The sequence below is a fragment of the Callorhinus ursinus genome, unplaced genomic scaffold (genome assembly GCF_003265705.2).
Source record: "Callorhinus ursinus isolate GAN/ISIS: 27379988/994484 unplaced genomic scaffold, GSC_fseal_2.0 scaffold2, whole genome shotgun sequence".
In the NCBI taxonomy this organism is placed as follows: Eukaryota; Metazoa; Chordata; class Mammalia; order Carnivora; family Otariidae; genus Callorhinus; species Callorhinus ursinus.
This window is the reverse complement of record NW_027397064.1, coordinates 4,484,599-4,555,630: the sequence shown is the minus strand read 5'-3', so window position 1 is coordinate 4,555,630 and position 71,032 is coordinate 4,484,599. Positions and strand designations below refer to the sequence as shown.

At 47.5% G+C, this 71,032-nt stretch overlaps 4 long non-coding RNA genes across 8 annotated transcripts in view; 2 read left to right on the top strand and 2 right to left on the bottom strand.

Annotated features, from left to right (window-relative positions):
- Window positions 1-588, top strand: part of LOC112837091 (uncharacterized) — an 8,086-nt gene extending 7,498 nt beyond the window's left edge. Inside the window, exon 3 of the long non-coding RNA XR_003211629.2 lies at window positions 381-588. This is a non-coding gene — a long non-coding RNA (uncharacterized lncRNA). The remainder of the gene's footprint in view (window positions 1-380) is intronic.
- Window positions 1-660, bottom strand: part of LOC112837087 (uncharacterized) — a 1,821-nt gene extending 1,161 nt beyond the window's left edge. The window contains exons 1-3 of the long non-coding RNA XR_003211627.2: window positions 584-660; window positions 259-376; window positions 1-51 (exon numbers count right to left, since the gene is read on the bottom strand). The exon at window positions 1-51 is cut by the window's left edge and continues 135 nt beyond it. This is a non-coding gene — a long non-coding RNA (uncharacterized lncRNA). The remainder of the gene's footprint in view (window positions 52-258; window positions 377-583) is intronic.
- A 47,172-nt stretch (window positions 661-47,832) lies between these two features.
- LOC112835088 (uncharacterized) lies at window positions 47,833-50,196 on the top strand. Of its 4 annotated transcripts, none has more exons than XR_012381590.1 (4): window positions 47,833-47,877; window positions 48,262-48,396; window positions 48,473-48,656; window positions 49,920-50,196. It is a non-coding gene; the product is annotated as an uncharacterized lncRNA (long non-coding RNA). The 4 variants fall into 4 exon arrangements; XR_012381587.1 differs by having other exon boundaries at window positions 47,858-47,918; XR_003211105.2 differs by having other exon boundaries at window positions 47,867-47,936.
- A 787-nt stretch (window positions 50,197-50,983) lies between these two features.
- Window positions 50,984-55,765, bottom strand: LOC141374570 (uncharacterized). Of its 2 annotated transcripts, none has more exons than XR_012381583.1 (3): window positions 55,706-55,765; window positions 53,066-53,236; window positions 50,984-51,934 (listed from the first exon to the last, which is right to left on the bottom strand). It is a non-coding gene; the product is annotated as an uncharacterized lncRNA (long non-coding RNA). The 2 variants fall into 2 exon arrangements; XR_012381585.1 differs by lacking the exon at window positions 55,706-55,765 and adding an exon at window positions 54,200-54,320.
- Window positions 55,766-71,032: the final 15,267 nt, after the last annotated feature.

Below are 71,032 nucleotides of genomic sequence, written 5' to 3'. Positions count from 1 at the left end.
TCTGGAGGGGATGGACGGTCCCAGTGCTGGGGTGCTGGTGGGTTTTCCACTCTAAAAAGATGTGACAACAGATACATAAGTGAGGGGGTGGGAAGGTGTCAGAAAATAGTGTGGCATACTGGTTTTTGAATTCACGTGTTTTGTAGATGTTAACACTGTCAACTCCATGCGTGCAGAAACCCTAGCCATCGCTAGGCTTTTAACCCAAGCAGCGCTCAAAAGCACAAATATTTCAACAACATCGTCAAGAATGATTACCAAGTGCAGGCCGTTCAACCTCTCTGGAGGGACCCCAGCGCAGTGCTGCCTGGAAAAACAGCCCTCCCAGGCCACCAGCCAGGGTGACAAATGTGACCAGCTTTTTTTAACTTCTCTCCTAGGGGCAGAAGAGAAACTTCTGGGGCAAGGTGTGATAGGGCAAGTTCCTGATCGGTGAGCACGCACCCCTCTTCAGTGCCTTTCCTAGCACTGCATACCCTCTCCCTCCCAACACACCAGAATTTCACAACATCCCATTTTAATTCCACCCCTGAGACCAGCATACAGCTCCCTAGGATGTATGAACCTGAGAAATAACCCTTACTTTCTTGGGAGGAATTTCTGAGACCGAAAGCCCAACAGCTTCTGACCAGTGGACGCTCTGGAACACCTGCCTTTTCTGCTGAATGCGGCTCCTCCCGTCTTACCCAGCAGAGCCCCTTCTGCAGCCGTCCACCTGGAGCCTAATGAAGAGCGTGTCTTGGTGCTTGGTGGAGGAGGGTGTGTTTTTCACAGCAGTCAAGAGTAGACCAGTTTATTATAAAAGTAAAATAGAGAAGTCCTCTTATCTGATGCACTCAGGAGAGTAGTTGATGATGAAATACACATTTGCAAAGGATGCAAAGATCTAGAATATTTCACCTTACTGAAAAGATATAATTTATTGGCTACTCTTTTGATTCGAGAACCAAGTTCTGTTCTTTGAGTGAGGTACCCTCCTGAGCAAATCCATGTTGAAGCTCATATCTATGTTTCTCTACTTTTTCTTTCTAAAGAAACATGAAATCATTTTATGAACGTTGGAACTAAATTTTCTCATTTAAAAGTCTGTAATGGCTAAATTCCCATTTCATTAAATATTATATTTCCATGTCACTTAAATGCTTGCCTATGATACTGACACATGGAAAGCTGGAGATGGACTACCCATTTTTTCTTTCATTCTTTGCCTTTTTTTTCCCTTTTGCTATATAAAAAGCATTGCTATTATTTAACACTCTTCTGAAAGTTCTAGCCAATTTTATAAGTAAGATACAATCACTGGAAAGAAGCCAAATTTATCATTAATCATAGTTGTGATGCAATGGAAAAGCTGTTAGAACTAATAAGGGTAACAGGATTATGGTACGCACAAGTTAAAAATAAAAGATACATGTATATGTGTGCATTTGTATTTATGTTTGTGTGTGTGCATACAGTTTCCCTGTGTGTGCGAAAATGACCACCTAAAACATAATGTAAAGAATACCATCTTAAAAAAAATTGCAACTACCTACAGTATAGCTGACATCAGATATTATTTGGTCATAAGAAGGACATCAAATTTTGCTAAGGGACACAAAAAGGAGATTTGAATAATGATATGAAGAATGCTATCATTTTATTTTATTTTACTTTATTTTGAGAGAGAGAGCACACGTGTGTGCACACCAAGTTGGGGCGGGGCAGAGGGGGAGAGAGAGAGAGAGAGAGAGAGAGAGAGAATCTTAAGCAGGCTCCGCGCTCAGCAGCGGAGCCCCCAACACGGGACTGAATCTCATGACCCTGAGATCATGACCTGAGCCAAAATTAAGAGTTGGGCGCTTAAAACCGACTGAGCCACCCATGAGCCCCCTGTTTTGTTTTAAGATTTTATTTTTAAGTAGGCTCTACACCCAGAATGGGTCTTGAATTCACAACCCCAAGATCAAGAGTCACGTGCTCCACCAGCTGAGCCCGCCAGGTACCCCAAGAATGTTACCATTTTACTATGACCACATTCACACTCTCCATGGGGTTCTTTCTGAACTTTAAATAGGATATAAAACTTCATCAGGAAGAGTCAACGGAAGAGGCTGAACAGGCAGACCCTTGTTCCCCGCACTGTGTGTACCCCTTACCCCCGATGCACTGAGGTCTAACTTACAAATAAAATTGCATATATTTAAAGTGTACAGTGTGATGAGTTGGCATATGCATGCATTGTGAAATGGTTGCCCCAATTAGATTAGTTAACACATCCGTCACTTCACGTGGTTACCTGTTTTTTTCTTCTACAGCGGCAAGAGCACTTAAGAGGCACTACTTCTGTATTCACGAATTTCAATGCAGTATTATTAACTATAATCACCATGCTGCACATCAGGCCCCCAGAGCTTGTCTTATGGCTGAACGCTCGTACCCTTTGAGAAATATCTATCCCCACCCGCCGAGCCCCTGCACCATTCTGCTCTCTATCTCTATGAGTTTGACTTTTTTTTAGATTCCATATCTAAGTAAGATTATATAATATTTGTCTTTCTCTATCTGGCTTATTTCACTTAGCATAATGTCCTCCAGTTTCATCCACGTTGCCACAAAGAGCAGCATGTCCTTCCCACGGCTGAACAATATTCCATTATACTACATTTTCTTTATCCATTCATCCAGTGACAGACACTTACGTTGTTTCTGTACCTTAGCTATTGTGAATAATGCTGCAATGAACATGGGAGCGCCGATATCTCTCTGAGACCCTGATTGCACTTCCTTTGGGTATGTAGTGGGATTGCTGGATCATAGAGTAGTTCTATTTAATTTTTTTGAAGAACGTCTATACTGTTTTCCACAGTGACATTCTTACTAACAGAGTTGCCTTTGTTCCACATCCTTGCCAACACTTGTTATCTCTAGCCTTTTCGATAAAAGCTGTACAAACAGGTGTGAGGTGATATCATTGTGGTTATGATTTAATTTCCCGGATGATTATTGATGTTAAAGCACCTTTTCATGTACTTGTTGGCCATTTGTATGTCTTCTTTGTAAAAATGTCTATTCAGTCCTTCTGCCCATTTTTTAACCAGAAACAATTTTTTTTTTTTTTTTTGCTATTGAGGTCTTTGTATATTTTGGGTATTAACCCCTTATCAGAAATACGACTTGCAAATATCGTCTCCCATTCCATAGTTTGCCTTTTCATTTTGTGGATGGTTTCCTTCACAGTGCAGTAGCTTTTTAGTTTGGCATTGTCCCACTTGTTTATTTTTGCTTATGTTGCCTTTGCTTTTGGTGTCAAATCCAAAAAAAAAAAAAAAAAAACTAAAAAATTCCCAAGAGGGATGTCAAGGGGCTTACCCACTATGTTTTCTTCTAAGAGTTTTATGGTTTCAGGCTTTCTGTGGAAGTCTTTGATCCATTTCCAGCTGACTTTTGTGTGTGGTGAAATATAGGGGTCCAGTTTCATTCTTTTGCATGTGGCTGTCCAGTTTTCTTAATCTTGTATGTATTAAGTTGGATGATTCAAATTTCTGTTTTGTCAGTTAGCATGGTCAAATATTGGCAAGTGCACATGGATTCATCCTTATGTAGTGTGATTCTTACTGGTTTGTAATATCATAGAAAGAAGGAAATACATTTGCATATTGACAATGGTCATCTCTGAGTTGTCTCTGAGTGCTGATATCATGAGTGACTGTGATCATCTTCTTTGTGGGTTTTCAGTATAGCCTAAAGATTCGATAATAAACTGTATAATTTCATAATCAGGAGAAGGGAAAAAGAAAGACCAACACTGGCCCCCACAAAAAAAATCTGTTCTTAAAAGAAATAAGAACTGTTTTAAAAAAATACTTTTCTTTGTGCATTTTCCTCATATGGAGAAAAGTAGAGAAAATAACGTAATTATCACTTACAAATCTTGGTCTAACATTGCTGACATTTTGCCATAAAAAAAATCTTTTATTTTTGCTGCAATATTTTCAAGTCAAACAACGTGGTATTTTTCAACCAAATGCTTTATCTTAAAAAGATGCAAACTTAACTTTTGTTATCTTACCTGATAAAATGAACAGTAACGTTTGCACATTCAAAATCTCAAATGATTATTATTTTTTAGAATATTTATTTATTTATTTATTTATTTGAGATAAAGAGCACAGCAGGAGGGGCAGAGGGAGAAGGAGAGAGAATTTTCAAGCAGACTCGCCGCTGAGTGGGGAGCCGGACACGGGGCTCGATCTCACGACCCGGAGATCACAACCTTAGCTGAAATCAAGAGTCGGATATCTAACTGACTGCATCACCCAGGTGCCCCTCTCAAACAATTATTCTATCGCATTTCTGGTATGTTTAACCATCACAACATGGTATCATTGAGGTTTCCTTTTTGCTTCTCTTTAATTTCGGAGGCATCTGGGAAAAGGGGATGGAAGATGGGAGGGAATTTGTTTCTGTCCTTGCTCGGTGCCAGCCAGCTCTCAAATACCGTCTTAGCAAAACACTGAGCATGAAGGTCACATCTCTGTGGTGGTTCCCTGTTGGGACCGCGCATCCTGCTGCTGGGTCCTCGGGTGGCTCAGCATCTGCATATGAATAAATTCATCTCAAATTTTGTGCTCTTTCAGACTGTGGGGAGCGAGTACAGGTGACAGCAACTTAGCACACAGTGAGTGGTAGGGTTGAGATTTGGGGTCCCATGTGGATACCTGGACCGCGGGCACAGTTTCTTTCATGGAATAAATATGTGCAGTGTTTATTAGAAGCAGAAGCAAATTAGTAGCGCCCTCGCCTTCTCACACAGCTTAACTATGGCGGGTGGGGGGGTGCAGGATGAAGTTTAGGTCAGGGCTCCCACTGAGCCATTCAGGTGTGCTTCCTTCTTCTTCCTCCTTCCACTGCCCCTCCCAACACTCTCTGAGCGGTATAACCTTTTCAGTTTCGGAATCATCTGTCACAAAAAGATGCCTGGCTACCTCTAGCTGGAACCACAGTGTGCACCCCCACCTCCCCCATACAAGCTCTCCAGAGAGATTCTTTTTTTTTTTTTTTAAGATTTTATTTTATTTATTTGGGAGAAAGAGTGAGAGAGAGCATGAGCAGGGGCAGGGAGGAGGCAGAGGGACAAGCAGACTCCCCGCTGAGCAGGGAGCCCGATGTGGGGCTCGATCCCAGGACCCCGGGATCATGACCTGAGCCGAAGGCAGGCGCTTCACCGACTGAGCCACCTGGGTGCCCCCAAAGAGATTCTTGAAATAGGGAGAACTGGACCCCCTGTGCTTGCTGCCGGGAAGGGCAGCCTATAAGCCATATAGATCATCCTTGGGTTCGGCCCATTTGGCCTTTACTTGGGCTGACATCCATCCTCTGATTTATTTTAAAATGACGCTGACTTTCTATAGGCTGAGCCATCCCTAAATAGACTCATTCGGCCTTTGGAGTGCCGATTTCTGGAATCAAGGTGGGGCACTTCCTCCAGGAGACACGACACATCTTGCTTGTGTTCGGGATTTAGAGAAAAGTAATCCTAGGATGGAGAGGGTGGCTCTCTCAGCGCCAGGAGAAAGAAAGCAGCATCTGTGGCCACCCTGGGGAGGGAGAGATGACCCTGCCCCTCCCGCCGCACCATCAAAGGAGATCTAATCAGGGACAGGAGGTTCAGGAAGTGGCTGGAGGCAGTGCCAGGCACTCTGGATTCCCAGCTGGCGCCCAGGGTCACCGGGGTGGCCTCGTGGTGGAGAGAGGGGCTAGCAAGAACCCAGGGGCACCAGGCCTGGCTGTGGGGGCGGAGGGTCCGCTTACCATTAGCGGTTCAAAAGGACTGAGACACACCGCGGGGCATGAGTGCCCATGGGATATGCCGGCACGGGAAGGCTGAATGGTGCCCAGCCATAACCCCAGCACACCAGGGCTGCGTCCTGGCGGCCAGACCACGCCAAACTTGCCAGGCCAGAGGCAGCAGGGCCCTCCTCTGCTCTCTGTCCTGATTACCATGAGAATAGCTCTTGGGTGTAGCTGAGCAAGACATCCCAGACACCTTAGCGGCCATAGCTGTGCCGGCCTGAGGCCCCTTTACCTTAGGAGCTACTGGAAACCCAAGGCTGGCTTCCCTCAGGGTGCTTGCTCCATACCTCCCTCCCACGCCCAAACTTGACAGCTCTGCCCTCTGTCCTAAAACAGACATTGACCCCACGAGGACAGTGACAACATTAAACACACAGTTCTCGAACTAGATTTCCCAAGTGAACATAATTTTTCTTTTCCTACATAAATGACAAAAGCTTTGGTGCCATTTCCCATGTTAGGGGTGGTTTTGGCAAATGGAGTTTGCAGTCCACAGAATCACAATGTCTGAGAACTCTAGTGGTTTAAGGGAAGAGAAGCATATTTGAAATCTAACCATTCCCAAGAAACAAGGGGCACATTTGCTTACCACTTGTTTGTCTTCAATCCCTCTGGCTGCTCCTTTTTGGAGTCCATGGCGAACTGGTCTCATGTCACCCCTAATGTGTTATTTGCCTGGAGTTTTCTCTCTGTTCTTTCACTCACGGCCTTATTTACCCCCCTTGAGATGCAGGGTGGCTCCAGCCAGGGAGAAGCTGCCCAGCTGACTCTGGGTCAGCCCCTGCTGGTCTGTGGCCGCCCTGCACCGCCCCCTCCCCCCCGCCCCCCGGCCCGTGAGACCAGCCAGCTCTCTAATCACAGCTTGGCCTCGCCATCAAAGGTCTGGAGGGACCCATCCTGCATCCTTGGAAGTCCCAACCTTGAGTATAATTAGTAGGTGCTTTGGCTGCGGAAAAGGGATAGAAATCCTGCTCTGTGTCCTCACTGCTGTAAGCAGGCGGGGGTAGCATTTCCTCTGTGCCAGAGCTACAAGGACATTGGCATGTGCTTCAGACACCAGAGCTCGACCGAAGCCACCGACCAGAGCCCTCCAGCCCAGCACCAGCACGTGGTGCCTAGCGCTACTTCTCCTGCAAAGTGCCTGCATCCCCTAAAATCTCACGGGGGCCACAGCGAGCTTGGGGACGAGTCCAAGGACCTCCCGAAAGCAACATGTTGTATTGGTGCTTGAGGAGCTTGTCACAAAATACCTGAGGCTTGATTGGAAAGGTGCGTTGGCCGAGTCGTTCTGGGAGAGCATCCACTGGGACAGCAGGGGACAGATGGGGGAAGGGGGTGAACCTGGAAACCATGGAGATGGGTAAGAGGCAAGCAGGCTGGAGGGGGCACGGGTGCAGCGGTGGCGGGGCCAGGGAGGGAGGGGGCACGGGTGCAGCGGTGGGGGGGCCAGGGAGGGAGGGGGCACGGGTGCAGCGGTGGGGGGGGGGCGCGGGGGGGGGGGGCATGGGTGCAGCGGTGGGGGGGGCCCAGTTCTGGATGTGAGGCCCGTGTTCTCATGTCACCCAGAGTGGGAAGCCCTGTCGTGGTTTGTCCTGGGGATTAAATGACACACTGTGTCTAAAGCCCCACTTGGCACAGAGCTGGCGCCCTGGAAGTTCTCAGGAATGCCAGCTGAGGACTCCGGATTTCTATTTGTCTAAAGCCAGGCCAATGATGCCATGTGGTTTCCATCCCGAGGCCCATGTTTTCCATGCAGTCTCGGAATTACTGGTGTGCTGGTTTAAATGCAAGCTCTGGGCTCCACCCCAGACCCACTCGGTTGGAATCTCTGCAGTAAGACCCAATGATCTGTATTCCTAAAAAATCTTTCTAAGGGGTTCTGATTAGCACTAGCACGTGAGAACCACAGTACAGATCCACATTTCTAGATCCAAACCAAAGATGGAAAAATGAAAACTCGTTCTTCACGTTTGCCTGACACAGAAAGGGTGCAGAGTGTCCTGGGGTCTCGTCGGGGGCAGTAGGGTGAGGCGGTGGTTGGAGAGGGAGGCCAGACCTTTCCCCTCTGGGGCTTCTGGAGCCTGCCAGGCGTTGGTGTCCCCACATAAGTGACTGCAGCTGGCCCTCCCCTTTCTCATGGTTGAAGCAAAATGCCCTCTAAGATGTCTCCCCAAATCTACCTGCAGGTGATAATCATAAAAATTAAAGTAATAAACTTGAGTTGTTGAGTGTTTGCTAAGAGTTGGGCCAAGAAAGCTGCCTACTTCGGTCCTCCCAGCTTTCTTATCTTTATCCTGGGTTTGTAGATGAAGACCCTGACGCTCTCAGGGTTCCAGGTCACACTAAATAGCCTTCGATCAGTGAAACGGGGCCAGGACAACCACCCAGCGTTCTCCTGCCCAAAGCAGCCTCTCTTCAAAGCCCTACAGCTCCATAGCCCCTCCCGAACCAGGAGACATGATCAGGACAGCTAAGTGCAAGCTCATAAAAATGACAGTGAGCAAGCGTGTTTCACGCATTTCCTTCCTGTGTTGTCACTTGAGCAGAAACAAGTGACTTCCTGATGTACGTGGAGTCTGTCTGTGAGCCGGGCCTGGGGCAGAGGCCGCTTTTGCCATCGTGCCCATTTTACAGATGAGGGGGCTGAGGCTCAGGGTCAGCAACGCTCTTAGCACAGGAGTGCCCTAGGCCCAGCGCCTGGCACTCCCCGTGAGGAGTGGGCCGGGCCAGGAACACAGAGGGCTCCTCCCGAGCCACTCTTGGCCTGTCTTGCCCCCTCCCCAGCTCCCTGGACACAGGCCGTTTGAGGCGATCACACTGCCCCTTGCGAGGACTCGGTCACAAAGTTGGTGTGCTTCTCTTAGGACACAGAGACATTCACAGTCCTCAGTTTCTCATTGGCCCTAAACAAACACAAATCAAACCAAAGAAAATCCCTGTGACAGCTTCCTCTGCTCTTCTGGCCACATGTGGGTCTGAGCACCCCGAAAATCTAGAACCCGCTGGGGAAAGTGCAGGTCCTCTCAAACTCTGTCTTGGGTCTGGGAACTGGCCCCTGGGCGGCTTGTTTCTGTCCCCATCCTTTGTTTACATGGCTTCGGGGAACAGCAAGTAGTGAAACCACATCCAAACCAGATAGGTGGGGCTTGTAGGTGCCACGCGGGGGAGTAAATTAGGGCCTCTGGTTCCCCAGCAGGCAGCTCTGCCCAAGAAAAGGGGCTCATCAGGACTGGCTCAGAGCTATGTCCGGATGGCTGATCTTGGAGAAGTCGTTCTTCTGTTGGACGGGTGTTACAAGACGCAGAGTAAAGTAGGGGCTGGGAATCCAGTCTTTGAAGTCGGCTTGGCTGGGTTCAAATCCCAGGTCCTCTGTACGATGGCCGTGTGGACTTACGCTGGCTCTGACCCTCCTCCCCATCCCCATCCTCACCTATACAATTGCCAGAGGGGTGGTAACAACAACACCATCAGTGGGGCGCCTGGGTGGCTCAGTCAGTTAGGCAACCAACTCTTGGTTTTGGCTCAGGTCATGATCTCGGGGTCATGGGATGGAGCCCCGTGCCTGGCTCTGCACTCAGTGGGAAGTCTGCTTGAGACTCTCTCTCCCTCTGCCCCTCCCCCTGTTCACTCTCTCTCTCTAAAAAAATAGATAAATAAAATCTTTAACAAATGAATAAATAGCTACATCATCAGCGATCGTTAAATGAGGTGATCACAGCCTAGCACCCCGCAGCTTAGAAAACACTCTTGAATCCTGCATTTTTTTTTTCTGGAGGCAAAGTTAGCAGGAGCCGGGCCCAGGAGACTGTATGATGTCATTTCTGGGGAGTTCAGGAAGAACATTCTCTCAACGGAAGCTACAAATACCCACAGCACGCTCTTACCCACCTCCTCAGGCTCTCAGCCCTCTTAGAATTTAAGATCAATGTGGGCCGCCTGATAGCTGAGTAAAGATCGCCACTGCTTGAACGTGATTACAACCACAGATGCTCTGAGCCTAGGAGAGCACTGGGGATGGAGACTGGGAACTTTGTGACTTGGGATTTCCCTCCTTCCCCATGATGTTTAGTGAATGTCCATTTGGAAAACATGTGGCATGCTTTGTGGGCATGTGGGCATCCTTCGCATGCAGAGCAATTCCAACCAGAAGGCACACGTGTAGGGGCCACCTTATGGCTCTGAAATACACCTTGGTGATGGGGTTCATAATGATGGAATTGAACACTTATGGGGTAAAAATCAAGACAGCATATGGAGACTACATCAAGAATGGCCTCTGTTTCCTGCAAGGGTTAATTGTCCTCTCCTTTTGGAACTAACGCTCATTGTTTTCTTCTAAGATTGGAAAAAACACACGGAAATCACCATTTAGCTTCCCCCTGTGGAAACCAAATCCCATCAAATGCACTGGAACGTGTTGGGAAACTAACATAGAAGTAGATGTTTTTCCACGTTACCAATATGGCACAGAGCCAAATATGCTCTTTTGCACGAGTGATATATAGAGCGTGGGTTGTAAAATCATCCCAGAGTTACCACGTGGACACTGTTCGCGTTAAATTTACACGTAGCGAGAGGACCCGTGGCGCTGACTTTGCCTCTCACTCCCTGAGCCCAAGGGCTGGGCAGGGAGAGCACCTGTCCCAAGTGCAGGGACACGGGCAGCCCGAGGGGCTTTCCTCCCCTCCCGGAGGGATCTTTCTAAACTGTTACTCAGGGTCAGGTCCTGTTACTCCCCTGAGTCAATCAGCCAGTGACACTCCATGGAAATGAGAAATAATTGCATGACGTGGCCCCTGTCTCTGTCTCTCTGTCCCTTGTCTCTCTGTCTCTGTCTCTCCGTCCTCTGTCTCTCCGTCCTCTGTCTATTCTCTCTGTCTCTCTCTCTCTGTCTCCCTCACTCTCTCCCTCTCTCTGTCTCTATCTCTTTCTCCATCTCCTTCGGTGTCCACAGTTCCTCTGGGCTTTCCGGTCCCTAAACTTTGCTGAGTTTCTCCCAGGCTTAGGAATCTGTGATGGCTACTTGTATTTGTCGATTCCACCAGGCCAAGTGCTGACCGGAGAGCTGGGTAAGTCTGAGGGTGTTCCTGGAAGAGATGGGCACTTGAAGCCGCAGACCGAGGGAAGAAGGTGCCCCTCACCCCCTCCCAGGAGGGCCCGACTGGCACAAAGAGATGGAGGAAGGAGGCATGGGCTCTCGGCCCGAGCTAGGGCGCCCCGTCTTCTCCTGCACTAGGGCGTTGGCGCTCTGGGTTCTAGGGACTTCGGACTTGGACTGAGTTGTACCACCTGCTTTTCTGCTCTCTTCTAGGTGTCTGTCTGTCTATCATCTTTCTCCTACTGGTTCTGTTTCTCTGAGGGACTCTGACTAATATAGAACCTTCGCATCTCTTCTGCCCAAACCTCTATCTGCTTTTCCCATCTCACGGACTCTTGGCTAGGGTGTTGCCCGAGATCTCAGCAAGTCCCTACATGTACAAGTGCTGTCATAGCCTTCTGCATGGGCTCCCGTGTGCGAGAGGCCGAGGGAGAAAGGAAAGGCTGAGTTTCAGGGCAGGTGGTGGGCTCGGCTCCCTGGGGGACACAGTTGGCTGTGTCCATCCTCGAGAAGCCCGTCCCCTGAGCCATCACCTGCTGTGCTCTCTCTTCCTTCTAGCCTCACGAGAGACCTTGCCTCTGAAGCAGTCCTGCTCTCCAGTGACCCCAGGACCCTGTCTTGAACTGTCCTTTGTTTCTCAGAGCCCTGCACTCTCTGAAGCCATCCATGGGGGACTGTGCAGCTTGAGAGATGGTGAGCCTACTGGCTCAGTGCGCAGCCCATCCTCCCCGCCTGCTTGCCATGTGGCTTTGGATAAGCAGCTTAACTGTTCTGTACCTCAGTTTCCCCACATGCAAAACGGAGGTGATAACAGAAGCATCTATGAGGTTATTATGAAGACTAAATGGAATTAAGATTCAAGAAGCACTTGGATCTAGTCTTTCCAACTCAGTAGTGGGTAATAGAATATTTACTAAACCTCAAAGCTAAAACCTGACGATATCATGATTGATCTTTGGTGGATACGGCGAGCGGGTTCTATCAGTTCATGTGCTCAAGACAAAGTAAGGCCTGCTTTAAGTGAAACCAGGTATGTTACATTTCTATAAAGCTCTTTAAAATGTTGAGCATTCCCACTTAATATCCCCATAAACGTCTAGGTTCATGTTCACTGCCTTCCACAGCCGACACGGTTCTGTACCAAATTTCACTGGGGTGCGTTTTTAAATTTGCATAATTACTAGTGATGAGACTGTGTTGTTCACTGCATTTTTTTCATTGAAATGGTCCTTTATTTGAGGCTGTATTAGACAGACGTCTGTGGACCTAACCATCCCTGTACCACGGTTGCAACTGAAAAAGAGCCTTCTGATTTCCAGATAAGATTAGCAAATGAACCTTCTGAAAGCTTGTCTGTGTAAGGAATTCAAAGTAAATTTATTCTCTGAAGTTTTGTCCACCTATTCCAACAAGGCTGAGGTCCAGTTGAGGCGATCATCCCGGAATGCTAGGGTAGATTCTAGAAGGTGCTATCAGGATGGCGATGCAGCTGCCAGCCTGGGGAGGCCCCTCAGCTGCACTTCTCTGTCCCTTAGAGGAACTTCTTAGGTTTCAGGCTTAGCAGCTCGGGGGGCGGGGGGGGGAGCTCTCCTGCTACGCACGTGCATGGTGGCTAAGCAGCAAGAGAGCTAAGGAAAAAGAAAGGGCTTGCTCAGAAATAGGGGAATCCCTACACAAAAGCAGGAAATTTGAACACAATAAGAAATGAAATGGAGTTCCAAGGAGAGGAAGCCGGGAGCTGTGCTGTGTTGACACAGAGCCGAGAAAAGTAAGTTCTCTGGATCTGCCCCCCACGGTAGGGGAAGTTTGTGCAGCCTGCAGCCGGCTCAGGGGGATCTGGGGACATGGCGCCTGCACACCTCTAAGCGGGTCAGGCAGTGGAACCACCTGAAGGCAGGGTCCGTCCAAACAGCTCGGGTGCTCTGCTGTCACACAACGAGGACTGAGCAAGGAGGAGTAGGAACGGAGGGCTCACAGGCGCGGGCTCCACCAACACCATCTTCATGAAGGCCACGTGAGACTTTCATCACAGCATTCCCTGGCGCTGGAGCCCCACGGACAACCTTCGGTCCTGGCTTGACTGCTTCCCAGCTCCCTACCTGGACACGGCGCTGCCAGTCCTTCCTCATTCGCAGGACAGGACACCAGAAGTGCTATTTCCATAGAGCTTGGGAGGACTGTCAGGCTGGGTAAGCATCCCCATGGCTATGGTGAAGGCTGCTGATTACACACCCTTTCGCTCAGTAATTTGGAGACGGGCTGGGCAGGTGGGGGATGAGTGGGCCCCGCGCAAGGACCTTACCGCCCAGCAAAACCGCGGTCGCAACCGAGGGCGGGGTAAGCCTCTTGCATGAGGACATCTAGAAGGGAGAGAATAAATATTTCCAGAAAGGGGTAGGGGGGAGATTGAAGCTGGAAGATGACGAGTGAGCAGATTTCTGGGGAGACAGCAGGAGAAATAGCATACGTGAACACAATTTACGAGAAAGATGGCAGTCCAGAGCAGTGAAAAAGAGATCATCGTTGCAATAAACTATTCCAGGACAATCAGATATTTGTATAAGGCAACAGATTGAGCTGGGACATGATCCTAGGCATAACCATGAATTATCTGGATCAAAAGGAAATTTATGGTCACTCTATATACAACCACCTGTCTGCAATTTCACTTTTCGAGGCACGTACCTCAAAGAAACGCGTGCACAAGCATTTGAAAGTTGGGCACAGACACAACATGTCATATCAGCTTTGGTCATGATAGTTGTCAACTGGAAACAACACAGGTCCCCGCCATCCACAAAGCGGATGAAGAAGTTGTGGCGTGTCCATACGGTGGAAGACTGTAAGCACTGTCTTAATCGCTGCATCGTTAGGAGAAGACTCACTATCCAGTAACGTCTGAGTTATTCTTGACCCTTCAATCTCCGTACAAATTTTAGAATCACCTTGTCAGTTTCCGAAACGTGAAGTGAAAAAACCCACAAAAAATCATCTTGTGTAGCTCCCTTTACCTAGCGGCCCCCAAGACAGGCAGCACGAAGCCACAGAGCTCAGAGACAATTGTCTAGAGAAATGGCTATAAAGGTAAGGGTGCATTGCCTTAAAAGTTAGAATAGTAGTTCCCTTCAGGGAGCGTCTGGTGCTCTTCCTCCCAATATCCATGGTGGCTGCAAGAGTGTTTCCCCCCTTGTGGTAATTCACCGAGCCGTACACTTTTGTGTGTTTTCCTCTAAATGTGTTTCATTTAACAAAAAATGTTTTTAATTTGCCCACATAAAATGAAAATGTTCTGGGGCGCCTGGGTGGCTCAGTCGTTAATCGGCTGCCTTCGGCTCAGGTCATGATCCCAGGGTCCTGGGATCGAGCCCCGCATCGGGTTCCCCGCTCCGCGGGAAGCCTGCCTCTTCCTCTCCCACTCCCCCTGCTTGTGTTCCCTCTCTTGCTGTCTCTCTCTCTCTCTCTGTCGAATAAATAAATAAAATCTTTTAAAAAAAATGGAAAATGTTCTGTGCCATGAGCGGAATCATAATAAAGTGATGAGATAAACCATAAAGGAGGGGAAAATATTTGTGAAACATACAATTGTCAAGTGATTACTGTGCAGAATAAATAATGAACCATGAATCTGTGAGCGATCCATATGGATACATATGTGTTGTGGGTATATGTGTGTGCATATGTATGAATATATATACATGTATATATACATATATGTAAATTGAACAAAATCATAGCCAGGCATCATGAAGGAGAAAGCATAAGTGGGGAATAAATATAGGAAAACATTACAGTATTGCAGAGTGTCAGGGAAATACAGATTATGACCCACACGAGGTACCATTTTATAGTCTCCAGATCAGTCTGATCGCAAAGGAAAGCAGAGATGCTTGCAGAAGTGGTTGGCCCAGGGACACGGCAGGTGAGCGAGTCTGGAACATCATGCCAAAGAGCAAGGAGGTTATCAAAGGCCAGAGGTGAGTCTCTAGGGGAGGACTGGGGGGCCCCCCCACCTGTCTGAGATGTAGCCACCCCCGCTCTGAGGACAGCGACAGTCACAGATTAACTCTCAGCAAATGTACTTCAATCCAGTAGATTTTTAACGCTGCCCCAAGAGCTAATTGCTCATTAGAGGATGTATTATTACGTAACGATTGTTGAGTAAACAAAAGATTTTTACTGGAATTAATTGATGGATGAACCACAGAAGGCAGAGAGTGCAAAGAGATGGAAATAGCATGCCCTTGGGGCTCTGAGAACAGGGTCTTAGAAAGGTAAAGGAGTTGGGCTTTAAAGGACAGGGTAGAATTCCTCAGGAGGGTTGGGAGGGAGGCATGTGCCCTGGATGAATGTCAAAGGCAAGAAAGCATGCAGAGGGAACCTGTGGGGAGCCGGACACAGAGTCTGGTTCTCTGGGATGTGCAGGACATGCAGGGAATTTTAAGAGAAGCAGCAGAAGCCCCAGTATAAAGAGCCCCGAATGACAGCGTGAGGAGTCCTCAAAGGTCACCTCTTCCCACAGCTTGGGGTGACAGAGACAGGGCAGTAGCTGCAGCTTTTCCTAGGGGGTCCCCGACAGCGCGAGTGGGGGCAGCAGGGACCGCGGCGGGCTCCCACCCGCCTGGCCTCAGCAACCATTTCCCCTGCCCCAGTATACCTCCTGGGCCCTGATTTATCCCCACAGGAGACATTTTCAGCAAATCAAGGCACCTTTCAGTCGCCTTTAGATTTTGAGATTAAACATTTGACTCTTCTGGGCAATTTGAGAGGTAGAGTGAGGAAGTCACCAGCCCTGGGCAGACACTTCCCCTTCTAAGCGTCCTCCTGCCCTGTTGTGAAAGTCTGAGTGAATGCGTGCCAGGTGCCCACAACCTGGGGGCTTGGGGAGGTGCTGAGTAATGTGAGTCTGTGTACCCCCAGGACGGTCAGTTGCCTTTGCTCCCTTTTAAGTCCCCTGATAGCCATCATGTTTATCTTCTGCTTTCAAAGCTCGGCTTCCAGGGATGTCTCCTTCTGACCCACAGGTCGAGGCTAAGAGGTGAACACATTCCTCTCCGGCTTCCCTGCATAGCTGGCATTCCAGCCCTGCAGCGCCTAGTCTAGAAAGGAATATAATCACCACCACTGCCAGAGACTTGGTCTCATGAGAGTGCCCAGCAAAACTGGATTTTTAAAAATTTGACCCAGTTTCACTTTGTTGCGATGGCTGATGGAGAAATGCAAGAATTCAACCCACACATTCTCAGATGTGTTCTAGACATTAACTGCTTGCTTTCCATCTTTATCATAGTTGGTTTAATTCTTGTGCCTAGATCTTGAAGCTCATGCTGACTCCAATATGAGTGAAGAATCTAATTTAAACATCAGGAGAAATCCACACGTTGCAAATCATAGTTAAAATTGCTTTCCCAAAACATCAAAATGCCTTCTAAAAATGATTGTCACCACAGTAAACATGTATGATACACGACAGAATAGAGGCAAAGAAGAGATCATACTTTGCCCTCTTATTTAAGTGACTTTACAGGTGGCCTAAAAACATTCAGCAAGTGTTCAGTGTTTCAAATAGACTTCACTGTCCACTGCCTAGCCCCCAAATCAGGTTTTCAAACTGAAGCTCGGGGACCAAAGTAAAAATGCGAATAATTGTGTTGCGATTTCTTTGGGCATCGAAACAACTGATTTAAACACCTCACTTACTTCTCAGGGAAATGCAGACTCATCGGAAACCCAGGAAGTCACCCCTGGATGGTGTGATGGCATTTTCATAGTGTGAGAGAGTTTGCCTTTTCAAGAGCAGTTTTTAGAAACTTTAAGCCACGTGGATGCAAATTTTCCTGCGATGTGACAGAAATGTTCCTGTCTTTTTTAAATGAATGTGCTGGACATACTGAATGACTCTCTGCATGTTTTAGCAAGGCCATTCCCTTTGTGGTCTTGGGTCTCGGTTTCCCTTCAGAGACGTGAGCGATTTAATCCCTAAGGCATTTACAGATCTAGGATGCAGAAATTCTCCGGTTTCCCCTCACGTGACTGATGATCGACACAGCCTGGAAGCTTTCAGAAAAAAAGACAGATTTCTGGACCCGACAATAACCTACTGAATTTGGGTCTCTGGGTTTGCATGACGTTCCCAGATGTTGTTGGTGTGCAGGGACTTTGGGAGGCAGGCGTTCGGGATACCATTCATTCTGCAGCAGACCACCTGACCACTAAATCCTGGACGCATTTTGATTCTAAATGGTTGGATGGACATAAACAAAGCCAGGGATAAATCGGTTAAACTGAGACAATATGCCATTCTTTCTCTATATGGATGGAATGGGCTCTGTCTGTAGGAGGCGCGTGCAGCCCTCTGTTGGTTCCTTTCATTGTCATGATCACTGAACAAAGCTGATGAGAGATTTTTCAATTGTCACCGCATTTTGGGGGAAGGGGGAGGTAAATGGATTCAATGCCTAATATTTTCACAATAAGAAGGAAAGGTGGAGAAGAAACGGTACTATATTAAAATAATAATTCTAAAAGCTTCTGCTCTTTAACGAAGGGTGTGGGTGGGGAGGCAGGGCATGTTTCAAGAAACTGTAGGAAGAAAACCAGTTTATGAGAATCTGATGGAAGAGGCTCTTACCCTGGAAGGGGGCGTGTACTCCAAACTCTAGGTATTGGCTACAGAAGTCCTGGGAATGGATTCTGTCTAAATTGCCGGCTTCTTGTCATGTAGTTGGATCTTATGCCAAGTCCAAGGATGACCTCCCTTCCACTGTCTCTTATCATGTGCAGATATGAACAGTCTGCAGAGAGAAACGCGTGATGGAACCACAGTGGGTAACAGTGAACCGCGGAGGGCTATCCCAATTTGTCCATAGGCTGACAGAGGTATGTCCAGAGTCGCAGGTCAAGGAGTCTAGGAACGAAATTAGATGGAGGATGGTATACCCTAACCCTTTGGCCGGGTCTATCTGTCTCAAAGAAATAGTGCCAGCAAAAGAGACAGATGGGAAATGATCAGCATCATCGATGGATTAATTAATGCTGTACGTTGGACCCCAGTCAAATGGAAGGCTGCCAAGATGTCACAACATGCTTTGCAGCTAACGTGATAAATGATTTAAACGGCACACCAAGCACGCTAACATGGCCATGAGTAGCCGGCTTGTTCTGTCCCCACGTCCACTTAGCTCTGGAATGATTTAATTTAGGGTCAGAATAAAAGAAAAAAGAAAACCATCACAGAGCTCTGGGCTTTACAAGAGTGATAAATTCAGAGTCACAAGATAAGTGGTTTTTGTAAACCGATTGAAAAATTGTGCACACAACCAAGCTGTCCTCTGTTGGTCAAAAAGTCTCAGGTATGCAAGGATTTAAATGATGAACCTCTGAATAAGCTTCTGAGTGAATGACCAAAGATGAGTCAAAAATGAAAAATACTGAAAATATTTAAAAAAATATTTAAAACTACAAAATGAAAGATTGGCAAAAATGTAATTTAGAAAGACTGATAGGTACATTGATAGCGAATTAACACCTATAATCATTTTACTTCGATTACGAAATGTAATAGAAAAAGTCTTTGACATGGGTTGCCTATACTATTAAAAAAGTAAAACTCAACACAAGCAAACAGGACAAAAGCATTTTTAAAAAGAAGCCTAGACTCCCAGATCACAATAATAGGGTGGACGTGTCACTTAAACTTCTTACGTTCCATAAAGAACATTATAATTTCATTCATGATTTGGCTAGGAGGAAATGTATCGGTTCAAGAATGGCTTTGAAAGGTTTTGTTCTCTTCTGATCGAATGGAACAAGTCATGTGGCTTTTCTGCGTCCCCACTTAGCGAGTTGGGCTGAGATTTCCCACCCCTTATCCCCACATCCATCCTCGCCATGTTCCAGCCCCCGGGAAGCAACGACTGTAGCTTCTCTTCTTGGTCGCACCCTGGATCCATCTTCTAATGCAGGGGGAGGCAAGCGCTGATGAGTGCAGCAACATCATGAACATTTCCGTAGCAGTGAAACCAAACCCTTCATTTCTTTATCTCCCCATGACCCTTTGAGCATGGACTTTGGGTCCTAGAAAGACCCTTCTCCCAGTGAACGGCTGGCCATAAGACTGCCGGTAAATGAGCAGCCAGCCAAGCAGTAAAAATACCAGGGAGTGAGGAGCCCTGCAAGGGAACTAAAATGGAGGGGTGTAACTGTGGTGAAGGGGACCGTCTGAGCAGACAGCATGTAGCTGAACCCCCAAAACAGTGGCAGCTGAGGAGAGATGCAGGGACGAACATTCCAAGCAGAGGGAAGGGCTGACGCAAAGGTCCCTTGGAGAGAGAGAGCGTGCCAGGGAGGAGGAGCTGCGGAAGGCCAGAGACACCAGAGCACGGAGCGTGCCTGGAGGGGAAAATCAGCAGTGGTGTGGGCGTGGTGGGCCCCCCTCGAGGCTTTGCTCAGCTCCTGGCACCGTGTGGCTGGTGGCGGCGTGGCATTCTGGGGGGTGGGGGCACATTTTACTCGAGGGGTAGTGTTCACACAGGGGCCCCGGGAGCATGTTCTCATGGGTCTACTCAGTAATTTTGTAACAGCCTTTCCAAATTTGCAGGTCTGTAAATCAAGACATGAAGTACTTTATAAACATGAGAGTAATTATGACATCTATTTTAAGGACGCACACGTGTGTGTGTGTGTGTGTGTGTGTGTGTGTGTGTGTGCGTGAGAGAATGATGGGGGAGTGATTTTGCTTTTCCAACTTTTTAAAGATTTTCTTTATCCATTTGAGACAGAGAGAGAGAGAGAACATGAGAAGAGGGAGGGGCAGAGGGAGAGGGAGAAGCAGGCTCCCTGCTGAGCAGGGGGACCGACATGGGGCTCTGTCCCAGGACCCTGAGATCGTGACACAAGCCCAAGACAGATGCTCAACCGACTGAGCCACCTGGGCGTACCGCTTTTCCAACTTTTTAAAGTGGACTTTTAAAGGAAGTATTTTTCCTAATATTTCCCGTTTTACCAAATCCACACGGGGCCGGTGACATGAATGAAGGCAACAGGTCGATGCTCTTTCGAAGGTGAAGAGGCTATCCACCTCAGGTTATGGTGAAATCACAGAACATGGACGTGACTGATCTGGTTTTATCAAACGAGCAGTGATACTGTACCTGTCCCTGCCTCACGGGCTGGGCTTCTCAGCCGCACGCGACGGGTATTTCTGCATTACTGCCTTGTCTTGGCTTCTTCCTCATTGTGCGGCCCTGGTCCCCGTCTGCCCTCCGTGGCCGTGCCCTCTCAATGGTCCCCATCCAGAGGTCTGTCCTGGACTTCTTCTCCTCGTTTCTCTACACACTTGTCTTGTCTTTGGCTCTGACGCCCCCCGCCACGCACAACCCCAGGGCCATGTCCCCCACGGATGCCCTGTTGTGATTGCAAACTCAGGCTCCACCCCACCAGAGCTCTCCTCTCTTTTCTCACATTCATTTATTGATGTTGGAAGTACGTAAATAACAAAATCGTTTCTTCATAAATGGAGTCGTAAACGGATGAGAGACAGGGCATCACGGAGAAGGATAATGGAAGTGAAGACAAGTAGAGGTAAACTTGGGGTTTCTTTCTTCCTGGACAATGATCATGCCCTTGGCAAGCATTAGGAACTGTATTTGCCATGGTTACCGCCATGTACGGAAGGCTGATGGGGGCTTTGCCACGGTCACGTGTACGTGGCCTCATGAGGTGAGATTCTTGGCCCAACCCAGAAGCCATTCTGGTAGGTGGGAGCTTGTTAACAGCACATTTCACGACACATCGAAAAACACTTGTTTCCAGAATTTTGTCAAGAGGAGCTAACAGGGAACACAACACAGCTGCCATAGACAGAACAGCTATGCCCACAAGCAGGCCCATCGTCATGCCATATGTAACGGCAAAAAACAAAAAAACAAGAGAAAGCAAGAAGAACAGGAGAATGGCTAGGTAAATTAGGGCACAGATACGTATCGGAAGATTAGGCCGACGGATGATTTTGCAGACTATTTTAGGTTTGGGGAAAACCCCCATTGTATAATAATAGACAATTTTTCAACCTTTTGGTTAATTAATTAATTATTGTAGAGAGTAAGTATAAGTGGGGGCTGAGGGAGAGGGGGGAAGTCCAAGCAGGCTCCATGCCCAGCATGGAGCCCCACATGGAGCTCAACACAGGGCTCGATCTCACAACCCCAAGATCATGACCTGAGCCAGAATCAAGAGTCAGACAGTTAACCGACTGTGCCACCCAGGCAGCCCCTATATATACTTAAGAAAAAAAAGACAGCAGAGTATAAAGATGGCAGGAAATATACCAACAGGTTAACAAATGTTATTTCAAAAGAGAGAGACTACAGACGTTTCTTTTTATCCTTTTCTGTATTTTACGAGGTAAATCGGATTATGTCACCCAAGGATGACTTCCTGGTGAAGGTGAAAAAACATTCCAAACTCAGAAAGGTCAGGCGCAAGCCCCGTCCCTGCCTGCTTTCTCTTCATCTCTGACCACCCGCCCTTCCCCACCAGCACACAGGCCTCTGTTCGGTTTCCCCAAGAGGCCAGCTCTGTCCAGCAAAGAGGCCACACACATGCTGTTCCCTCTGCCTGGACCACCATCCCTGCACCTCCCCTCATGCTTTCCTCCCTCCAACACTTGTGGTGGGCCGGTTTCCTCTTACCCTTATACTCCTTCCAGGAAACTTCTGGACCACCTACTGTAGAAGATCACCTGTTCTTTGCCTTTAACCCTCCTCACACCTTTACCTGTGTGCTCCCGTATTTGTTGTCTCTGGCCGAATGTCATTCCCCTACTCCCTTCTGCCCTCCACCAGGCAGATGTCTTGTTCATCTTGTTCATCACTATAGTCAGCATGTGACATCATGTCTGGTAGACAGCCAGTGTTCGTGACACAGTTTCTGAACAAATTGTATGTATGAAAAAAGTAAAATAAAACATATTTTAAAATATATTTTTTATTATTCAATGCATATTTTTAAATGAATTCATGTATGGAAAGTAAAGTGATAAATATATATATATATATCCATATATATATATATATATATATGAGAGCGAGAGAGAGAGAGCAGGAGTATATATATTTGAGAGCGAGAGAAAGAGAGTGGGAGAGAGAGAGAGAGCAGGCGGGAGGGGCAGAAGGAGAGGAAGAGAGAGAATCCCATGCAGGCTCCATGCTTAGCACAGAGCCCAACACAGCGCTTGACCCCAGGACACTGAGATCATGACCTGAGTCAAAATCAAGAATCAGCCACTCAACTGACTGAGCCACCCAGGCAGTCCAGTAATAAATATATTTTTAAGATACGCTTTTTATTTTAAAGTTGTTTTAGATTTACAGAAAAGTTGCAGAAAAGCACAGAGAATTCCTGTATAGTCCACACCCTCTCTCTTATTATGGACAGCTTGTGTTACTATGATTTATCACAACAAATGAACTAATATTGATACACTATTATTAACTATAGGCCATACTTTAACTCATATTTCCCTAGTTTTTATGTAATGTCCTTTTTCTGTCCCTGGATCCCATCCAGGACCCCACCCTGCATTCAGTTATCACATCTCCTTAGGATCCTCTGGGCTTGACAGTTTCTCAGACTTTCCGTGATGTGATGACCTTGGCAATTTTGAGTACTAGTCAGGCATTGTATAGAATGTCCTCGATTGGGGCTTGTCTGATGTTAGTCTCATGGTTAACAACGGTCAAATATAATTTCAAGAAGGAAAATGTCATTGGATAGTGTATTAGAATTCCAAAGAAAAACAATCAGGGGTGTGTGTGTGTGTGTGTGTGTGTGTGTGTGTGTGTGTGTGTGTAGTGAGTTTTATTTTAAAGAATTGACCCATGTGATTGTGAGGGCCGGCAAGTCTCAAATCTGCAGGGTGGGCTTGCAGGCTGGAGACTCAGGGAAGAGTTGATGCTACAACTGGAGTCTGGAAGCAGAATCTCTTCTTCCATGGGGCACCTCTGTCTTGTTCTCTTAAAGCCTTCAACTAATTGGATGAGGCCCACCCACAGTATGGAGAGTAATCCGCTTTACTCAAAGTCTGCTCATTTAAACGTTAACCTTATCTAAATAAATACCTTTACAGTCATACCTGGACAGGTGTTTGAGCAAACATCTGGGCACCATAGACTAGCCACGCTGACACATGTAATTAGCCAGCAGATAGAAATGCTTGATCACATCTGATGGGGTGGGCCCCCAGAAGATGGGCTCCCAAACCAAAATGCAGGAGTTGTGGACTGGCAGGAAGGTCCAGCAGTAGCAGCAGCTACCTTGTTGTTAACCGCTGAACTCCATGGCCACGGGCCCCCAGTTAAACTGCTCTTGATTAACTGCAGACCAAACATGACATTAGCCTGCCTGTGGCAGAGAAGGTGTGAGGAAGTGATTTTTAGAGAGAGGTCTTTTTTTTTTTTCTCTCCTGGGAAAAGGTGAGGGTTTGTGTTGATGGAAATAAAACTTCAGAAACTTCAGAATATCCCCTTCAGCTAGAGTCCACTACAAAGGAGGAAGGCCTGAGACATCTGGGGACTATCGTGTAATTCATCAAAACAACCTCTCCAGCACTTCCTAATTCTGTACCATGTAACTCTAAGCATGTCCCTGTCACTGATTTTGAATTTACCATAGTGCCTAAAAATATTTCTGAGACTTGAAATTGTCTCTGGTTGCCCATTTAAAGGATTTTATGCAAATGTGAATACTTATCTGCTTTTTCAAAATTCAGAAGTTCCAAGAAGTATAAAAACGGTTGAACAGTGGCGAGAATTTCAGAAAGTGCAGAAACATTTAGAAGCCATGGCAAAAAGCTAACAAACCTTTAGGGAAGAAAGCAAGTAGAGTGCAGAGGTGAAAATGAATTTTTATTGGTGAAGTTGGCAGAGGTTCCCAATGAGAGCAAAGAGCTATGGAACTGGGAAGAGGAAGTACGTGGTCATCAAACAGGAGAAGCTTTGATCAGTGGGGCTAAGCGTTCACACTGTACTGTACTGTAGAGCGTGGGACGCTTCAAAATGAGGAAGCAGAACCCACTCTTAACATGGATGTGAGCAACCCAAGCTACCAAATATATGAAGTCTAGGTGAATTCCAGAGTCCAGGGTGCCGAAGTGCTGAGAGCCGACCTCCCCCACCGCGCACCAGCCCCCCTCCTCCCCAGCCCCCCTCAACCGCCCACCCGCCCGCCCCGGTCAGTGCCCACGTGCCCTGGCATGCCAGCCACAGGCCCTACTGTAACAGGAAGAGGGAAATCTCTCTGGAGGAGAATGGCTGGTGAAAGGTGCTCCAGGTCACACTTGGCCCAAGTCTCATGATGGTGGTGGAGGGAGGGCAGGTCAGGCCGTAGGAGATTCCAGGTGAGAGCACAGGGATTCTGGCCAGAACAGCCTGAGGAGTGGCAGCCCACGGAGGGTTCCCTGCGCAGCTGGGTGCTATAGGAAGAGGAGCTTCGAGGGCTACGGGCGGGGAGAGTTTGGGGCACTGGGACCTTGGCTCCCCACCTGGGGTGCAGCCCAGGGGAAGTGTGGTGGAGGGCTGGTCCACCACCTCCCTGTAAATCAGGGGTCCTGGTTAGGACCGAGGACCCACCACCCCTGGGCCATGACTCCCTGGGGTTGAGTTTCCAGAACGCTGCTCTTCTTCCAGAATCTTCCCAGGCTTGCCCCTGGCCTTTACATGTCCACCTCATAGAAAGACAGAGCTTGGGCCACCTGCTTGTTGCCAGGGAAGGAGAGTCAGTTTCTTTGGATCGATTTGCATCGAGCAGGAAAGCTGGCTTCACAGAGAGCGTGTGTCTCACAAAGGGACGACATCAGAGTGATGCACAAGAGGTAGGGCTGGGATGCAGAGGGGCAGGGACGGACACTCGGTGTCCTCCCCCGGCTTTCGGTGCCCCCCTCCCCTGTGTGTGGGAACAAGCCACCTCTCACCTTTCTGGGACTTAGAAGTCCACCGGACGCAGAACCCAGTTCCTCGGGAGGTGCTCAGGGGAGGCTGGCTGCCCTCACTGACGGGTGTGGTGCAGGGACAGGAGCTGAAGGACAGAGGTGAGGGGTGGAGGAGGGTCATGCCCCCACCCCTGCGCAGTTTCTCTTAACCAGTCAGAAACCTGCCTTTCTCAGGTGCTCCTGACATGGCTGAAAGAAATGAAAATGATAAAGATTTCAAAGATAAACTGATACATGATTAATACATCACGCCTCCTTCTTGCCCCTAGGAGGGCCTCCTTGTCTATTTTTAAAAAAAAAGTCACAGAAGTAAAAGGGGAGAGGAAGCACTTTGTTCTTCTGAGCTATCAGAGCCCCACTCGCCTTGGGATTGCTGAGTTATCTCTTCTGTCACGGCTGCTGTGACAGAGCTCATGGTGGAATATCACTGGGGAAATGGAAGATTATCTTCTACTCCCTAAGAGATAAGGATACAGAATCCAAGAAAGGACTCTGGACGCAGGGAATCACCTCCCGTTTGGGGACCTGGGGCCCACGGAGCATAAGCATCTATCTATCCCTGCTGGAAGCAGCTCTTCACCCGGCACACAGGCTTTTTCACCCCGTCCCTGGAAGTCCCCAGAAGTTTCCAGAAGTGGTAAGAGATGGGGGAGGGCTGGCCTCTCTCACCCTCCAAACTTGGCAAGGTTTCTCCTTCCATTTCTCTAGGAAGCAGTGGCCATGTGGTGGCCAGAGGCAGCTTTCCAAAGAGAAGGCAGAGGAAAAAGCTTCAGAGGCTGGCAACCCCCCCCCACCCCCCGCCAGCTCGGGGGAAATCAAGTTCAGCAAATGCCTCTCCCCGGACAGCAATACATCCAGAAGTGAATACTTCGCCTCTGCAGCAGAACGGGAATGATTCTTGATTATGCCAAACATCGACATTGAGCAGGTATTGCAAGAGCCAAAGTTATTGTGAAGTACCTTTCAATCATTTCAGACTTAATGGTTTCAAATGTGGCTGAGTTGGTTCACCTTGGAGCAGATGCCAACAATCGACCCCACTATCTGTACGGCTGTCTGGTCTGTGCCGGGAGCTGCTGTCCACAAGGGCCAGGCTGTCTGGCCAACCCACCCCTGCCCTTGCAGGCGGCCCTTGTGCTCTCATTTCCTCCGATCCAGGGGCGGCCAGTCCTCCAAGCTCCCCTCGCTCAGTGAGGTGCCTCTTGACTCTGATAAACACAAAGCATCCCACAACCTTGTTAAGACGCGGGTTCTGGTGTCTTAGGGGACGGGGCCTACGTTTCTAACACTTCCGGGGATGCTGTAGGTGGGAACACCCTGCTGATGCTGGGCAAGGTTTCAGAGGTCAGGCCCAATGAGGGTCACTCTGGCCGGGTCATGCTTAAGGCCAGCTCCTTTATCTCAAACCAGATGGAGTCCACCCGCCCCCCAACTCCACTTCCGAATGCTTCTTAAATATTTGTTGGAGGGGAAGCGTTCCTCGTCCTTGTCCACCTACACCTCCTCCCCACCCCTCCCCTCCCCCCCCCGGCCCTCCCCTCCCCTCCTCTGCCCTCCCTTCCCTCCCTCTGCCTTTCCCTCCCCTCCCCTCCCCTCCCCCCTCCCCTCTACTTTCCAGTTCCAGTTGCTTGTCCAATATCTTTAGGAGTCCACCTTCACCCATGTCACCCCTTTGCTTCCCTCCCAAGCCTTAATTAAGATAACCAATGACTGTTAGTACAGCAGCTCAACATCATTTAATCAACACTTTGACAGGGAGAAAGAAATACGCTGCTCAGAGGAACCTGAGAAATATAGAGTCGTCATCTAATCCACAGTTATTCCAGACCTTTCCTGGAGGAAGGAAGCTTCATCCACATCAGCTCCGCTAGGAACTGGCCGTTTTTACCATGCCGCCAGGCAATGTCACGCCATGATGTACCCAAAGAACACAGCACCCGCCCCCCCAAGGCTCACGGGTTTGCAGAAGCACCCGTACGTTACCTTCCAGCCTTTTCTCTTGACCTATGTATTTCACAGACTTGAGGTCATACTGCAGTTCAAATGCTATTTCTGGTTGTTTTTCCTTAAGTTTTTAACTCCCTGAAAATTCCTAAAAAATATATTAATTTTTAATAGCTGTTCCCATTGTATGCATTTATTGACATTTATTTAATAAATTCCCTACTGTTGGACAGGTAGGATTCAACCTAGCAGTGGTTCTGTGGGACTTTAGAAAACAGAAATCCACACACGTTCACAGGACACCACAAATTATAGTGCTTCCTTTTAAAGATCCTTCAGACCGTTACTAGATAATAAAGACATGACAGATACCCATGGGCAACTGTGTTAAAAGATGAACTGAGATGTGTTAAAAATTTAAGAGTTTATTTGAGCAAAAATCAATTCAAATCAGGCAGCATCCAATCTAGCAGAGAGAAAGGAGCTCTGTCTGAGTTGCTGTACATGATAGGAGACTTTATACTGGCAAAAACATGGTGGCTATCCAAGGTCACTTTCCCTTGGGAGATGGCAGGGGTCTCTGGGGCAGATGACCTAACTGGCGCTGATCAGGCGAGTCCAGACTGACTGGTTTAAGTTTCCATTTCAGGTAGAGCCGAAACTGTAATTAAGTCAAGTCTCGATTTGGTGATGTGGGGCTCAGCATAAGGGACTCCATTTGTGACCTGTTGTCTTGTGGTGTTTTTTATTTTAAGATTTTATTTATTTATTTGAGAGAGAGAGAGAGAGAGAGAAAGAGTGCATGAGTACGGGCAGAGGCAGAGGGAGAGGGAGAAGCAGACTCCCTGCTGAGCAGGGAGCCCTACACGTGCTCCATCCCAGGACCCTGAGATCATGACCTGAGCCCAAGGCAGACACTTAACTGACTGAGCCACCCGGGCGCCCCTGTTGTCTTGTTTTTAATACCTGAAACCATAACAAGGAATTCAGAAGGAGGCATAATTTACAACAATAACATCAGTTAAATTTTTTTGAGCGTTTAGAACCAAGAACTGTGTTTTGTAGAGAGTTGGTGTTTTATAGAAATTGTCCTATCACTTTGTAAGTGTAGTAAGTGTTCTGACTCTCTCCGCTGCTGAGAAGGAGACTGAGGTACAGAGGGGTGAAGAGAGTCATCCACGATCCCAGAGTTGTCCAGAGGCAAGCCCAGAGTCAGCCCGAATAGCCCAGCTCCTGCAACTGTCTTTTGAACCACCTTGCATGGCTAAACACACCATCCTATTCTCCGTGTCTTAGAAAATGCTCACAGATTTCGCGGTAATCTCTTTTGCCACAGCTAAAGTGATGCTGTAAAAACAAATACAGGAAAAAGAATGTGACCGGTTGCCCTGAGGCTGGCCACGAAGACCCTCTCACCAGCTCATGCTATTCATTTGCCTGCCCACTCACCCAAGCAGCAAACGTCACAGCTCACACTGCATGTGCCAGGTACTCAGGAAAGCCAGCCAATTGAACCAGCAAGCAAATCATTCCCCGGCAAGTCTCTGATGTTTGTGATAGTGTGACCTCTGGGGAGACAGTCAAGAGGTTAAATATTAGTCGGTACACTTCAAGCTGCACCATATACCTCAAAAGCAGGGGAGGTGAGGGCCAACTTTGTTATAAACTGCCCAATCCAGAAACCAGAGCCTTCCACTATGCAGCCGGGTTCCTGGAGCCACGGATGACAACTCTGCCCTCGTCCCTCGTTTACTTCTTGCTCCCTGATGCAGAAGGTCCCCATACTCTTGATGGTAAGGATCAAGAAAGAGTGGGTCAGGGTCTGTTCAGAAATTACTCTCAGGAAGCTGTGCCCTCAGAGACCAAGCTGTTGGATGTGGAGAAGACAGAAAAGGGGCCAACAGAAATGTCACTCCTCCTTTTCTTTTATTATTTTATTATTTTTAAAAAATTTTTAAATGTTTTAAGGATCTTATTTGTTCATTTGAAAGAGAGCGAGCAGGAGCAGGGAGGGTGACACAGGGACAAGCCGACTCCCCGCTGAGTGCGAAGCCCAATACGGGGCTCGATCCCAGGACCCCGAGGTCATGACCTGAGCTGAAGGCAGACGCTTAACCGACTGAGCCACCCAGGCGCCCCCTTTCCTCCTTTTGAACTCCCTGCAGCCTGACTCCTGATCTGCCCAGGTGCCCCCTAGACAAATCTGTCTGGCCGACCTGCCTAAAATGCAACAGAACAAAAATGCAGCCCTATGCTCCCCCACATTGTGGGACCTCCCGTCTGTAGCCCCTCGTAGAGAAAGTTATCACTAAATAAGTAAGTTGGCTGTGCCTCTAAATTACCCTTGCTTCCTCCCCTCGCTTTCTCCCCACATCAACAGTCTATAGGGTCACACTGGTCTTGAATTCTAAAGAACAGAGGGGCCATTCCCAAAGCCCACCAGACCTGGCTGCTTCCTGTTCCTTCACTCTGTTTCCCAGGGACCTCTGCTGGTGGATGGAGGGCAGCCTAACTTATGATAGGGAAGACCCCTCATTGGCCTTTGACCCTGGTGAGTTGCGCTGGTCCAGGTGTAAATGTAAAGCGTGGGTGGGTTCTTTGGAGGGCCTGTGCATAGGCAGACTGCCGTGGGCTCTGGGTCTAGGCAGGTCCTCATCAGTCCTGGGTCTGCCGCTTACGCTTGTGGGATCTGGGGCACCTGATTCAGCCTCTTGGAGCCTCAGGAGCCTTCTGTCTAAACTAGAGGTAAGGGGGCGCCTGGGTGGCTCAGTTGGTTAAGCGACTGCCTTCGGCTCAGGTCATGATCCTGGAGTCCCGGGATCGAGTCCCGCATCGGGCTCCCTGCTCAGCAGGGAGTCTGCTTCTCCCTCTGACCTTTCCGCCTCTCATGTGTTCTCTCTCTCTCTCTCATTCTCGTTCTCTCAAATAATAAATAAAATCTTAAAAAAAAAAAAAAATAAATAAACTAGAGGTAAGGAAGCCCACCTCCTGGGGTGGTTTAGTGGTAAGGTCGGTAAAGGGCCTAGTATGATGTCCCGGAAGTACTTGATATGTAATATTCATGTTATTAGTGTAATTATTCTTATCCCTCCACAGACTCCCAACACCCCCTGCCCTGGGTCCTCCCCTGTTTCCTCTCTGTCTTCTCTCTTTTATCCCACCAGCTGCAAGAGAGAAGTGAGCGGCTGTTCACCCCTCAATCCACAAAGGGGTGGGCAGTGCGCTGTGTCATGGCGTCCCCCTGCTCCGTGTGGTCTTCTGACTTCCCCCCAGAGATGTTATAGGAGGAACCTCTTACCGGCTACACCAACCCGCCTTCCACACTCCTCCCAGGGGGAATTTTTCTAAAGCACAGTTGGGTCCTTTTTGTCACACTGGAGAGTCGCCAGTGCCCCCTCCCCCCACTGCCTTTAGGGTATGTCTTCATTGTTCAACATGGCAACACTCTAGGCCCATTTCCTACCTCCCCAGGGAAGTTCAACTTTCTCATTGAGTAGCCACAGTTAGGGTGGCCATGTTTTTCTAGATTGAACCACAGAACTTGGACAATAGGCTTGTATAACCTGAACCTGTTACACAGGAGAGCATGGGTTGTGGTCAGGTGCTTCCGGCACACCTTTACACACATAGACATCTACGTCACTCTCGATCACACTGCCCTGTTTTCCACACACTTGTGAATCTCCCCGAATTGTCTATCTTTGGGGCCTGTGTGGTGATGGTCATATGACTGCTATTCTAAAAAATGGATGGGGGAAAGGAGGTATAATTTCATCTGTAGTGATGGATACTAAGAAATCTATCACTTTGGGGCGCCTGGGTGGCTCAGTCAGTTAAGCATCTGCCTTCGGCTCAGGTCATGATCCCAGGGTCCTGGGAGGCTCAGGTCATGATCCCAGGGTCCTGGGATAGAGCCCGGCTGCTCAGTGGGGAGCCTGCTTCCCCCTCCTCCTTTGCCCCTCCCCCTGCTCATGCTCTCTCACTCTCTCTCAATCAAGTAAATAAGTAAATAAATAGATAGATAGCTAAAAACTTTAAAAAAAAAAAGACTCTCCCTCTCCCTCGGCCCCTCCCCTCCAAAATCAATAAATCAATAAATCTTTTCTTTTTTTTTTTTAAAAGAGGAGCTCCTGGTGGCTCAGTTGGTTAAGTGGCCAACTCTTGGTTTCGGCTCAGGTCAGGATCTCATAGGTGGTGAGATCAAGCCTTGTCAGGCTCTGTGCTCAGCTGGGAGTCTGCTTGAAGATTCTCTCCCTCTGCTCCTCCACCCACTCACTCCCTCTCTCTCTCTCTCTCAAATAAAAGAAATCTTTAAAAAAAAAAGAAATCTATCATCCTTATTATATTGATTATTTCCTACCTCAACTTGACTTTTCAAGTGTTCTTTGATTTTGTCTTAATTTGCTTTATCTGTATATGCCCATCCAGAGGGAAAGAGGGACTTCATCTTTTGTCATTGTTCTGGAAACTTCCTGGTTATGGCGGACGGTATTTTACAAAAATGGCCCTTGTGCCATTTCTGATCCCACATATACTCTTCCAGATCCTGATCCTCCAGTCAAGAGGTAGAATCTATCTCCCCTACCCGGGATCTAAGGGGGCCTGTGACTGCTTCAAACAAGAGTATGGCGGGGGTGAAGCTGTGTGACTTCTGGGTCCAAGTCCAGCTGTCTGAGATGCTCCTCCCTAGAACCCAGCCACATGCTGGGGGAAGTTCACACTGGCCCAGGGGAGGGCCACAGAGAGGGACAGAGGCCCTCAGCCCACGGTCGGCATGGACCGCCTGGAGAAAATCAGTGCTGGGAGAGCCCAGCCCTTGGACTCTGGATTTCCAGCCGAGACCCAATATCACGGAATAGAGACCAACCTCCTGCTGTGACCTGTCCCAACTGCCGACCCACAGATTTCAAAAGTGTACTAAATTGTTGCTTTTTATCACTGAATTTTGGGGGTGATTTGTGTTTCGGACATAATAACTAGACCACTGGTATTCCTCACTGTCAAGATCCAGAGTAAAAGCGAACCTGAAATTTACAGTTCACTACCTAATTACAGTACTCCTAACTCTCTCCGTACCAACAAATAGTGTTTCTTGAGATGAAAATTAATGGCTTCATTATGCAGCATTTCTCTCTTCTGCTGTCACAAAGGTGCTGCTCAAAGCTCACTTTCACATCAGGTAATATCAAGATGAATGAACCCATAAATGAACAAACCCCCCAATACAGCGATGGATATCGAGCTGTGACCCACACCCAAGCGCCAGATACTCAGTTCACCACAAACAAGCTATTCTTTCAGGCTGCCTTTTCTCCTAATTCATAGTTTCCGCCCGCCTTTCTTTTGACAGAGGACTCTAATTGCAAGCATGAGAAATGTTTGACTTGATTTGCTAAACAAACACGCAATTAATGAGTCAATCTTTGGCAAATCTAATCAGAAAAAGAAGGAAAAGCAAAGGAGACTAGAAACGAGAAAGATGTATAAAAACAAACAAGAGATTTAAAACTTACGTGTAGGATGTGGTATCGAGACTTTCTGACTTGTAATGAAATGAAAGATTTTTTTCTAAAAATGTTAACAAAATTGCTCAAAAAAAAGTAGAAAACTTCAAAAGACCATAATCATGGAAGAAATGCAAAGGGTTAAAAAAGATTTAGCTCTCTTAAAAGCTTCAGGCCTAAAAAGCTTTCTCAGTGAGTGTCTTAAGCTTTCAAAGACGTTCTCCAGCTACATAAACTCACCCAAAAGATGGAAATGGACTAAAAGTTAGCTATAATTTATTGGATGAAACTTGCTTAATAGAGGATTCAAACTTAATAAAGCTAGAATAAAACAAGGAAATTATAGATTTTTTTCACTTCCAGCTTTTAAAAAATGCTGGCAAATGTATTAAATAACGTTTTTTTAAATTAAAAATTTTAAAAGGTAACATTCGCATCAGATTTATGTCAGAAGAGCAAGAGTAATTTAGTATCAGGAAACATAAATATGTAGCATAGGAACTTTAATAGGAAAACCAAAATCACACGCATGAATGAAGAACTGAGTAAAACTCAGCACCCTTTTATAATCATCCTGGAAGCTAAGCACATAAAAAACAATAAATAATGACTGGTAGAATTAAAAATGCAACATGGGGCACCGGGGTTGGCTCAGTCAGTTGAGTGTCTGACTCTTGATTTTGGCTCAGGTTGTGATCTCTTGGTCCTGGGATCGAAACCCGTATGCAGATTGCACTCAGCGAGGGGTCTGCTTGAAATTCTCTCTCTCCCTCTACCTCTGTCCCTACCCCTCTGCACACACACACATTCTCTCTTTCTCTCTCTCTCTCTCAAATAAATAAATAAATCTTAGAAAAAAATAAAATTTTTAAAAATGCAAAATAACCATTGCTTATGTATATATAATACTGTGCCCAGGAAACTTCAGAGAATCAACCAAAAGTATTTTAGACTTAGTGAATTAATAAAGAGGTCAGCAATATGAAATAAACATGGAAAGCATGCTAGCTTTGCATCATACTAGCAAAACCAAATGGAAGATAGAGTGAGTGTAGAGGAGGAATACTATTCTCTTTTCTCTTCTTTCATTTTTTTTCTTTTCTTTCTTTTTTTTTTTTTTGGAGAGAGAGAGTGGGGACAGAGGGAGAGAGAGAGAATCTTAAGCAGATTCCATGCCCAGTATGGAGCCTGAAGCAGGACTCGATCTCACAACCAACTGAGCCACCCAGGCACCCCATGAATACCATTCTCAATAGGACTGACGTATGTACGCTTAGACAAAATTAATAAGATACACACAGGGAAAAAATTAAAAATTGTAATGAGACACAAAGAATGAAACTTAAATCAATGGACCAACATAGCACATTCCTGATGGGATATCAAATATTATAAAGAAATAAATTCTTCTCAGGTGAATTCATGAGTTTAACACAATCCAAATAAAATCTCAAAGCGGTACTTTTATCTTAGCAAAACCATTACAAAAATGGGAGAGGGAAACAAACCATAAGAGAATCTTAAAGATAGAGAACAAACTGAGGGTTGATGGAGGGAGGTGGGAAAGGGATGGGCCAGATGGAGTGATGGGTATTAAGGAGGACATTTGTGATGTGATGTTGTATGTAAGTGATGAGTCAATGAATTCTACTCCAGAAACCAATATTGTGCTGTATTTAACTAACTAAAATTTAAATTAAAACAAAACAAACCAAAAAAAACTTAGTTTATCCTGAAAAAAAAATAAATGAGTACAAATATCTTTTTTACAACCAAGTAAAAAATGCTACTAATTCTAAAATTAATAATAAAGAAAGAAAATCATAATGTTTCTCACACAAGTAAAGTCAGATCAATAGAATTAAAGATATAAACCAGAAATAGGCAAAGTACATGCAAGAACCTATTAGACCATTTTAAAAAATCATCACAAACCAATGGGAAAGGAATAGATTATCCCATAAACAGGCTGTGAAAATGGACAGCTTAGGGGGGAAAAATAAGATCCTCACCTCATACCATAGGAAAAAAATCCTAAATGCATTTTAACTTGGAAAATTAGAAAAAAAGTTTCTAGCTCAAATTTAAAAATCAACATATTTGATTATAGCTACACTAAAACATTTCTCTGTCTGAGGAATCAATAATAAGGAAACACTGGTAGCAGACGTGAAAGATGAGAGGTTGATCTCCCGAATTAATAAAGAATCAATATAGACTGGGGAAGAAGAGCAATACTACGAAGTCAGTGGGCCAAGGGCATCGGCAGCCATGTTGGCGAGGTGTCTCAGAATCGGAAGCTCCTGATGTGGATGTGAACCGGCCGATTTTTCTGGAAGGGAATCCAACCATCAGTATCCCGACCATTAGACAGGTTCATACCTTCTGACCCAATGATCCCACTCTGGAGATGCACCCTCAGCACTAAAATTAGGACAGAGAGTTGTGCGTCCAAGTTGTAGATTTACGGGTTATTAATAATGGAAGACACACGGCAACCAAACCGAAGAACCTTCAAAGGGAATGTTTATGTGTGACCCATCCACTAGAGGACCTATTTTTTTTTTTTTGCCACTTAAATTGTTACATGAAGAATTTTTGTAAAATGGGGAAAATGCTTAGGATATAATTTTAAGTACAATAGGATACAAGACTGTGTATGATGGGATTTCAAGTCTGAACAAACGCATGAAACAATGTGGAAATGCTGGGCTATGCATGAGCGTCTCATGCCCGTGTGTGCCGGGCCCTGAAAGAGTGCTGGGGGTGTGCACATCTTTTCCTTCTCCTTTCTTTTTCTCTCTACTTTCAAATATTTCAAAAATAAGTATATGCTTTTAGGATGATAGAAACAGGAACATGGCTTTTGGAGATAAGCAAGACTCTGCTGGGTGGGAAGAGGTTGAAAACTCAGTAGGATGGGACGCAGTAGTGGAGGTAGGTCCTGTGGGGCAGGAGGAACCGATTGAAGGTCCCCGTGGAGGCAGGAGCCAGGCCACATGCAGGAGGAAGCGTGTTTCTTCCCCAGAGACTGAAGACAAAGAGAGGAGGGGTGTGTGGGTGATGGTTCACGTTGGGGCACGAGCCTGTTATCTCTCTTTGAGATTTTGGGTTACCTGCAAAGATGGGGGTGGGGGTGTGGGAGGGCTGGAAGACTTGAGGGTGAAATATGGACTACGGTACTTTGTGGTGGGAAATGTGCTCATGGGGGCAGGTTGGAGGTGGCCAGAGCTCGCTGTGGATCCATGTGAAATGGGGACCATCACTCACACTGGAAACCATTAGCATAGTGGTGTGTTTCCAGGGGACCCCAGCTGGCACTGGGGGTGCACAAAGCACAACGTGGCTCTGTGTTACGGGACTGCTCCGGGGTCCACACTTCCCTGCCCTGCGGTTGTGTTGGGGATGCAGGTTCTAGCAGGCTGAGAGAGTCTCATCCACCTTTGTAGCTCTCCCAGGCCTTGAGCCAGCAGAGCAAAAGGGGCATTCCCTAAAAATGGAGTGGCCTGAAGTGAAGGCATCATTCTGGTTAAAGGTGATGAATTGGGCCTGTATGTTCAACTCTACCCACTGCCTGAAAATGTCATCCAAAATAACCCAAGAAATATTAGGGTTAAAAAAAAAAAAAAAAAACCATCCTGGGACTCAAATACGTGTGTCAGCCTTGTACCAGAACGTGCGTGGGGATTCTGTACACCACTCAGGAGCTCACGGGTACCATGGGTGATTTCCCCCCAAATATTCTTTCGTATGATGGCAGCTGAAGGTCAGGTTCCATTGGTGTTCTTTTAAGGATCAGGCCCAGGCCTTTAGTGGAAGAAAATTCCCAAATTGTCCAATGAAATGAAATGTCTGTCTGATGAGTTAGAACCTCCCTATTCTGATTCCCATCTGCTCTCACAGGCCCCCCTGTCTGATTTCCACTCCAGCCGAGGTCTCCCCTCCTTCCTCTCCTCTGACCCTATTTTCCCTTGTACCGCCTGGCTAATTGATTACAGGTTTATTGCTTTGTTTCCCACCGCCCCGGCCCAGAGTGTAAACGCCAAGAGAAAAAGACGTTCTTGTCATCTCATCTGCTGTGAGGTCTACAATGGCACCCAATGTAAGAGGCACCCAATAAATACTTGTGGGCTAAAAATCGTCCAGTTTTCTTTCTTTCTTCCCCTCCTCTCCTCTCTCTCTCTCACCTGTTGGATTTGAACCAGGTGATTGCCAGCAGAGAGCAGGAGAGATGGCTGGCAGGGGGCTGCAGCCCCGCAGCTGGCTGGGGCGGGAGGCTAAGACCTCAGGATTTCCTATGCTAATTTTAAGGGGCTTCTGTGGCTGCTTCCTGGGGGGGTGAGGGGAGGCTGCAGGAGGGGGCTGGGTGCTCCTGCGCTGCTTGTCTCAGCACGTCAATGGCCAAGGCAGCTGGAGGATCCCTCTCCAGATTTCTGAGTTGCTCTCATTTCTATTCCCAGCCGGCCAGCTTCCGCTTCCTGACCCGTTGGAGGCGGGGGGGGGGGGGGGGGGCCCCGCCCCTCGGTTCACCCCCCACCCACAAAAAACCCCTTCTGCCCCAGGCTTCACTCTTTATTCGTAAAAAAAAAATTCCTTTCGGGTTACTGTAAGTGTGCCTGTCTTTGGTGACACGTCATATGGATGGCTTTAATGTGCATCGTGAAAACCCGTATCTAGTGCTTCCAGAATATAAAAACGTGACAGGATCCAGTGGAATTGCCTCTGTGGAAATCAGGCAGCGCTGAGAGGCTATTTTTAAACTCTGTGTTCTGGTTGTTTGATGAGCTGCCTGTCTCCTGTGATTTCCTGCTAACTGCTGGGGCTGGAGGATGTTCATGTGCCCAGATTTGGGGTCCATGGAGCCACTGCCGAGAAACCCCCGGGGGGGGGCTTGCACAGAAAGGGGGCTGGTGAGCAGGGACAGCTGGGGGTGGGACCGAACTTGGTGCTGAGCCACTGGGAGATGTTGCTAGGGCTACCGGAGCACCGAAGGGTGTCAAGGTTGCCGGAGTGGCTCCCCAAAGGCAGGGAGGCTTTGAGAGAGCAGATTTTCCTGGGACATCACACCAAAACACCTCCAGCCACTGGTAACCAGTCTGTTCTCCTCCTTCCTCTGCAGAGGGGAGGTCTGAATGTCCGCCCAAGCTGCGGCACTCACTTCGGGCTGCCCCCAAAGGACCCTTCGAGTGTGTCCAGTTGAGGGAGGGAGCCCTGGAGGCCCTCTGAGTGTCCTGTGGGAGTTAGCTATCCTGGGCCAGGACCCAGAGATGGACACTGAGTAAGAAAGATCGAGTTGCTTTGTGTCCCTCCACAGGGAGGCCGCCCCATGATAGGTCCCTCCCTCCCCCTCCTCCCTTGAGGCTTCATTTTTCCTCACAGTCCTTATCACCATCTGATATTCTAACACTGGTGTGTTTGTTTCTTTGCTGTTTGCCTGTCTTTCCCCATCAGAACATAAGCCCCACGAGGGCAAAGGCTCGTTTTTGTTCATTGCTATATTCCCAGGTCCTGCAACCACCCTTGGCATATGGTAGGTAGGTGCTCAATAAATATTGGTGGCCAGGGGAAGGGAGGGAGAGTAGTTGGTTTTTCCTTGAGTGACACCACCCTGTCCCAGAGAAGCTGAAAGACCTCCGCCATGTCCCTCCATGGTCGTAGGCACCACCAATGCGTGGCCATCTGCCTTTAGCAGCTCCATGGACGTCACCCTTTGCTGTGAGCCTCAGCCTGTTTCTCTGGTGCCCTGGATGGTGCCCTGATCAAGGTCTCCTCCGAACAGCAGGGCGAAGAACATTCCAGCTGGGGGAACAAGACCCCAGAGGGTTCGAGAAGCAGAAGCTGTGAGTGACTGCGGGGACCCTAGGGCTGCTTCAGGAGGAGAGGGGAGGAGAGAGCTGTTAATTCTCCTCACGTGTCCTTGTGAACAGGCGAGGGAAAAGCCCTGAGATGTGCTGCCAAGCCACCCATGGTTCCAGGCTCTTCTCCTTATTCGGCTTCAGACCCTTCTCTTCCAGGGCCATAAGCATCTCTGCTCACTGTCTCCCACCAACGGGACAGTGGCTTTCTGGCTCATTTGCCTGGCCCCTTAGGACATTCCGCTGGGCTGCAGGCTCCCCTGGCCAGCTCTTTGCTCCCTACACAGGGTGGGTAGACATTCAATGACTATGCAATGGCTTTTCGTGTGTGGACATAGCTAGCACAGAAAACCCCATTCCCACCGAGAAACCCTCTACTTGCTTTCCGACAATGACCTTTTTCCACTCAGTGCTTACCTTCCCTACCGAGGGCGGTCTGGCCAAGTTTGATGCTCTGCCCATTCAAAACCAGGTGTCCAAATGACTGCTCCCCTCGGGGTTTTCTTTAGAACAAAGACCGTTTCTCCCATTCCTCGTTCCCTCCACCCTTGGTGAACTGAGGCTCCTGAAGCCAGACTTCTGCACTCTGAATGGAAATCGCTCCATTAATGCACGTGCAAGTCCACACCATGCAGGGCACCTGCTTTTCTGGGACAACTGCCATCTGGAATTGGACGACTTCCTCATTGTGCGCCTATTTCTGGACAAAGGAGAGGAGAATTGGATCAGAAGCAGGCATCCTCTCCCACATCCTCCAGCTGCCCGGCAGACCCAATGAAGATGCTCTTGCTCAGCCGGTCACCTGGCCACCAGGAGGAGGGCAACGTCCTGTGGATCAGCCGGTCAGACACGCAGGCAGGCACAGAACAAATGTCCTGTGAGGTATTTGCGCCACCTTCCCCTCCTTGGTGTGTCCTGGGCTGGCTCCTCTCCTGGCTGGCAGCTCAGTGACTGCCGTGGGGTCCAGAGCTCCCATTTATCCCCACACTCTCTGGGGCAGAAAAGCCCCCCTGGAGCCCTCAGGGCCAGAGGGAAGCTGGAACTCCCACCTCCTGGGTCCCATGGCTCGCAGGCGGCTCGAGCCCCTCCCTGGACAGCAGCGGCGGGAGTGAGAGGTGGTCCCCGAGTGCCACCAGATCCACTCGGGTTCACTTGGGGAAGACTTCTACTTATCACAACCCATTTTGTTTGTTTTGTTTTGGTTTTGGTTTTCTTTTCTTTTCTTTTCTTTTTATTATGAAAAGGTAATGCCTTTAAAATAGTCCTCATCAGCATCCTCACAAGGAAAGGAAGTTGTAAATTGAGGTCTGACCAAGTCTTTCCATCTAGGGCTGGTTTAGGGACAGAAGAACTGGCTGCTTTGCTGGGGGAGGAAATGGGGGTGGGTGAAGAGGTTTGTCCTAGAGTGGGGGGCACCTGCTCAGAAGTGGAGTCCGCACAGACCGAGCTCAGGCAGGGGCCGGCTGGCACTGAAATGGGCCCCGGGGAGAAAGCCCACGTCCAGCTTTGTCTCCAGCACAGAGCACTGCACGCAGCAGAGCACAGCATTTCCAGCAGTAAACGCTTGGACAACAGAAAATTCCAACTCTGCTTGGAGTCTTGTTTTCTTTTAACACGGTATTTTCACAGAAAACACTGGTTTGGAGTGACTTGCTAAAAAATATATCAAGCTCTGCTAGGCTTTTAATTGTCTTTAGAAGCACTTGTAAAAATGGTGCTATGTCTTGAATAATTTAAGATCTAAATGCAAAGAAAATTTAATCAAACTAGAGAAAATTGGAGACTATGGGGAGACCCTATAACCAGTGATAGGAGATCACTGGAGAGCCAAAGATGTATGTGCAAATATATATGTGTTTGTATGCAAACGTATATATATATATATATATATGTAAATACCGTGTATATGTCTTTCACGTATATGTGAAGATGCCATACACATAATCAAAAGACAGATGATAGACTAGGAAATATTTTTATTCCCTATAGACTAAAAGTCAATATGCCCATTATACAGAGAGATCCCACAAACTGATAAGAAAAAGACATAATCAAATAGAATACCTGGTCACAGGGAGAACAGTTAGTTTGATAAAAAAAAAAAAAAAAGCATCCCATCCATATGAGGAGGTCCACTGCGTGGACACACTTCAGACCCTTGTTGAAACAGGGGGCAGCCTGGCTAGCTGCCCTGGGGAGGTCCCAGAAGGCATGGGGGTCCCTGAATGATGAGAAGGCTCTTGGAAGGAGTCAGAGATTGGGAGAAGGGTGCAGAGTTCCCTGCTGTGCCGGGAGGTGTGGTGTGAGAGAGAGATTCACCGCAATCAAGTCACCCAGCAATCAGGTGTCTGTGGGCGAGAACATGATATATATGAGAGATATAGATATACAAGAGATATACACTTGTGTGTATATTCTGGAGTATAATATAGGGAATTGTATATTCCTGGAGTATAATTGTATATTCTGGAGTATAATATAGGGAATTGTATATTCCTGGAGTATAATTGTATATTCTGGAGTATAATATCGGGAAACAGAACCCCATGCTTTCTTTCCCTTGCCTACAGCAGTAACGGTGTCTTTCCTCTGTTTGTCTTCTTTTTGAAATCTCAGCTACTGTGGCTCTGTGCTCTCGGTCTCTTTTACACACGGTCCTCCTCTGCCGCCTCCCCACCATCAGCAGATGCTGGAGGGACATATGTGGTGGTCCACCTGAGCCAAAGAGTAAATGGTGGTGGGGTGTGTGTGATGCCCACGAGACCAGTGTGTGTTTCCTACATGATTGGTTGGTCAGGGAACTGCGGCCTTAGTCCCCGGGGAGCCTTGGTGACCATATCACACAGTGAGGCTGGTGGGACTACACGAGGGAGTGGGTGGTACCTGTTCTTACCAATACTGATGGGCAACAATTGCTCAGTTGAATGACTAGGAAAATGCCAGTGCCATGAAGCCTGAAGAAGCATTTGACTTCATTCCCAGTGGGATTGGTTGTGACATTATGATCTCTACGATCATGATTTTCTCCCGTTCACTGTCTTAGGCAATGGCGTGCCATCCTTCCAACTGTGTAAGCCAGAGACTCAGAATTTATTCTTTCCCTCATGCCTCATAGGTAAGAGAACCACATAGTTTGTTGTCCAAACAAGGCCCCTTTGGGAAGGAAAAGGAGGGACCATTCAAGATTATGTTGGACCAATAGGCATAAACCAAGACTGTCCCAACAGATCGAGATTTATGCCCACCTAACTAAAGCCAACCCACTCCCTGGTCCTGTGGACTCTACCTCATAAATGACTTGCAAACCCATCCCTTTCCTCCACCGCTAGCACCCTGGCCCCCATTAGTCTTCTCTTCCCCAGGTTGAGGTCTCCCCACTCCCATACTTGTGTCCAGCCAAGGGATTATTTCAAATGCAAATCGAATCATTACAGTTCCTACTTCTCTCCTTTTAAGATTGTTTTGAGACTCCAATTTGCTCTTAGGGTAAAATCAGAAAAATCCAAAAGTTCTTTTTTTTAAGATTGTATTTATTTATTAGAGAGAGAGAGAGCTTGAGCAGGGGGTGTGGGGGGAGCAGAGGGGCAGATGGAGAGGCAAACTCCCTGCAGAGCAGGGCTGGATTCTAGAACCTGGAGATCATGACCTGAGCCAAAGGCAGATGCTTAACCCACTGAGCCACCCAGGCGCCCCCAAAGGTTCTTGGTGTGTTTCCTCCACGAGGATGCCTTCCAGCAAAGACAGGAATCCTGAGTGCTCACCATTTTACCTGTAACAACCTCCTACATAAGGATGCTCACAGAATATCAGCTAAACGAATGAAGGAAGGAATCCATCAGATTTCTTGGGCCCACAGAACCTGCTCTGATGGAAAAGACTGTTTAATTACCTTGTGACTAAAAAGCCCCATTATTATATAACCCCAGTCCGGCTTCCACTGATGATATGTACCACCCTATGCCTACAATGTTTTGGTTTCGCCTGAGCTTCCAATACCAGTTTTACTGTTTGTGTGGTATCTTCCTCTTTCCCCCTCAAATTTCCTGTTCGTCCCAAATTGGAGGAGGGTATTATTCAACTTCAAACAAAACAAGAAACAGTTCATATTTTCTGTTTTTATTCTTCGAAAAACAAATTCTAGATTCCACTGAAACAATATATTTCTCTTCCAGATAGCTAAGAGGAGAGCGAGCAAGAGGCAGAGGAGGGCCTGCCAATTACCAACATTGTTTCATCTTTATTTAATAAATGTTTCACAAAAATAGTAGTGTTGTAGCAGATAGAAACAAACGTTACTGTTACTTAACAAAGGATAACAGTAAAAGGTATTGTTACCAGAAATCTGCCTAACATCTAAAGGAAATAGAAACTTTTTTTAAAGATTTATTTATTTATTTATTTATTTATTTATTTATTTATTTGACAGAGAGAGACACAGCGAGAGAGGGAACACAAGCAGGGGGAGTGGGGGAGGGAGAAGCAGGCTTCCCGCCGAGCAGGGAGCCTGAGGCGGGACTCGATCCTAGGACCCTGGGATCATGACCCGAGCCGAAGGCAGACACTTAATGCCTGAGCCACCCAGGAGCCCGGAAATAGAAACTATTTTATAACTCCGAAGCACACATTTGGATGTTAGTAGCATTTTACGGAGTAGGTTGAACACATGCTCTGTGGTTCGTGTTCATGCATGTGCTCTTAAATACCAAATACATTCATAGCATTTAGGTTGAGGGTGGGGACGGAATTTAGCAGAAATGTGCATCTAAATAATGCATGGCTGTGGCTCCAAGGTAAGAGTCTGTTGTCAAAACTGTCTAAGAATAACTAAAGTGCTTTTGATAGGAAAGGTTTGGGGCAATATTTCTTTACGTACTGTGCTCACTTTAGCATGGAGAAAAACCACACATTCACTGGGTGTTTCCCCTTGTGAGAGCCAAAAGCTTTTCCCATCAAAAGCGTAAACGTTGCTCTGTATCTCCAGCTACCGCTTTAGTGAGGAAGAAACCCATCAACAGCAACACGTGGAGCAAAGCCAAGCAGAGGCTAATAACTCTAGCTTCCTGGTGATCTCTTTTGACTTGTCTCCTGTCCAGACATAGTGGCCATTGGTATATGCAGGTCCCACCAGAGTGATACAATGCGCATCTTAAGCTTTATCATCAAAAAAAAAAAAAAATGCCAAAAAGAGATCAAAAAATTAAATGTCCTTGATGGCCACTGATAAGGTCTGAAGAATGGTGCCTGGAGACATCAGTTCCTAATCCCCACCCCTTGGGAATTGTGACTTTATTTGGAAAAAGGGTCTTTTCCAATGGATTGAGTTAATGATTTTTAGATGGGGAGATCATCGTGGATTATTGGGTGGACCTAAAAGGCAATCACTGGGGGCCTTAAGAGAAAGAGGTAGAGGGAGATTTTACTCACCGACGTGGAGAAGCCCACGTGACCACGGAGAAAGGGATGGGAGTGATGCAGCCCCAGGCCCAGAATGGCCAGAAGCCACCAGAAGCTGAAGGACGCAAGGGATCCATTCTCCCCTCGAGCTTCGGGAGGGCACATGGTCCTGCCGACGCCTTGATGTTGACCCAGAGAAACTGATTTCGGACTTCTGGCCTTCAGAATGGCGAGAGGATAAATAAACCTCTGTTTTGAGCTGCCACGTTTGTGGCAATTTGTTCCAGCAGCCACAGCAAAGAAATAGAACAACTGACTTGTCTCAGGCAGGGTTCTTAGGTGGCCAGCAAGGCAAATTCCCTCTGGCTAATCACCTTAGTAGGAAAGCAACTCGGGTCTCCATGCCTTGGAGAGCGTTAAGAATTGATGGTGTTTAGTAGGGCAAGGCTTCTCTCTGGGCAGAAGCTCCCACTGGTGTGTTGTCAGCAGGTTACGAAGAAATGATAAAGCTCCTGCAATGTGTTCTTTCTTTATCAGGCATGTTTTACGTATCGGGCACTACTCGAAGACCTTTACGTACTTCTTAATCCTTCTGAAAGCCTGGGATGGCCTGGCTAAGCCACTCATCTAAGGTGACACAGTGACTGGCTGAAGAAATCCCAGGATTCCTACCACATCAGACCTTTGTCCATTGCCTCAACCTGGCTCCTTTTTAGAAGTGCGAATAAGATCTGTTTAACACTGAACTCTGAGACAAGGGGAACAGAGAGCCAAGATTTAATGGGATTTCTAAAATCCCAGTTCTCCATATTCAGATGTCCTCAAACCATGGAAGAAAACCTCATGCTTCAGGAGCTTTTAGCATTGCATGAGTCATGCATTCGGGACTTTACCACCGGCCTGATGGCTTTCTGCCGACTCAGGGCTTCCATGAGCATCCTCTTGAAGATTAGGGAGGTGCCTCTAGATCCAGCCTGACCTGTAATCCAGTCCTTTACTTATGCGTGCCTCTCGGTTTTTCCATCTCCTCCTCCTGTTAGCAAACGGAACATGCACTGTTTTAGAGAATCAAGCCTCACCACGAAGGGCTGATATTGAGCGTGGATATTCTGCTCTAACAGCCCCAGACCTATTTCATCTCAGTTAGAACTTGACAGCGAGTTCTCCCGGTGAGGTCCCTCCCTGAGCCCGTCAGCAGCCCAGGGTTTATGAATCACCCCACCAAAGGCTTCTGCCGCCGCACCACAGCAAACTAAACAAATTCTTTCCACGTTAGCCGGAGGGTTAAAAAAAGAAGTGTGCTCTACAGGAGATATAATTTTGAACCGAGCCCTAGAAAGAGAATAAAAAGGAAGCCAGACCTCAGTCAACCATGTGCAGAGGGGCCAAACTGACTTCCTTGCTTTGTGACTTCTGATGTGGCAGCTTCCAAGGAGGGGCTTTCCACAGAAAGCTGGGGGGTCCAGGCCAGAACGTGGGGGCCAAGGTGCAGAACTCTCTCGAATGTGGCCAAGGACTGAAATTCACTGCCAGGAAGGCTGTTGCTCTGAGTTCTGTACGAAAATGCCCCCTCGCAGGGGGTGGAGCTGGGAGAGGGGCTCCCCCATCTTCTTGCACCTCTCACCCCTTCCTCCTCGTATTCAGTTACTGAGTCCCGAGGCTTCCAGCAGGCTCCACGAAGCTGCGAAGTCCGAGCAAGGTGCACCAGTGGCCCAGACCAGCAAACATCTGACAGTCTTCAGACTGAAGGTGAGGGTTGAGAGAGCAGCCTGGCCTTCCTCTGGGGGAAGGTGGAGGGACACACTGAGGGGCTTTGAGTCTGTACTCTGTCTTGGCGGATTCCTCTCTGCCCTCGAGCTTGTGTGCCCTCAGCAAAACAGAAGACCTACGTAACAGAACCTATGCTCCTTGGAAGGCCATGTCCTAACTGTCAGTCTCATGCCCCTAGGGGGGCTCCTGCGTGGTGCGATTGCACCCTATCTGGTGTCTCTGTCCCCTCCTACCCCCAGGGCCTCTGAGCCCAGGCGCACCTGGCTCCTCCCTGCCCCAGACTGCTCTCCCCCTCCTCTTCCTCCCTCAGAGAACCAGCAGAGGTTGGCTCTCTCCTCTCTCGCTCAGTGCTGTATGGCGGACACGGCACAGAACGGTTGAATTCTCATTGACTCCCAAGTTCACCTCTGAGCCACGGGCAGTACCTTTTAAATGCAGCGAGGAGTTTAGCAGAACCTTCTTCTTGTCCAAGTGACAATATTTGCAGTGATTTAAAAAAAAAAAAAACAACTCAGCAATTAGAAGGTCAGGAAAATTCCATCTTGTAGGAGAATCGTGATGTACTGGGCTGAATGGTGCTCCCTCCAAAAGGCCTGTCTACCTGGAAACCTCAGAATGTGACCTTATTTGGAAATCAGGTCTTTGTGGATGTAATTCATTAAGGAAGGTCGTCCTGGATTTAGGGCAGGCCCGATATCCAATGCCTGGTGTCCTTATAAGAAGGCCATGTGAGGGCACAGAGAACACACAGAGAAGAATGCCAGGTGACCACACAGACGGAGATTGCAGTGAGGAGTCTGCAAGCCAAGGAGCACCAACGGTTGTTGGCATCCCCCAGAAGCTAGGAGCTGCCTGGACTAGATGCTTCCTCGGAGCCTCCAGAAGGAACCACGCCTGCCCACACCTTGATTTCGGATTTCTGGCCTCCAGAACCGTGAGAGAATAATTTCTGTTGTTTTAAGACACCCAGTTTGTGGTGATTTGTCATGGCAGCCCTGGAAAACTCATACACAGGGTCGTCAGACGCATGGGCTATGTCCCACACCACAGTGGATTTCTTTTTTTCCCCATTATCTCACAAAGCCCACAACCACAGAAAGGGACCACCACAATGACTCTCATCCCCGACTGTCGGTAACGCAATGCTGAAGGCAGCATCACTCACCCGAATTGGATGGCCTGAGAATTTTCCAGTCTGTAAGAAACAGCATTTTCGTGACTGAAAATGGTATTATAGGACAGTGGGGATCCTTTTTCCTTAATTCTAGTCATTTGGTGGCTGAAAAATCTTTTGCAGCAGGAAATTTAAGTGATAGCTTGAATGTTTGATTTTTCCAAGGTTAGGAGCGTGTTGGGGCCTCCTGTCTGGGGACCTCACTGGCTTTTGCATCTTGCAAGGTACCCCCACCTGCTGAGTTGGGGGTAACAGAAAACCCTACAGGAAAGAGCCATGGGCCCGAGGCACAGCTCGGGCACGTCTTTGGGCTGCTGAAAGGGAAAGAACAGTGTTGGACCAGGTGACTTCACCTGCAATGAACCGAAGCTGTTGGACAGCACACCCCCCCCCCCCCCCCCTCCCCCACACCGGCTGCCCCAAACCCTGGCCCTTTGAACTCATCTCTTCGCAAATCCAGACCCAAGCAATCAGCTCTGTGTGTGTAAATTTTCCCATTTTATAGACAAGAGGGTGGGAATTCAGTGGGGTTGAAATTCTTCCTTTCAAAAACCTGATGAGCTTCTCTGGAATGCCAGCCTTCCGGAAGCTTCTCTGCTCAGTGCCTGTTAATCCTCTATTGAGAGCTGATAATGAGGTTGGGGTGTTTTTTCTTTAGATGGATAAAAGGAGCATTACTTTCTTTTTTTTCTGGCCTGTAATGTCTAGGCAAGTTATTTTTTTGCCCATTAAAATGTGTCGTTGTTTACCATATTGGTTTTCATGTTTCACAAGATGATTAATAATTGCACTTTCTTTGTTTAAAAAAAACAAGTAGGGGGGATGCTTCTCCCCTCAGACGATTGAGTGTGTCCTGAAGAGAAGCCTGACTCAAAGTTCCACACTCTTCTTTCTTTTCTCTCCTGTTTGTTTTCCTTCTCAGCCTGAGTCTGTGAAGCTGACTTTGCACCTGCTGCTGAAGCAGATGACATATTACTGTCCCAGCTAAAGCAAACAGTGCTTGCGTTTGGTTTTAATGTGACCACCTCCGATGGACGGATGGGCTGAGAACACTCAACAGAAGCTTTTTTTTTTTTTTTTTTGCTTGCAAAATTCCTTTGAGGCAAGTAGAGGTAAACATTTTCACCCTCAGCCAGCCGAGGAAATGTAGTAGAACAGGATTAGTGAGGAAGGGGGGCCGGGGGACAAGAGCCTCTGGAATCCTTTTTGTGCTTCAATAAAAGGTCACAAAGCCCTCTGTGTTCTCTGCCTCCTGAGGGTCCAGACCAGAATTCCTTCTTATCTGAGTCATCTGGCCCCGCCCTGTCCACTGGGCGCAGGTGATGAGTGAGCATCTGAAATGTGGCTGCTGTGAACCCAGGTGTTCTCTAAATATAAAGTTGGTACCAGGTGTCAGAGACTTAGTACCAAGCATATGGCATTAATAGTATTTTTGAGGGGCGCCTGGGTGGCTCAGTCAGTTAAGCGTCTGCCTTCGGCTCAGGTCATGGTCTCAGGGTCCTGGGATCAAGCCCTGCATCGGGCTCCCTGCTCAGCGGGGAGCCTGCTTCTCCCTCTTCCACTCCCCCTGCTTGTGTTCCCTCTCTTGCTGGGTCTCTCTCTGTCAAATAAATAAAGTCTTAAAAAAATAATATTTTTGAGTGGATTGCCCCCTGAGACACAGAGCATTTGACTTTGCTTTTTGTTGATTATCTGATTTGCAGACTCCTGGAAAGCAGGCCTCCCAAAGTACAGCAAAGGATGCAGATCTCCTGACACCCCACGCGAAGCCGAAGGGGTCGGGGCCAAACGCGGTTGGAAAGAGCCCCGGCAGAGTTCCACTGGGGATTTGAAAAGAGGTGAGCAAATACAGGGCTCCTGAGTAAAGTCTTGCAAAGAAGAAACGTGTCTAATTTTGTCACTGTGGCATTTCAGAAATGTGTGCCCGCAGGACTCCTACCTCGTCCTTTTTAAACTTGGCCTCACAGCAGTGATGGTGTCAAGCAAGTACTATTCAGCAGGTCCAGCAAGCCTAGTGTGTAAGGACTGGAACAGCTGCATGGGACAAAGGAACACCCTGTGGAAAAGTGGTGCAAAGCCTGAGACCCTCAGTCCAAAGGTAAGAACTCTATTTAATCGATGGGTTACAGTAAGAGCGTGTTGGGGCCTCCTGTCTGGGGACCCCACTGGCTTTTGCAGCTTGCAAGCATGGCCCAGCTGCAGTGACAGTCCGTCCCCTTGCCTGTGCATCCCAGTAGGAGCTCCTACACCTCCCTCCTTAAAATCAATGAAAGGAACACTATAGCAGTAAAGAATGAAGAGGAGTTTTACATTCAAAATCATTTTGTTGGCTCGACATCTTTCTCAACCACAAATAAGGTCGGGTAAGTAGAGATGACCATCTCCGTGTCACAGAATGAGTCTTTAGGCTGAACCTCTGTGGGCTTGCATGTCATGGGGCCTTTTGAATCTTAAAAGCAGAGCTGGTGGAGGGGGCGCGGTAGACAGAGTCACCACTAAGGACGACAGGTGGAAATCCAAGCCCCGGTTAGGAGGGGTGATTTATAAACCTTGCGGAGGGTCCTCTGCAGGCATTTCAAATATCCCAAGAGGACCAGTTGGCTTCATCTCCTTTTTTTTCCAGCGCTGGGCTAAGAGGGAGGTGTGCACTGTTGGGTTAAGAAATGGAAAAGCAGTGCATTGGAATTCTTTCTTCATATCCTGAAGTTCGCTTGTATTTTTGAAAACAAACAAACAAAGAACAGTTTTATATTTGGTTTTATAGTTAATAAGTGTAATTGTTAAAATAGGGAGGACAAAAATCATACTTCAGAGGATTCATACTTTTGCCTTTCTAATGCATATACAGATATTTTTAAAATTTTTTTCTAGTTGACTTTTACTTCCCCAAGATCTGAACAGAATTGAAAGATGAAAGACCATGGTGCTGTCTGATCACGCATGCTTCTCTCTGACAAGCTTGGAGACATTTGGGCTCATGGTTCCTTCCCATCTGATTTATTATGCTCTTTGACTTTGGGGCAACATCCCACAAACTCAACTCTTAATTACATAGGCTCTTTCTGGGTTGTGAACAAAACAACGAATGCTCTTTCCTCCCCATATGGGTTGAAACGTCTGGAATGATGTCCAGATTTACCACAATACTGTGGGCTGGCTGGTTTACCTCGTGGCGCTGCCGTCTGCCCAAATGTCTTGGTGCCTCATGTTGTCTAACCCCCGGGCACCTTATGGCCTTCCAGCTCACAACCTTCCCTTTCCTCAACAAGTGTCCCCATATGGCAGTCCTGTGGGTGACCCAGCCATCTCACGGGGCTTGAGTCCCGTGGCTCTAGCTTCCTTCCCCTTTGTGTCATTTCAGGACTCATATTCATGGCTAAACCAAGGATCTCGTGATGGGCTGAACTGCACCAGCTCCAGTGCCTTGCTCACTTCCCACAGATGAGGCCAACCATGGGGTAGTCACATCTTATCAGCTTTTATGAGGGGACAGTGGTACAGTCAACAGCAAGATGGCAGAATCCTGGTTGTCCCTGTGTTGGGTAAACCTCCTAAGAGCTTCCCTAAGAGGGAAGATGGGTTTGAAATCCTTGAATGAATTCATGCTCTTTTCTTGAAATACACTGAGTGGTAACTTCCTGGAGAGCAGGGTCCCTGCCTTATGCTGGTTTTCCTTGTGCCCTTTTGAGCCCCTTGCATGGATTTGAGGATCTTGGGTATTGAGTTCATTGCTGGGACAGAAGAAAGGTCTTTGGATGCTTCTTGCTGAGTTCTGTTTCGGTTCCCTGGTTCTTCATTGGTGTCAATTTATACTGTTTTTCATCTGCCTGGGGACAATGGTATCTGTTCCAAAGGGACAGAATAGGAAATTTAATTAATGTGTTTAAAATTCAAACCCAAAATACTAGGATGTGTGACCCTGACGAAAACTAGCTCTTCGAATCCAAATTCACAAGAAAATTATTTGTATCAGGATGAGGATGAGTTTATCTATTGTGTTTGATGGAATTTGCCTGAGGAAAGAACCAGCCCCCCTGCTAGATGTCAGTCCAACACTGAATTGCAGGTTAAAACCTGTTGGATAATTACAGAATTGAGGCACTATGGTCCTCACTCTTCCTAAGGGGCATTTTAATTCTCTATAATGGATCCATTGCCTTTATTCTCCTTCAAGGAGTTTTCACACCTACAACCTGGTCTGTTCCATCTCTTGGAATCAGAGTGTTTCTGCCCTTTGGCAAAGCTGGTTGCAAAGGCTTACTGTTTTTTTTCTTCAGATTCAATGTCAACTGCTGCTTATTCAATTTCTAAATAAGCAAATATATGTGTATGTGTGTTTGCATAGCTTTATTGATCTATAATTTACATATCATAAAAATTTGATATTTTGCATAAACACGAGTACACAATTTAATAGTACTTAGATTTATGGAATTGTGCAGCCACCAGCACAACTCTGTTTTAGAATATTTCTAGCCCTCGGAAAGCTTCCTCTTACCCCCTCCCAGTCAATTCCCATGTTCACCCTTCCCCTGGGCAACCCCTGGTCTGCCTCTGTCCCTGGAGATTTGTTTTTTCCAGACATGTTGTATAAGTGGAAAAATATAATCTGTAGAGTTGTTTTCTGTCTTTTTATTTCATTTAGCATTATGTTCTTGAGGTTGGTCAAGTTGTAGCATGCATCATTCCTTTTTACTGCTGAATGTATTCCATTGTGTGGACGTACTACATTTGGTTGAGAAAAGCATATTTTGAATAGAAACTGACACCAGGTTAGATAGGTTGGGAGTCCAGAGAAAATCTGAGACACGTCACCTGCTCTGAAGGCCCTCAACATTGCTTTGGAGAGGTAAAATGAAGACATATGGAGCAATAAAAGAAAAATTTGTAGTTATGAGAGGTGAGGATGTTAACTAGACTCATGGCGATCATCTCACAATATATACAAATATCAAATCACAATATATACCAATATCAAATTGTACACCTGAAACTAATCCAATGTTATATGTCAGTTATGATAAGGAGAATCTGTGTCCTAAGATGGCAAACCAAGCCAGCGAGAGAGTCCCAGTCCTTGCCCCGGGGCTCTTCCTCGTTCTTCTCCCTGCCCACCTTCCCGCGTGCACCAATCCGGGTTCTTCTCCCTGCCCCGCTTTGTGCACGTGCCAAAAGTGCCAAGTATGCAGAAGTAGAAACATAAATTGCCCCCTTTGTGCTCAGGGCTCAGAACTCTGGAGACCACTCTCCTCTGAGCCCACTGATGTCAAATAAACCTCCTATCCTCCAAGATCTCCGAATGCCGCTTGGTTCTTCCATGGTGTGATCCAGTCCAGGTTCCATAACAGTTACACCTCGCTAAAAAAAGAAAAAGACCTGGAAGAGAAAAGTAACATTAAAAAGTAGTGTTTAAGACAGAGACTGGCAGAGCGATGGGACCTGGAGTGCAGTGGAGAAAGTTTGAGTCAGAGACATCAGTTGGATGATTCTAGAACAGATTCTGATGAAGGACTGAGGAGAGGAATGCAGAGGGGCTGTCTGGCCCAGACTCACCATGGCCACTCTCCCCCAGGCTCTTCCTCGCCCCCCACACACGTGGGGGTTGCTCACAGGCCTGAAGATGCACCAGCCTTCCCCTCCTCAAGGCCCCACTTGCTGCTGGAGCCCTGGAACAGCTCTCACCACTCCCCCCCACTCCTTAAAGCATCCACCCTGTCATTCACTACCTGGTCTCCCTACTCATGTTCTTCACGAGCACTTACCATTTAGCGGAAGCCGTGATGATCTCACTTTCCTGTTTCTTTTCTACCCCAAGTCTCAGGCTTCTACCTTCCTTATTTCTTAGTTAATCCCTGTGTCTGGTACAGTGCCTCGCTTACCTCAAAAACTATTTGTTGAATGCATGCAACTTGCACGTGAGACATTGCACAAGGAAAGTAGCGAGGCTTTAGACAATGAAGAGGTTGGGTCAATTAATTCTCAGTAAGCCTGGTGCTATCATCAAAGACAGGCAATTGGGGGGCTGGCGGGGGCTTCTGCGGCAATGTGGGGAACTCTGCGTAAACACATGGCATCTCTGCTAATGTGGTGGACGATCACCAGAAAGAGCCCAGTAGGAGACAGAGGACAGGAACAGAGAGAAGACAGTCAGGATGGAGAAAAGGGGAGAGCAGGTATATTTCGTATGACAGAAAAAATAGAAACCACCCAGAGGGTAGATGGACCCCAAGAAAGCTGCAAAGGAAGGGAGCAAGGGTCAAGGCCAGAGGGGCGAGGTAGTACATCCACAGAGGTGTGAGGAACAGGAATAGGCCTGGTGCTCCTTCTCCCTGGCAGCTTAAGCCCATCACAGCCTCTGCATATCTTCCAAGCTGCATAGACCTCTACCCCCACCTTATCTGCTCTGAAACTTTACAGATTACTTAAGAGCTAGCAGGAACTTATAAGGCATTTTGTCCAATGTCCTTATTTTGCAGATGAGAAACTTTGAGAGAGAGAAATGCTTACACAGTTAGTGGCAGAGGTAGGTCTGTAATCTGACTCCCCGACTTCTCAATACAGTCTCCTCTTCATTTCTCCGTATTTCTTAGACTTTGAATTAAAACAACCATATTCGGAATATCCCAAGCATCTGTCTAATGTCTGTAAGATTCATTCCTCTCAGTTTCCTGGCAATCCCTGGGGAGAGAAAAAAGTGGACACAGAGTGACATGCAATTATTTCAATATTGGAACCATGTTTTGAGGAATCCAGTAAGCCAAGTGAAGAATCTAAGGTGGTCCACAAACTATGATTAAACAGGATCTTTTCTGCATGATTGACACCGAATCCAACTTTGACAGTGAGCTAACATCCAGGGGAGCTAGTTATCTTGATTTTAATAAACCCCAGAGACTGGGCTTCCGGCATTGGCTACTTGACAGAGTCAACTAATGTGAAATGCCTCCAGCTACAAATGTCTAAAAATGTTAAATAAAATATGACAAAGTTTATTTAAAATATGTAATTGAATTAACAAACAAGAAAGAGAGACCCTCGGATGCTAGAGGCAAAGAGGGAACCAAAGATCAATATAGCGTGATTTGCAGTCATAGTCAGGAGAAGTGGGAGTAGGGAGTTAATCCACCCAGAAACACACCCTGCTACCCGAGCCTTTGTTCTCACTCGGTGAAGACAGTACATGAGATTTGGGGTAGAAATTAGAACTCAGACCTCTGCATAAAGCTGAGATTCTTGAAACTCAGCCCCCTTAATGAAAAGGACACAAAAAACTCCACCCACCAACGAACCTCTGTCTAGGGCTCTGAAAAGGAATAAAGTAAGTCTGGGTTGATATTATCTATGTGGTGCAGCAATCCCAAGGTTGAGCTTGTAACATATAAATTGATCCTGCATTGATAATACCCCCGGAAGTGATTCAAGACCTTGAGATAATGGAATTATCTGGGAAAAAAAACCCACAAAAAAATCAGTATACTCAAAGCTATGAAAGCACTTTTACAGAAGGGATGGACTATTAGGAAGGATAATGCATGTTGAAAACAGAACAAACTGATTGGTAAAAGAAATGTTAGAAACGTGAAGCGTAGTCTGAATGGAAGGTAGAACAATCAATGATTCAGTTAAGCTCCTGTTCCTAACCTGTGACTAAATGTTCCTTTCATCTTTTAGTTGCATTAAAGCTCATTTAAAAAATTATCCCAGGGAGAGCCTGGCTGGCTCAGTCAGTAGAGCATCCGACTCTTGATCTTGGGGTCATGAGTTCAAGCCCCACACTGGGTGCAGAGCCTAGTTAAAAAAAGAAAAGAAAAGAAAAGAAAAGAAATTAATACAAATAAATCAGTAATCACAGTAAGCATGAACAAAGATACCTCAATAGTTAAGAGTCATATTAGCTCAAATTCTAGAGCAGGTTGTTTTCTCCTTTCTGTCGTTCAGAGGAACTCGTAAAATACAATCTGTTGGTGCACTACGCTGTTTTGAGCAGAGAGCACCCCGGCAAGAGTCGGATCTGACACAGTTGAGTTTGCTACGGCCGCTTGGAGGCTCGGAGTCATGGACGATGAACTACGTGAAGTCAGGAACTGGCTCCAGCATTTTCTGGTTTTGTAACCATGGGCAAGCTCCTGAGTTTCTCATTTGTAAAACTAAGGGGATTTCTTCCCCTTCACCTCATCACTTGACACAGTCCCATTAAAAGACTAACGTGGGAAGACCATAATCAAGTTCTACATAGAAACCCAAGTTCCGAGGTCTAAACGACAATCTAGCTGTTCGTCGCTAGAAGGCAACAAGTGACTCTTGATATTTTTCAGTCTTGCTTTTACCCACCGTTAAAAACCATCCTGGCCCTATCAGGACACCTTAGAACCAGTTTTGTTTTTGTTTTGTTTCTGTTTCTGTTTTTGTTTTGTTTTTAGGGGGGGAAAGAGAGGAGGGGCAGAGGGAGATGGAGAGAGAATCTCAAGCAGACTCAGTGCTGAGTGCAGAGCCCTACTTAGGGCTTGCCTATGACCCTGAGATCATGACCTGAACCAAAATCAGGAGCCGGACTCCCAACCAACTGAGTGCCCCAGGCGCCCCAAGGACACCTTAGAACCAGTTTAAATTTACATGCCACTTTCCTCTCTTTGCATTGCAAATCCACAGGAATTTGCAGCACAAGACTCTAGTTTGCCAGTCCTGGGTCATTCATTTGTTCATCATTTACGAATCCACCCAGAGGACATGCTGAATCCACGCGGCAGGATGAGGAGGTCAGTATGCCAAGGCCCCTATCCCCACACATGTAGACCACTTTGCTGCCAAACCTGAGTGCCACTGAGGGGCCAAAGTAGGGTGCGGGGTTGGGGGGAGGGGGGCAGGGACAGTCTGCCTCCCAAACCTCTGCTCCTCCTCCCACGTCTGTGTTCCACGTTCTGCAAAAGATCATCAAAGACTGGGGGAAACTTGATTAGCTTGTTTATCCACAAGTGTGAGCCTCAGTACATCCTAACTTCCCCTAGAAGTTCTTCTTTCCTTTAATTGGCTAAGTTCCTCTGGGAGTTCATCCTGACCAGTCAGTTCTGCACCTACAGCACACAGCCCGGAACAGCCTGCCTCTCTGCATGGACACTCCAAGTTTTATGAGAAATAAATCAACCCTACCTTCGGAACTGAATCGATGAGCCCCGTCTGCCAGTGCCTGACCGTGTCATAGGACCTTTCTATAGCTGGGTTGGCCTTTCTAGAAGGAACTGGGTGAGGGTGGGCAAATGTCACAGAGTGCAGATACTGAGTTAGGGCAGCTTCCTCAAAGTTCAGATCCTATCTCGTTCTTACGCAAGTCTTCTCAATCTGCAGAATTCGCTGGAACCACCAGCGAAAGCTTACAGAAGGGACTGATAGTCCAGAAACAATCTACTTATAAAATAGGAAGGAAAAAAAACCTTTGCAATTTCAGTTTCAAGAAAGGTCTCTCTTATGAGATCAGACTACATTCCTGCAGAGTTCAAGTGAGTCATTACAAACACAGGACAAGTGTCAGCTCCGGGTGTTATAAACTTGCTATGTACAAGTATTGCCCAGAACCACTGTACATGTGAACCATCCCCCCTCACACGAGCTTTCTTTCTCATTGCTTTTAATTAGGTTTGCAGCTTGTTTAGAAATCCCAAATTCTTAGCAGATTTTAAAGGAAAATGAACCTTTTAGAAACCTTAAAATTTATTTCTTTAAAAATAAACAGATTTAAAGGTGTTAGTTATGGGGCATAATCTTTCATGGTGATTTTCAATTTATAATAGAAATAGCAGAAACGTAGGCCCTTCCACTTCAGAGTATAGGAGCGCACGTGTTAGAGCTGAGTCCAGGGTGGAATTCCCCTACTGGGCTCCTCTAGAAATTGGAAACAAAATTTTCCCATCTCAGAGTTAGGTTTTAAAACCCATACTGACGGATCAGAGCAGACACAGTGTCAGTCACCTTGAGGGACCGGCCAGGAAGAAGTCACTGCCTTCAAAGAGGGACTAGTATGTCCAAGGGATGTGTCTGGGAAAGCACCTTGCCTCGTCGCTCACTCCCTTAACACCGCAGTAGGGAATTCATGGATCAGGCTGAGGGGAGTTTCCAATTCACTTGACAGCTGTGGTTCTTCTTACAAAACAAGTCCATTGGCATCCAGGTTTCGATCAATTCTGGGTCCCTGAAGAGACCGGAGGTCTGGAGCCTGGAGGGCTAAGGATCAGACCCTTGACTCCCATTAATTCACCACAGGAGGCCTAGTGCCGGCTACCCAGTTGGCTTTTCCAGATAGCATGTGGTATCGTGGAGCAAGGATGGCTTGCGGACAAGCCCCGAGCTCCCGTGAGTCATCTTCGTAGGTGGGCCTTTGGCAGACAAGCCTATGATCCCACCTCTTCTCCACAGTGTGTGATTTCAGCCATTCGCCTCAACCACTTTGCCCTGTGGCGTGGACTGAATTGCGTCCCCCCAACCAAGTTCGTATGTGGGAGCCCTAACCCCCATGCGATGGTATTTGGGGATGGAGGTAATTAGGTTCAGATGGGCTCACGAGGGTGGAGCTTTCATGATGGGATTAGGGCCCCTGTAAGTAGAGACGCAGAAAGCTTGCAATCTGTCTCTCTCCACCATGTGGGGGCACAGTGAGAAGGTGATCATCTGCAAGGCAGGAAGAGGGCCCTCCCCTCTCTCCCCAAGCTCGCTGGCCCCTGATGTAGGACTTCCAGTTTCCAGAACTGTGAGGAATGCATTTCTGTTGCTTCAACCCCTGGTCTGTGGTGTTTTTTTCCAGTGGCCCAGCTGATTGGGACAGACTGTGATGCAGGATCTAGTCAGATGGGTAAGGCCTCACAGCAAGACCCTTGTCCACAGCCCTGTGGCTGAATCCTTTCTTATGTTTGTGTCCTTCACACAGACTGAGGAGCTAACGTCGTCGGCCCTTTCCCCCACGGCCAGGCTCCCTTCCACCACACCCCCCTGCTCTGCTTTATACCTCTGCATCGTTGCCGTTCCAACTGGTCCTTCCAGTATCTTCTTGAGACCACTGCCCGGTTTTCCTCAGTCTGAGACCCTGCATAGGCACCATCACCCTGGATGCCCAAGATGGGCACAGGACCTTTATTGACCGATCACCTGATAACCTTACCCTTGCCCAGTGACCCAGACAGAATGAAAGGGAGGCAGACTGCCCACAGCGAAATGAGAAACAGGCTGTAAGGAAGGGACAGAATGTGTATTGCCATGGAGAGAACTGAAGCACGAAAAGAGACAGCGAGGCCAGCCAGGTACAGCAATGGATGGGCGGTTTCTTCTGGGCAGCAGCTCCAACAGCACCTCTTGCAGGGAGCCTTCCAGGATACCTGAATCTAACTATCTCATCCTCTGAGCTCCAGCCACCCTTCTGTCCATTTCTAGAAGCTTCACACAGGACATTGTCCCCTAATGTATTTGTTTTTCTGTCCTCCGGGCCGTTGGGGCATGGGTGTCTGTGCGTGGTTCATCCTTTATCTCAAATACCAGATTGCAACGTCTGGACCACCGTGGATGGTCCAACGACTGGACCACCGTGGATGCTCACTACAATTCTGTTTAACTGAATGGAATCCGTTTCTAGGCATCCCAGCCCAGTAAGAACTTACCCTTCCTTCCTTTAGATTCTCTCCCACCTCATTCCCCACATGACACTTTCTTCTAACAGGCTCCAACTTCCCCTCTTCCTGGGAGGAGCTCAGAGAGGGACATTCAATTCATTATCATTCTTCTCAGCTTCATAAAACCAATGGGCCTGGATATGGCATCCAGTTGTTTCCCCCGAAAGATGCTCCTGGGTTCGCCTCTGTGCTCCAGTTTTTAGCTTCCTCAAGTTTCCTTGTGTAGGTGAGGTGTTCTCCATTTGGATTGAGTCTCTGAAGTTCATTGCTCAAAAGTGTCACTTTTCGGGTCCCCAGATGATTAACCAAGTACACGCTCACATTAGCCACTGCCCTCTAGGAAAAATCCTTCTAACGTATTATTAAAAATTTGTTCCTTGATGCATAGTGTCTTGCTTTGTCTTTCCCCTTCTCATAATTGTTGACTGCTCTCCGAACGTTTGCCGAAGGCACAGGTGGGAGCTATCCTGCCCACGGGAGGTGTATTATTTACGTGCATCTTCACTGTGCAGTTGAGAGTTGATGGTATCAGGGCAGGATATCTCTGCGGTTTGTATAAGAGTGTGCAGAGCTGGCGGAAGTGAGACACGGATCTCGTCAAACCAGATTCAGGAGGATCCAGCCCTCCGGTAATTACATACAGCTCTCCTCCGCCGCTGTCTGCAAAGCGTTCCACAAGTCTGGCTCAAAAATGCTTAAAATGTAAGGTGTATGCTCTCAGGCATACACAGGCCACCCAGTGCCCACAGACTTTTTAAAGATGCTTCGCAGTAGAATTGATACATAAGTCATGATAATAGAAATAAATCCAAGCCTTGCCCATAAAACACAGTTGGGCATGGGGTGCTAACTTCTGTAAGTGGTGTATTGCTGCTCTAACAAATTACTATAGTGGCTTAAACAACGCAAGTCTATGACCTTATGGTCTGTAGGTCAGATGTCCTTCCCTGGGCTGGAGTCAAGGAACTGCCAGGGCTGTGCCCCTTTCTGGAGGCTCCGGGAGGGAACCTGTTTTCTTGCCTTTTCCAGCTCTTAGGGGCCACCTGCATTTTTGGTTTATGGCCCCTCCCTCCATCTTCTGGACCAGCAAGGCTGCCTCTCTCTGTGTCTGTCTTCCGGGCTCATATCGCCCTGATGCCCCTGGTCTGCCTCTCTCTTCCACTGATAAGGCCCCGTGTGAGGTCGCTGGGTCGCTTGGATGATCCAGACCACTCCCATCTTAGAACTGTTGATTAGTAACGTTAATTCCACCCTTTTCCATGTAGCGTAACATATTCACAGGCTCTGGGGACTATGGTGAGGACATCTTTGGGGGCTACAATTCTGCTGGCCAGCAGTGACCTGGAGCCAGGTGGCAGGCACAATGGTGAAGAAGGGGCTTGGGTCCACATTCTGGCTTCCCCACTTGCTCGTTACACAACCCTGGGCAAGTGACCGCTCCCCTCCCTCGGTATTGGTTTGGGTTCCCGGGGGTCGGGGTGCAAGTAGCTTGATTTGGAAGCGTTCCTAGGAAGCACTGTGAGGGAGTGGGGACATTGGTCGGGGTGGGGGAGCTGGAAGGGGATGTGCCAGGAGCTGGTTGTCACTCTGAGAAGAAAGACTGGGCAGAAAACACTCCTCAGACCATCCCCCTGACGGGCAAGGAAGCCTGTCATTCCTCAGGGCTGACCCTCCGAGATCGGACCCCAGCTGTCTGTCCTGCAGGCATGCTGGCTGAGCCTGCTCTCATGGCCTGCAGACATCCCGAGGCGGGACACACAGGGAGCTGGTCCCCTATCGGCAGGTGGCTCCTGATGGGCCAGGAAGACGGTGGGGGGGGGGGATACTGGCACCAATTGTCACTTACCCTGAGCCTCAGTGTCCTCAGCTGTAAATGGAGGACGATCATGATTGTACCTACAACCAGGTTGGTGTGAGGGCTAGTCGGACAATATGTGGGAATTAGTATAGTGCCTAGTACCCAGGAATGTTAAGTTGTGCTTATTCTTCTGCCTCCCTGGCTGTGTGGCCCAAGAGAAGTCGCTTTACCTTTTGCTCTGACTCAGTTTCCTTACCCGTGACCTGGCGGATGTTTGCTTATCCATACCACGGGTACCAGCGAGTGTTAGGCAGTGGAGAGGGCTAACGGAAAAAAGCAGACACTCTCTCTGTGCTCGTGGCCTTTCCAAACCTGCGCAGAGAGAGTCGGATCCCACAAGGGACGGGAAGCTACAGCTGAGGTGAGTAGCTGAGCACCCCATGGCATGAGGGCACGCGACGCTGGACCATCGGTCAGGAGGCTCAGGAGGGAGTGATGGGGACAAAAGAAGGAAGGAGAGCTATCTGGGCAGCACCAACAGTGTGCACGCATTTCCTGAGCCTCACCAGGGAGCGGAGGGGCCTGGCTGGAGGGCCAGCAGGGCATCAGCCCATAGATCGCATCACTCTTGATGTCTGCATCACAGGAGCTTAGGGGACCCTAACTCTGCCTGTGGGCCCACTGGTCCCTCCATCCGGCCTTGTTGATGGGAAGTTTGCTTCTGCTCCTCCCCACCCCCCCCATGCCGCCTCCTGGTGGATTTGCTCCCCCACGAACACGCTATCCAGTGGTAATAGAAGATAAATGTGTGTTCTGGCACTGAGCACCCCAGAGGAATGAGTGCCAATCCCTGACCTCTAGCAGCTCCAGGGGAGATGCGCACAGAAGCAACTATGTTTCTAGGATGGTCTGTGTTGTGGGTGGAATGAGGCAGGGCCAAGTGCACACAGGAGCTATTGATGCTTCGGGGAAGGGAAGGGACTGGGGAGACCCAGGGGCTGACACTGACCCATGATGCCCTTCCATGATTCTGAACTTCTTCTGAGTGCAATGAAATGGAGTGAGTACCTGCTCTTTACCCAGCCGTGAGCTAAGTATGGAGGTCACAAGACAAGAGAGATTCTGTCCATGAGGGGCCACCTGCTAGAGGGGAAGGAAGACACAGACAGAAGGAACCTCTGTGAGGTGTGGCTAGGACCCTAATGGGGCATGAACAGGGCTCTGGTCACCCTGAGGGGCTGCACCGAGGATCTGTCTACATCCTTCCCGAAGACGGGTTCCTTCAGGGAAGAACATTGCCCATTCATCATCACCAGAGCCGATTCCTGGGCCCAAGGTAGATGTTGAAGAAATTCCTATTAAATATGGCACTTACCTGAGACAGTTAAAAATGAACAATCGGTAAAGAATAGGCATCTTTTCATGTGAATTTTGATTCCTAGATTCTAAGTACCTTCAGACTTATTGGAATATAGATTCTGCAACTTGTACTCAAATCAGCTTTAGATTTGAGCCACTGATGGTAGGCTGTAGTAAAGTAATGATAGAGAATAGTTAAAACAGGTTTGTCAGGTCATAAATATTTTACTTGCTAGACTCAGCAAGCTGCGGGTAGACACTTGCCCTAATAAGTAAGTATTGATTACATTCTAGCCTGGAATCAGGACACATAATTGATGGTTTAAAGATTTGAGGAATCCTGTGCTACACACGAAGACAGAAATTACTCAGGTAACAACATTAGAGGGTACACTCATTTTATTTCAAAACTCGAGTATAACCTGGGTTGCCACGTAAGTTAAAATCAAACGTGGTGTGCTGGCCAATTTGCACCAGTTGGAGACCTTGACATAATGGAGCTGCACAGAGGCGGAGAATTGTAGAGCTGGAAGGATCCTTGGGCTAATGCACTCTAGTTTCACCTTAATATATGCATCATTCTCTAATACCCAACTTACAACCATCCATTTGTGAACGCTCCCACTCATTTCTGTTTGGAGCAGCAGAAAGAAAACTGAGCACACACATGTCAGGATTGTACGGTTCAGTCTAGGGGCCTCGGCACATCTCCCTCACCCTTCCCACAACCGTCCCACAAGGGAAGTCCTTGCTGGGGGCACCATTGTGACCTAGCCTATGGGAATCATTCTGCTGGCCCCACATGGGGTGTCAGTCCAGGAGACTCCATGACTAATAATTACATTGTGGGGCGAGATGACAATATCGGTGTGGATTACACAGGAATGTAGTTTTGAGGAGGAAACCTGGTGTGGAGTCTACACAGCCCCACGATTGCCCGAGCTTTACCAAGCTGCCAGACTCATAACTTGGGAGGAATCTCTCAGTGCAGATGGAGAGACACACACAGGGAATTACACAGACCAAAGAAGATTGCCCTAAGTTCGGTCGGGTATCAGCTACCTGTGGCCTCCCAGGTAATCAGGAGCCTGTGCCTCGGCCAGGTACTTAGAGCATTTTTGTTCTCTTTACATTGGCAGGACCAGAAGCCATAAGGAACCTTTCTCTTAAGGCGCCTTGACCTCTCTGAAGGGCAGTGCAGCTTCACCTCAGTGACCACAGGTGACTGAGATGGGGAGAGGTAGGGATGCCAATTTTGTAGTAACAGAGGCCACGGGTCATGGCGATTTTCTAAATAGAACTCAGGAAAAGCTGCCATATTCAGGACCCAAGTTCAAATGAACAGGAGATCAGTCATTTTGAGATGAGATCATCCTGATTTGGGTAGACCCTAAATGCAATGACAAGTGTCCTTATAAGGCAGGAGAAGGGTTGAAGACACACAGATGAGAAGGCCAGGCAACAACAGAGGCAGAGACTTGGAGTGATGGATCTGCAAGCCCAGGAATGCAAGGGTTGCGGGAAGCCACCAGAAGCTCAGAGAGAGGGGTGGGACAGATTCTCCTTCAGACCTTCCAGAAGGAACCAACCTCGACAACACCTTGATTTTAGGGTTCCAACCTCTATTGTTGTGGTTTTAAGCTCCCCAGTTGGTGGTAAGTTGTTACAGCAGCCAAAGAAAGCTAATATACCTCCCAAGACACGCGTTTACTGCCCACTGACATGCAGCAAGCTCTTTAATCTTATGGTCATTTTGCAGCTGGGGTATAATTATATGGACCTGCCCGGGAAACCCGATGTTTTCCTAATGCTGACCTTTGAGAGGCATTGCCCTTGATGCCAAAAGATTAAGAGTTCCTGGGAGTCTCCTGGGTGCCAAAAGGCAGATGAACTCTGTTACAGGGAGTACAAAATCCAAGTGATTGAACAAGACCACTGAGAATGAACTCCTAAAAACCAGAGGGCATTTTCCATGTGCAGGTTTATTGTCACCAACTCTCCCGATAACCAGCCGCTGTCTGCATGCTGTGGGTTCTTGTGGTAGTGGCGATGGGGGCATAATGGCAAGGTTGGCTACTTAGTAAATGAACTCTGAAATCTTAGCGGCATAAGACTGGTTCAGAATGTCTGGCTTACGTCACAGGTGCTACTGGTGGGGCAGCTGGACTCTTCTGGAAGAGGTGACTCCGCTTTCCGGGCTGGTCCCATCAGCACCTCCGTTATCTTGGACTCTTTGTCTTCAGTCCTGTAGAGGAACATGGGGACCCAGAGAAGGGACATCCTCTTGGGACTGCCCCGTTTTCACTCAGGTTACATTGGCAGCATCAGTACCATGGGCCCACCCCAATCCAAGTGTGCAGGGGGCATGGAGACTCTGCCTCAGTGGAACTGGAAGGAGCCAGGAGCGGGTATGCAGTAGGGAGTAGGCACGAGCCGTCAGCTGCTCTTGAGATGTTGCAAGGCCCACGGCCATGCAGCCAGCAGCCATGCAAAGGCTGGTCCGTTAGCTTAAGTTTCTATAAATTATCCAGGACCTCTTGGACCCCAGGAAGGTCATGGCTACTGATAGGTGTCCTAGAAATGTGACAGATTGAGCTTCAGGCCACACATCATGTCTCGTGAACACCTGGGCCCCACGAGCAACCAGCTGGCATCACTGTGCCCCTTCTGGTACCACGTGCTGGCAGAGGCCACGGCAATATTCACGCAGATATGTGCATCTTTCCTCTGTGGTTCACCCTCTCCGCTGGGTCCAGCAACTGCAAGTGGGAGAGCAGTCTCTCATGTGTTACATTCTACCTCCTTCGATGTGGAGACAGTGGCTTTATTCCCTGCTGCTCAAAGTGTGCCCACAGACCAGCAGCATCACCAGGGAGCTTGCTGAGATGCAGAAGTTTGGGTCCTACCTAGACCTCACAAGTGAGATTGCATTTTAGCAAGCCAGCAGGCGAGGCCTGTGCACACTGCCGTGTGAGAAGCAGGGATCTATAGCATTTGTTCATGCCAGAGCCAATTGACAAGAACGACAGATCCATATCTAACTGGAATGGTGTGGATCAAATCTTACAGGGGGTACCAGGCAGACAAGAGTTAAATTAAAATCTTCAGGTTAAGGTCAATATACAAAAGCCTTTGTGCACAGCAGAGAAGAACAACTCAGAAGCCAAGGGTCAGCGTCCTTTTTACAGACATTGAATCCTTGATGAGATTATAATGTGAGTCCTTCTAGGGGTACGAGAGTGTCACATATTCATGCATGGGGCTGGTATTCAAACACTTTCATTTGTCCAAGAGCCTGAAATTAGGACAAGAGCCCCGAGTTACTGTGAAACTAACTTGTTGCAAGGTAGTAAAGAGCAACATTGAAATGCTGACATGGAGTTAATTCCTGTTCCCGGTAGTGTGCAAACCTAAGACCTAAAAAAGGAAGGAAGACGTGTTAGAAATGCTTGATCAATAGATCTGGCTGGTTCTTTTCTCCCAGACCTGCTCAACCCTTGAATTTTACCAAAGGAAACCTCAAATGTGATTGTGGTACTGGAGAGCCCAGCTGTGGCAATTAAGGCAGATAACTTAGAAGCTCAAACAGAATCCTCATTACTAACTTAATTAAATATGCTCGAGACATCATTTTCCTGGACTATTCAAATTTAGTGGTTGACGAATAACACTCTGCTAGGTACAAAAATATAAACTGATATAATTTATCATTTCATCAAGCTGAATAGAAAAAAGTGTGCTAGTAAGGATCCTTGAGCATGAAACCAGCTACTTGTTAGATAAGCTTTACATTTGGGGTTTTTTTCCTATTAAAAAATTGAGATTTAAGTCATATAATATGAAATTCATGGTTTTACAGTGGGCAACCCAATGATTTTTTAGTACATTCACAGTGTATAACCATCATCACTGTCCATTTCCAGAATACTTCCATCATCCAAAAAGAAACCCCATACCCACTGGTTGCCACTCCCCGTGCCCCCCTCTCCACCCCCTGCCAACCATTAATCTACTGTCAGGGAGCTAATAAGTTACTGAAATGGAATGATACTCATGTTCACTTGTTGAGCATCTCCAATGGATATAGGCTCAGAGAAGTTAAGAAACTGCCTCCAGGTCACACAGCAATGATATGTCTGAGCTACAGTTTGAATCTACACGTCTGAATCCAAAACTACCAACTGCTCTGCAGTTACACCATGCTGTCTCTTCTGGCATTTTCCTTTTTTTCTTTTTTAATTAATTTATCTATTTTAGAGAGAGAGAGAAAGAGCGTGCGAGCATGCGTGTGCATGCAAAGCAGGGGGAGGAGCAGAGAGAGAGGGACAAGCAGACTCCATGCTGAGCACAGAACCCTACATGAGGCTCCATCTCACAACCTTGAGATCATGACCTGAGCTGAAATGAAGAGTCGGATGCTTAACCAACTGAGCCACCCAGGTGCCCCATCTTCTGGCATTTTCCTTAATTCACACTGTATTTCTCATTTTAAGGAAAAATTACCTACAATGGTGGTGTGTACATCTCCAAGTTTGTCCTAGCCATGAGATGTGACTTGCTTCACTTCCAGGTTAGCAGGCTTATTTTCCTGCATCCAAACATGTATGCCAATATCAGGATGGCACAGACCAAACGTCAGGATAGCATTTCAGTACTGATTTTCACCTTGAAACTCAGCAAAACGCCGTGTGATATTGACAAGATGGGGGCTCTCCGTGAACACAGAAGGCTGAGTGGAGAGTGGGTGCAAGGCCGGACGAAGAACGTGGGGCACAGGCAGCTGCCACCAATGCCCCTGTTTCTTGGTGGATTCCCCATAGTTTATGGTTTCCTCGGTGTCTCAAACCCATTTAAACTCAGAAATTCAGGGCGCCTGGGGTGGCTCAGTCGAACGTCTGCCTTCGGCTCAGGCTGTGATCCCAGGGTCCTGGGATCGAGCCCCACATCGGGCTCCCTGCTCAGCGGGAAGCCTGCTTCTCCCTCTCCCACTCCCTCTCTCGCTCTGTCTCTCTCTGTCAGATAAATAAATAAAATCTTTAAAAAAATAATAAAAAAATAAACTCAGAAATTCAGGTTCGTGTTACCTCAATTCGCTGAAACTGATCATTATGGGTTGATTTTTTTTCTTTTAAGATTTTATTTGTAAGTAATATCTGTACCCAGCGTGGGGCTTGAGCTCACAACCCTGAGATCAAGAGTTGCACGCTCCACCGACTGAGCCAGCCAGGTGCCCCTGTTATGGGTTGACTTGTATCCTACCGCTATGAATGTGACCTTATTTGCAAATAGAGTCTTTGCAGATGATCGAGTTAAGATGGGGTCATTAGAGTGGACCTGGATCTACTCTGACTCTGTTTTTATAAAAAGGGGAAATTTGGACACAGAGAGACACACACAGGGAGAAAGCCACGTGAGGACTGGTGTCACACTGTCACAAACTGAGGAATGCTAAGGACGGCCACAAGCCACCAGTGGCTAAGCCAGAGGCCTGGAGCAGACCCTAGCCTCACAGCCACGGGAGGAACCAGCCCTGCCTACCCCTTGATCTTGGACTTATGGCCTTTGGAACTGTGACAATAAATTTCTATTGTTTAAGCCCCTCTGTTTGTGGTCATTTGTTATGACAACCCCCAAAACCAACACACCAATGGACAAACCAAAATAGCAACGGATTAATTTGCAATTAGAGCTACACCTGCCCAGGAGACATTTATTTGTGTCTTCAGTCCATGACAGTCATCGGCAGCCACACTGCCTATGGGAGATGCCATGTATGTGTGGCCACTGTCCTCTGGAAAGGCTCTGGTTTGCAGGCTTTCGTGGCTGCTCTGGGCCCTTCCGGTGGCCACTGTTCTTCCCCCGCATTGACTGCCTTACCTGAATCCAACCCTGGTCCAGACACTGTTCAGTCTCTTTAAGCTTACTTCTCATGTCCTGATTCTCCGCCACAATGAATTGACTTTATAATCTGACTCTTACAGGTGAACCTATTTCCTTTATTTGCATTTTTATGGGGGGGGTGTCTTCTGTTTGTTTCTAATTTTCTTATTACTTTTTTCTGAAAACCAAGAGTCATTCATCCTTCAAATTATTATTCCTAAAACCAGTGACTATTCTCAGCTCCAGGACTTAGAAGTGAGACCTGTGAAAACATTAACCCCTGTGGCAAAAGGGATTTTGTGGATGTGAGTGAGTGAAGGATCTTGAGATCGGAGGTTATGCTGGCTCATCTGGTTGGACCCAGGGTCATTGCAAGGTCCTCACAAACAAGGCAAGAGGGTCACAGTCACGGGGAGATTTGAAGATGCCGTGTTGACAGGTTTGACAATGGCAGGTGGCCTCCAGGAGCCAGACGAGGCAAGGGATAGATTCTCCCCTAGACCGTCCAGAAAGAACACAGCCTTTGCTGACACCTTGATGTTAGGACTTCTTATTTTAGAACCGTAAGATAATAGTATCTGTGTTGTTTTAAGCCACTAAGTTTGTGGTAATTTGTTACAGCAGCAACAGGAGACTCATACTTAGGGGGAGATAGACAGTCAAGAAGTAATTGAAGAAAATCTGTATTATTTATCTATACGCATATATATTATATGTATATTATGTCAGTGGTGACAACCGAAGATGTCTCAGGACATTGCCATTGTGTTTTGGAAGCCAAAATTGCACCCAGTGGAGAGTCACTGCTCTAGAGGGAGCTGAGTGACGTGGCTCAGGCATGAGCCAGCTGGGGCCCTAGCGTGATGCCAAGCCAGGGTTGGGAGGCTCCTAAGGAATGCATGGCCCCGACGCTTGCGTTCAGGAAGCAGCGGCAAGGCATCATCAGGAACTCACTAGGAAAGCAGACTCTCAGGACACCTCCCCCCTCCCCGGCCCCAGCAAATCAGGACCTGTGATGTAATGGGAACCCCAGATGGGTGGGAGAGGCACTGGTTTGGAGCGCTCTCCTGCCATCTCTCCGCGGTGGTGGGGACACTCCCCCAGTTATAAGCACATTGATTTCACGGATATTCTGGAATACTCTCCACATGCCAAGTCTTGGTTCCGGGCTGTGAAGGGCTGCCTCGCGGTTCTGAAGTCAGACCACCGACCGTTTCCAAGTTTGTGAAATGAAGGTGGTGATGAAATAGTCTCTATCCCATAACCTTTATTATGAGGCACAAATAAGTTATCTACCCAGCAGACTCGGCTCACTGCTGGGCACTCCATAAATGTTCAGTAATTGTTACTGGGTTTATCTATCTATCTACCCATCTGTTTGTCTGTCTGTGTATTGAAGGCAGGCAATCGGTGTAGGCGGGATGAACAGACCTACCTCCTGGGCTTTTGGAGAGGATTATATGAAGTGAGTCTGTAAAGTGCTTAATTCATAGTCTAGCATAAAACAAACACTCCGCAAATGGTTGCAACTAATATTATCTTCATCTTTTCTTCTCAGAAAACCCTGGTAAAGGGCTTCACAGTTAACTGTGTTCTCAGCTGCTTACTTGGGCTTACACTCGAGATGTGCCTCCCCTCCTGGCCAGAAGGGCTAGCTCCGAAGGACCTGAGCTCGCTGGCGGTAATTGTTCAACCAGGAGCCAAGCGGTCAGTCCCTCCATTCCGCCAGCCGGGGCCAGTCGAGGCGGGTCTCCATCTGCCTGTGATCTGTTGGCACAGAGGCCATGGAGCAGTTTCCCCCACACAGCAGCTCTTGTGGGGAGCCCTAAAGGTTCTGTACAATGAAGGGTTGGTGGTGGTGTCTGAGGGAACTTGTTAGTTGAGAACTTTTAGCTGCAAGTAACTGAAATCCCAAAGTAAAGGACATTTTATTTTCTCGCAGTTAATTTTATTTTCCCACGGAACCGCAAGTCCTGAGGTGAGGCTGTCCAGGGTTGGTAATTTTAGTAATTCGGTGATGTCCTCTGAGACCCAGGTTCCTTTTCTATGTCCCTCCTGCCATCCTTGGTATGTGAGTTGGCTCTCGGCATGGCATCAGGATGGCTGCCACCACTCCAGGCATCACATCTTTATTCACTGAAATTCAGAGGCAGCAAAGGAGAGATATATGATCCTTGTGTCCAACTTTAAAAAATGAGGAAGATTTTCCAAATCCCATCCACTTACTCCTCTTCAAGAAGCCTTTCCCTTCGGTCTCATGACCCTTCCTAAACAAATCACGGGCAAGAAGAATGGATTAATTTTATGGCTCAGACCCCTCTCCCCATAAGCGGAGTATGGAGTCACTTTCCTTGAGCACGTAGCCACGAGGCAGAAGATACTCCCAAGCAAAACTGGGGTTCTGCCAGCAAGAAAGGTGACAGAGGCTTGGATTTGTGTGGGTTACCCACAGTGCCTGCCTCAGAGGATTTTACCCCCAACAGAATCTTCAGCCCCTGATGCCATCACCCCAATGCCTTACTCAAATAGAGGCAAGAAAGAGCAGAATTAAGGCCCCGAGTGAATTTCTAGGGGAGGTGGTCATTTTCAAAACTTCTGCAAGAAATTCCTACCTCTACGGGAGCAAACTGATTCCAAGACAGATTACACAACACTTTTGGGTTCATGGGGGTCCACACTAGGGGAGAGAAGCAGTGTGAGGTAAGAAGGGGATTCTGAGACCGCACGGGATCAGCCCCTTGGGTGATCCCCAGCTCCAGATATTGGAGTGAGAGAAGACACGAAGGAGCCATGCCAGCCATATCATGAAATATCTGATGGGCATGGAGGATGGGGTGCCACATGCGGGGTCAGCGGGACTGGGGCCTGCAGCTGTGGCCACCTTGCTGAGCCCAGCTCCCAGAAGGACACTTCCACGAGCGGTCAGGGTGGGAAAGGAGAAAGTGGCGGAGAGTGGCTGTTAGCACATCCCTCCCAAGGAAATCTCAGGAAGAGCTGGAGAAGAGGATCCAGGGAGGACTGGGGGTCTGCAAATTGTACGCACAAAAAAAAAAAAAAAAAAAAAAAAGAGTGACATGTTTTACTCCAGGGCGAGTGTGGCACAGAAAATGTGAACTTGGTTGAACTAAGGACTTTCTTTTCGGTGAAACTGAGGACTGTTTAGCACTGGAGTCAAGCGCCTCACTTGATACTTTTAGCCTTGATTCACCACCTAGAATGTCAGCCATCTGAAGACAAGAATCATGTTCCAAGTCTGCCTGGCACGTCTGCCTAGTGGAGTGTCCCCAGCGTAACAGGTGTCATAATTATTTGCAAATATGTGTGTGTGCGTGTGCGCGTGTGTGTATATATATATATATATTTTTTTTTTTTTTTAAGTAGGCTCCACACCCAATATGGGGCTTCAACTCACAACCCTGAGTTTAAGAGTCTCATGCTCTACTGACTGAGCCACCCAGGCGCCCCTCTTTGCAGATATTTTTAACAGCCTTTTTTTCATGATGAATATGACATCCCAGCACACTGCAAATTACGTAGCAGTGCAAAAGTTCATCTGTGTAATAGTGGACTCAAACATATATTTATGAAATAAGCTGTTGCAGTTGTCATTACTTACCATGATGACTTTTAAATTATACATTGGAATCATTTTAGCTTTATGAAACATGGGCAGTTGAAATTAATTGAACAGGGAGTTAGTGTTTAAGGAGTGAAAACAATCATGCGTGGCCATAGAAGGAGAAGGCTGCAAAGGACAGTGATAAGGAGGTAAATTTTCCTCAAGAG